Source organism: Lactuca sativa, chromosome 1 (assembly GCF_002870075.4).
Source record: "Lactuca sativa cultivar Salinas chromosome 1, Lsat_Salinas_v11, whole genome shotgun sequence".
In the NCBI taxonomy this organism is placed as follows: Eukaryota; Viridiplantae; Streptophyta; class Magnoliopsida; order Asterales; family Asteraceae; genus Lactuca; species Lactuca sativa.
In genome coordinates, this window is record NC_056623.2 from 77,486,760 (window position 1) to 77,558,848 (window position 72,089).

The 72,089-nt window shown below is 36.3% G+C and overlaps 6 protein-coding genes and 1 long non-coding RNA gene across 7 annotated transcripts; 4 read left to right on the forward strand and 3 right to left on the reverse strand.

Annotated features, from left to right (window-relative positions):
* The first annotated feature begins 9,567 nt into the window (after positions 1 to 9,567).
* Positions 9,568 to 10,536, forward strand: LOC111886103 (cyclin-dependent kinases regulatory subunit 1). The gene is made up of 4 exons (XM_023882338.3): positions 9,568 to 9,688; positions 9,798 to 9,883; positions 10,014 to 10,074; positions 10,177 to 10,536. The coding sequence occupies exons 2-4, from the start codon at positions 9,831 to 9,833 to the stop codon at positions 10,333 to 10,335; spliced, it is 273 nt and encodes a 90-aa protein (XP_023738106.1). The 5' UTR covers positions 9,568 to 9,688; positions 9,798 to 9,830; the 3' UTR covers positions 10,336 to 10,536.
* A 1,122-nt stretch (positions 10,537 to 11,658) lies between these two features.
* On the forward strand, positions 11,659 to 12,383 carry LOC111886013 (4-coumarate--CoA ligase-like 4). The gene is made up of 3 exons (XM_023882253.1): positions 11,659 to 11,944; positions 11,990 to 12,126; positions 12,264 to 12,383. The coding sequence occupies exons 1-3, from the start codon at positions 11,659 to 11,661 to the stop codon at positions 12,381 to 12,383; spliced, it is 543 nt and encodes a 180-aa protein (XP_023738021.1).
* Positions 12,384 to 25,455: 13,072 nt separating this feature from the next.
* Positions 25,456 to 26,627, reverse strand: LOC111886091 (probable carboxylesterase 17). The gene has a single exon (XM_023882327.3). The coding sequence runs from the start codon at positions 26,554 to 26,556 to the stop codon at positions 25,546 to 25,548; it is 1,011 nt and encodes a 336-aa protein (XP_023738095.1). The 5' UTR covers positions 26,557 to 26,627; the 3' UTR covers positions 25,456 to 25,545.
* A 2,778-nt stretch (positions 26,628 to 29,405) lies between these two features.
* Positions 29,406 to 30,555, forward strand: LOC111886122 (uncharacterized). The gene is made up of 3 exons (XR_002848314.2): positions 29,406 to 29,544; positions 30,089 to 30,212; positions 30,305 to 30,555. It is a non-coding gene; the product is annotated as an uncharacterized LOC111886122 (long non-coding RNA).
* Positions 30,556 to 32,118: 1,563 nt separating this feature from the next.
* On the forward strand, positions 32,119 to 34,506 carry LOC111886016 (pheophorbide a oxygenase, chloroplastic). Its single transcript, XM_023882256.3, has 7 exons — positions 32,119 to 32,695; positions 32,766 to 33,001; positions 33,090 to 33,216; positions 33,308 to 33,444; positions 33,527 to 33,686; positions 33,752 to 34,021; positions 34,090 to 34,506. Exons 1-7 carry the CDS (start codon positions 32,285 to 32,287, stop codon positions 34,342 to 34,344), a joined length of 1,596 nt encoding a protein of 531 aa, XP_023738024.1. The 5' UTR covers positions 32,119 to 32,284; the 3' UTR covers positions 34,345 to 34,506.
* Positions 34,507 to 44,822: 10,316 nt separating this feature from the next.
* Positions 44,823 to 45,302, reverse strand: LOC111886012 (uncharacterized). The gene is made up of 2 exons (XM_023882252.1): positions 45,017 to 45,302; positions 44,823 to 44,953 (listed from the first exon to the last, which is right to left on the reverse strand). The coding sequence occupies exons 1-2, from the start codon at positions 45,300 to 45,302 to the stop codon at positions 44,823 to 44,825; spliced, it is 417 nt and encodes a 138-aa protein (XP_023738020.1).
* A 1,260-nt stretch (positions 45,303 to 46,562) lies between these two features.
* Positions 46,563 to 48,707, reverse strand: LOC111886010 (uncharacterized). The gene is made up of 3 exons (XM_023882251.1): positions 48,007 to 48,707; positions 47,423 to 47,898; positions 46,563 to 46,840 (listed from the first exon to the last, which is right to left on the reverse strand). Exons 1-3 carry the CDS (start codon positions 48,705 to 48,707, stop codon positions 46,563 to 46,565), a joined length of 1,455 nt encoding a protein of 484 aa, XP_023738019.1.
* Between the last annotated feature and the right edge of the window lie 23,382 nt (positions 48,708 to 72,089).

The following is a 72,089-nucleotide window of genomic DNA, read 5'->3' on the forward strand; positions in this document are numbered from 1 at the left end:
TGTGGAGTTCTTGGAGATTCCCAACAACCCACCTTTTGTGAAACCGGTCAACTCCCAGATTATTCACATGTTTAACGAGATGGGCCATCAACCGGAGTTGGAGAAGATCAGTGATTTCCGGAAGTCGGGATTGCCCTGTATTTGGAATTTTCTATTTGGAATTTTCCTCAGGTGTCTTACAGGAAGATCTGTTGGTCTAGACAGAGGAAGAGTCGAAGTGTATGCCATGGTAATGGGTATATACTATGACATCAATGTTGACTACGCGACTCAACTGTGGAAGGAATTCGTCAAAAGTCTTGAAAACACGAATTCGGAGAAGGGGATATCCTGTGCTAGGTACTGGAGTCTGATCTTGGAGAAAGTCTACGAAAAAGAAGCAATTCCGGTCGAAGCAGATGTCGAAGTGGCTGAGTTTTCACTTTACCAATTTCCCAAAGTGGTAGAAGATGATGAGGCCATCTTCACCAGGGTAGCTCGCATTCCGGATGCGATGCTTCGCAAAGTGTCTCCTACTCACAAAGTGTTGGTGAGGTATTTGCGAAACATAGACACAGCTGATCAGACGGGTGTCTTACCTGATGTTGCTTCTCCATCAAAGAAGAAGAAGGGGAGCAAGAAACCTGCGAAGGGTTCACCTTCACCAACTGTTCAAAAAGAAGAGGTGAAGAAAAATGTTTTACCCTCCAAATCTGGAGTGTTAAAACAAATTCGCAAGGCGGAGGTGAGTAGTAAGGGAGTTACTATTCGCAACATTCCTGCACCCGTTTCTCCTGGAAAGAAAAGACAAAGGGCGGAAGATGTTGCGAAGAATATGCAACGAACACTGGGAAAGAAGAGGAAAATGGTGATTCGCAATGAATCATCAGAAGACGAAGTTGTCCCTGAAACTCCACCTATTTCTCTACCTATCACAACCATGGTAACTGTTTCTCCACCAATTTCTCAACCTTCGCAAAGTTCACCAATTATTTCTCAAACCCAACTACTCGAAATAGATCTTACCAAATCAATTACTGAGGAGGTACCTATTTCGGATACGGTTGTCAACGTATCTGATACGGGGGCACGTATCTCGAGTGTTGCAACCACTCTACCCATCACCACCACTTCATCCATATTTGACCATGCTCTTTAGAACCCATTCACCACCCTTTTCTCATCCCAATCACCTGAAAATCCTATACCTTCGCAACAAATGTCAGATCCAGAAGTCGAAGGAGGTGCTTTTGGTGGTGTCCTTGATGACATTTCTTTTGATTCTGATGAAGAAGAAATTCCTGATCATATGCTGATGACAGGAAAACAGTTCAAAATTCTTAATCAAAAATTGAAGGCCATTATTCAATCACAAGCCGATTCAGGGAGAATGTCTTCGATTTCAGCAATGGAGGTGGATATAATGATTAAAGGGGCTGAGAAACGCATTTTGGAGAAAGTTGATCAGTCTGACAAAAATAACGAACTCCGAGTGCAAGCTCAAGGGAATAATTTCACGACTACCCTTAAAGATCTTAAAGCTGCAAACAAAGAAAGACATCTTCTCTTTATCCAAGATGTAAAGAAAGTTCGTGAAGACGTCAACTTCAAAATTCAAGAGTTAAAGTCTGATATTGCGAAGGATCTGCAAGCAGTAAACACACGACAGGAAGATCTTCACAAGCAGGTTGTGGAAATTTTGTCTCAACTCCACAAACTCAACAACATTCCTGTTGCTGCTGATCAAAAAGCTGCTACCATGGAGAAGTTTGATATCCTGATCAAATTCGTCACGGAACTCAAGTCCGCAGTTTTGCAGTCTTCAACTTCGCAAATCCTTACTCCAGAATTCTTGTCTCTAAAGATTAACACTTTAGAACAAGCCATTCAGAAGGCTCTAGCTCCAATATCGAACTTTAGTTCTTTACTTCCGAAGGGTGCTCCACCTGTTTTCACAGGGGCGCAAGGGGGAGAGAAGAGTCGAAGTAAAGAAGCTGATGCGAAAACAGTGGGGAAGGTCATTTCGACTCAACTGGTTTCAACTCTTCCAATCCCTACCAAACCGATTTCTTCAACAACAATAACTACAAAAACAATTTCTAAGGGAATTGTTATTGGAGGAAACGAAGGAGGTTCGAGTTCTCAACCTCAGAAGGATGTATCAGGGAAGGGAAAGGGCATCCTTTATGAAAAATCAAAAGAGGAGATAAAAGTTGATGCTGAAGCTGAACTAGAAAGGATGAGACAGGTCCAAAGCATAATGCGACAACGTGCAAGTGATCCTCCCTCAATGAAAAAAGGCGATCCTGCGAAGCTTTACTCTTACGAAACGATAGAGTCTAAAGTAGTAGGAAGGGAGATGTACGAGTTCGAGAAGAAGCCAAAACGAAGTTACGACATTGCGAACTCAGATCACTGTCAGCTGGACTTCCCTATCAACGAAATGTTGTTCATCACAGCACAGTACAAGATCAGTGAGAAATTTGATAATCCGGATGATTACACTCACATGAAAATCAGATTTCATGCTGTTCTTGCGAAGAATCCTGACGAAGTCTGGTCCCTGATGAAGATCAAGAAGGTGCTCACGATAAAGAAAGATGTTCTGTTCGAAGACATGCTTCAGAACTTTCGATATTTTGTCATCAGGGCGGACAACAAACAATATGACTTCACTATTGCTGACTTCCCACTGATGAACTGCAATGATCTTATTCAAGTAGCTTTGATTCTGAAGCACATGGAAGAAAACAAACTTAAAGGCTCAGAGACTGATGTTTTCAAAGTCGGGTTTGCACATGTGAAGACTTACATCGACAACTACTTTGATTGTCTTGCACTGACTGATGAGGAGTTGGCGAATGTGCTTGGAAGAGAAGTGAAGGTTCCATGGGAAGATACTTTGACACAATCAGCATTGTCGAAGTATGTAGTGGGTGAGATTTGCCTTAAACCATTCGGCATGGTGTTTTCGGGAAGAGACACTAAGGGCAAACCGAAGAAGTTCTTGTTCAAAGCTTCAGAGATCGAAAGATACAATTCTTCGCAATATATGCACTTCATTGTACGTATGAATAACTACAAGAAAAACAACGAAGGTGACAAGAAGGACTTGAAGAAGGTGATCTCCTGGTATGGAGAAGTGCGAAGAACAATTCACTCTGCAATTCAAATGCTTTTAAGTTGAATTGTATCGACTGTTTACAAAGGGGGAGAATGTAGGTGTTAAGTTGTAAAAGTCGAATAGTGTCTTGTAATGATTCGCATTTTGTATGTATTTTACTAAGTCAATTTAAAATTTGAAGGGTAGCATGCGAAGTTTCAGTGTATTAGACTTAGTATACTTTTTGTAAGTTCCCAATAAATAGGGACTTAGGCTTGAAGTAGAAAGAGACAGAGATCGAAACACAAAAACTCTCTTCAGCTTATTCTGTAATCAGTCTTAATAAAACGAGATCTGATTAATATTTACTTCGTGTGTTCTTTATCATTCATCATTCAAATCTATTGTTTCACATCTTAATTCTCGATAACAATTCACAACAATGACGTGGTCACTGGGCAAGACGCGTTTGTTTTGTCTTAACGTGCCAACAACATGGCACAATGATAAATACGACGTGGTGAATGGTTTCTCCTCGACTACTTCGTCATTCAGCTGCCATGACATGGTGACCCTTGCAGATGATTTTTTGACATGTTTGATTTTTGCTTAAATTGCTAATTTTAGAAGATAGACTAAGCTTTTACCTTGGGGGTTTCTCTAGGTGGGGCGTAGCACCAGTTTCAAGACTGTGTGAGTTGTGGTATTCGACGTCGAGTGTGAGGTGAGCCTTCTCAGTACACTAAGTATGATTCTAGAATGCTTTGTAACTATTGCATGGAAGACCAATATCTGGCCCTAGCAATTGTATGAAAGACTAGGATTTGGCCCTGATAATTGTATGAAAGACCGGCATCGAGCCCCTGGCACTTGTATGTAAGACCAGGATTTGTCCTTTGGTATTGCAAAAAAAGACCATGATTTGGCCCATGGGAGGAGGTGATTGTAAGACTATGATTTGGCCCATAGCATTCACTTAGGGTTGGAATAGACATGTTATGTTATGTATGGTATATGGTATTTTGGGGAACTCATCAAAATTTATGCTTATGTTTTTATGTTTAAATATTTCAGGTACTTCTGGTTCCAAAGGGAAGGGTCCAGCTTGATTGCACTGTATCCCTGGAGTTTTATTCCTCATTAATGATTTATGATTTTACTCTGATGTTTCAGGATAATTTACACTATGATAGTCTTTTAAGCAAATGATTGTATGTTTTTTGGTGTTTGAAAAATGAAATTTTCACTTGATATTTTGGGACGTTCCAAACACTCTATTGTTGTAAGCTTCAACGTAAAACCTCGTTATTTAGTATAGACAAGTTCGTTCTGATATCTATCAAAGAGCCGATTATCGCAAAGTGAATACTCATACATGTGGAAGACCGGAGAACTCTAGAACTACCTACATGTAGATTCATAAAATGAGGGATCGATACAACTAGAATATAGAAATTGGTTTTCTTTGGAATAAAATGGGACCTAATAGGACCTATTTGTACTAATATGAAACCCTATAATCCCTAGAAAAGATGGAGTGATTTTTTATTGAGCACTAGTGTGTAACGTATAGTCTATTAAAATAAACTTTAAAATTACAAATCTATTTTTACGTTTATAAAACATAATTGATCCAAACTAAGACTGTCTACACCAAGTAGTGTACATGATCATAAATAACATAACTTAGGTAAGTAAGGGTGTCAAATACATAGGAAACGAAGATGTACTACCATCATTAAATGTAATTGTTAATCAACCTCAAAAAGCAAGCATATAAAAGGAAATTTATAATAAGTGTCACTTAAAATAAACATATAAATAATCATATATATATATATATATATATATATATATATATATATATATATATATATATATATATATATATATATATATGATAAGCATAGCTAAATGTATAGATAAATGTATTTGAAGGTAATCATATAGCTAAATGTATAGATAACATATTTGAAGGTAATCATATTTATATTTAATCATTCCTCATTCTATTGATGATATCTTTTAAATGGATGTTGTTATATTATTCAACGATTCCTAAATTGATTAGTACAAACTCAATGACCTTAATCGTATGTTTCTAAGTTATCTACAAGAATATATAGATTTCATGTATCCATTCTATTAATTCACATCATGAAAGACTTAATTGGTGTGATTGGTCCAATGTGAGTGACAACCTCTCAAAATTTCTAAATCAGTACCACAATCACAAACATTAAATCATTATTCATTTGTCTAACCTAGGGACATAGCCTTCCTCTAGTCGTTAATGTCGACGCTATTGACTTAGTTTTCAAGATACATAATTCGAACTCAACCATGAGATTATGTACTCAATTACATAGACAAAACGAGATTGATATTAATACTAATGGGTCTTTAATTAAACAAACATAATAAATTAAAAAATTCTCAATATCCAAATATCAATCAACAATAAAAATAAGGTTTCATAAATATCAAATAATCATAAAGAGGCTGATCCCAATCAAGAGGATAGTTTTTATTGTTTTTTAATATAGGTTGATATAATAGAATAAACTTAGATATATTAGGGTTTATATACACATAGGTTTAATTCGATGTTTCTGATGCCTAACTAGTATGTATAGATTGTTAGCAAACTCATCAACTGTAAATGCTCTAACGAGAACAAAACTTGTTTTACTAACAACATGTTCTCGAGTTTATTTTAGGTAGGTTAGTGAAGGGAAGCTAAGGAATCCTAAACATAAATGTTTTCTTGATTTTTTTAACGAAGGAAAACAAATCGATGAAAAGGGAACATAAGGAAAATATCCTACAAATCATAGGGAGTAGAAGGATAATATGCTACAAACCATCTACCCACTTTTGAGTGGATTAGGAAGGGAATGGAAAGAAATGTGCATAAATTGCCTATTTTTCCATTCAAAAATTCTTGTTTATTTCCAATCAATGGCATAAATAGAATATGTTTATTCCATTATGGTTCTTTTTAACTTGAGAACATTCATATATGTTCATTTCCCTCTAACTTAAGAACACAATTAATTACTTATATTTCTCTTTTATTTCCTTCCTTCCCTTCACTTCCCTCCTCTCCACTCCCACACTAAAAGAAACTAAGAACAAGGTGTAAATAAACAGATGAATCAAAAGAGTTGTTAATGATTAACAAGAAGTGAAATCTTATATATATATATATATATATATATATATATATATATATATATATATATATATATGACTCATGGTTTTAAAAACTGGATTGGATCGACCTGTTCGACTGGAACCTGAAATCAGTTTGGTTACCTGTTTTTATACCGCAAAAATTGTTTGTGACTAAATAAGGATGTCAACGGGTTCAAATGGGTAGGGGTGTTGTAACGACCCAATTTTCATGACCAAAAATTTCGTTTTAAAAACATTGCTTTAGAAAATATTAAAAACTAAAAACATTGTCTGATCAAATCATAACACAAGTGAACCATGTCTAAAAGCCAATTCATTCATTCAATCAAAATATCAGAGTACAAATCCCAGTGAAGCTCGTAAATGCGGAAATCGGAGAGTGTGTGTGTGACATGCTGCTACCGCGCCGGCTCCTTTTCCTTAGCTGAGGAGGTACCTGAAACCAAAACTGAAAACTGTAAGCACAAAGCTTAGTGAGTTCCCCCGTCGTACCTCATACCATACAAACATGTAACATATATACTGCCAGGCTATTATGGGGTGCCTGACTACCCGGTACGGCCGTTCTGGGGTGCCGTCCTACCCGTGTCAAGCCATTCTGGGGTGCTGACTACCCATGTCAAGCCATTCTGGGGTGCTGACTACCCGTCGGTCCTAACAACCGACCACAGGGACTGGTCCCCTCATACTACCTCTATCGCATATAACATAACAAGCCAGCATGCAAACATATCATCATATACTGTCAGACGTATTTGGGGTGTCTGACTACCCTTCAGTCCTAACAACCGAACTCGACTACTATCACATACAACGTATCATGCTAGCATATAACATATCAGGTAGTAGTAAACCTAGATGATATCACAAAGACAATCATCTACCATACGTCTCCTACTGGTGGGTCGACGTTGTGGCCTTAGACCCACCGCTACTGGAAGGTAACTCACCTCGAAGTAGCTGCTGATCTGATCGGAAACTGACTGCCTACTGCTGCTGCTGCTCCGGAAATCCTCCGGCTGCAATTCCCACAATATACCCAATCAAACACTGCTCACTGACCTTTGGGTAAAATGACCATTTTACCCCTGACCATGCCCTAAGTCAAAGTCAGAGTCAACTTTCAGTTGACCCGACTCGCCGAGTTGGCTTTCCAACTCGCCGAGTCCCTATCCAAACGACTGCCCTGAATCCCGATCCTACCCGTCGAGTTAGGCGACGACTCGACGGGTTCACCTTCTTAACCAATATTCAAGTCCTTCATCCTACTCGCCGAGTTGTATGAACAACTTGTCGAGTTCATCTTCATCCGATGAACACTGATGCTAAGACTCGCCAAGTTGTATGAACAACTCGCCGAGTCCATCTTCATCCGAAGAACACTTATGCTGAGACTCGTCGAGTTGTATAAATAACTCGCCGAGTCTGTTCTTGATCTAAGGAGATTGCCTTGAACTCGCCGAGTCAGGGAATTGACTCGCCGAGTACCTCCATAGATGAGTTAAGCTTCCGACCCACTGAGTCATACCCCGTGACTCACTGCTCACTCGACACTACGAAAAGGGGACAAACTCGGAGACTCGCGAACAGACTCGCCGAGTCATATGAACGACTCGCCGAGTCGTTGCCATGCATCCACTAAATACACAGATTTGCTCGACTCCAGTCCATGCCATTCACAGATCTGGACTTCTAGGACACGAATCACACGTAAAGTTTCCAACTTTACGTGTGGATATTCACCAATATGGATTTTAGGGCTCAAAATGTCTCAAAAGGGTAGATCTAGGGTGAACAAGCAACATGGGGCCATAAAGCTAACAGATCTGAGCTCCTGGAGCTCAATCTTGCCTAGATCTAAGGGCCAATCAGCCTATTACGAAGTAATTTGCACATACAAACTTGGGGTTTGGCTCAAGAATGACTTACATGAAGTAATAAGCATAGAAACAGGGGAAAAACAGGTTATACCTCAAAGGAACTGCTGAAAGAGTGCAAAGATGCCTGGATTCCTTTCCTTCCTCTTGATCTACTTCCCCTTCTTCCTCAAAACCTTCAAGAACACACACAATAGCCTCAAACTCTCAAGGAACAAGCTTAGAACGAGGGTTTGGAGCTTCTGGGGAGAGAATGGGGGCTGGCCTGGGCGGATAAGTCCTTTAAATAGGGTGCAAACCCCTGAAACTTAGGGTTTCATCCAACAGCTGTGACTCGCCGAGTCCAGGATATGGACTCGCCGAGTCGCCAACTTAAACGTGTCCCGGGTTCCGCATCCACTCGGCGAGTCGGACCTATGACTCGCCGAGTCCAAGGCTAAAAGAAAGGAAATACTCAAATAACATTTACGTACCAGGAACCGGGTGCTACAAGTGTATTCACCATCCCAACGCTCAAAATTCCCTTGTCCTGACCCTTGCCCTAAAATTTACAGCCTCCCCATCCCCACCCTGCCCCCAAATTCTTTAATTACCGCCTCCCCTTATTGATTTTGGGCTATCTTTTTTTTTGGTCAAAAAAAATTGTTTTGGGGGCTAAAAGAAACATTTTTTTTAGTAAAAATAGTTTTTCATATCATAATTTTATATGTTAAATGTTATGATATCTCAAAAACATTATACTAACAACTTAAAGACATGATTCTTTTGTTGAATTTTGGCAGCTCAATATTATGTTATTATTTATTATATTTATTATTTTTGAACTTGCCCCTTCCATCACCCCGATTATTTTAAGCAAATACCCATACGAGATTGGAGTCCAATGAAACTTTTTGACATCTCTATAAGTGAACTAAGAACCAACAGGTTCACAAAAAACAAAAAAACTGATTCAAGAGGGTTGATCCGACCTCTTAAAAATCTGATTTTTAAAATATATGTTAAAAAAAATTTACGCAAATATTTCATGGTAATTTGAGGATTCTTTTTAGAACAGCGAAACATATCATCTAGATAGTACTCTTAAAATGTATATTTATCAATAAGAAGACATGAACTCATCCTTTATTTTAAGGTTTTTTGTTTTGTATTTTTTATAATTTTAAAATTAATAATAATATAATAATGACGTCATTTAGTTTTGTTGAACCGAACCAACCAACCATCAAACTATTAAATATAACCTATTCAATAACCGAAATAACCGTCATCAAAACATTGATATGTGTCTAGAAAAAAATGATTTCACATTTTTACTAGATCAATAATGATCAATATTATTATTAAATAAAAATGAATTAGTTTTCTTTTACACTTTCAAATTTTGAAAATTGAAACCAATTTCCTACCGTTGCAAAATAAAGTAATAATTTAAAAAACACTATATGTACATGAAAGTAGTCTGCCTTGGCCCAATTGTCCATTAACATTCTTCCTTTCTACGTCGTCACAACGCTCCCTCACTACACAGGTATCTAGGGTTTTTCATTGATCCTCAAATTTCTTAATTTCAACTAAAATTTCTCCCCATTTGTTTCATTCATCATAATCTACACTTATTCTAATCCCTATTTCATCAGGATTTGGTTAAACTTTGCTCAATTCAATCGATTATGGGTCAGATCCAATACTCCGAGAAGTACTTCGATGATACGTTCGAGTACAGGTAACAATTCTTCTCTCAAACCACTTCGATTTGTTCTCTATTTCTCCTAAATCGTGCTTATCTTGTTCAATCTTTCGTATAACGATCTCTAACAATTAGTTTTACGATGTTCTGAACTTGTTATTGATAGGCACGTAGTTCTTCCTCCAGAAGTCGCGAAGCTTCTTCCGAAGAATCGTCTTCTAGCCGAGGTATGTTGTTGATTCCAACGATAATTAGGGTTTCATATACGTGTAGAGAAACAAAATCGATCATTTCAACTATGAGACTTTTATGATTTTGATTTTGTGTAGACGGAATGGAGAGCAATTGGGGTGCAACAGAGTCGAGGATGGGTGCACTATGCGATCCACAGACCAGAGCCTCACATCATGCTGTTCAGGAGGCCTCTGAACTATCAGCAGAATCAAGAGAATCAGGCTCAAGCTCACCAAGGTCTGCTTGCTAAGTGACCCAACAAGAATTAGTATTTTGTGGTATGAAGTATGAACACACATCTCATTTCCTGTAGAAATGGGTAGATGATAAAGTTTGATAATCTGGTATCTGAATCATATTTCAGAATGTTATGTTACTGTATTTTGGTTTATGATGATGATCATGTTTTCAGAATTTTAATAGTTACTCCTTGCTATGGATCAGTTACTCCTCAATACTTTGTTCGCATAATGGCATTGATTTTCTCTTGATCCTTGAAGCATTTTTAATGATTTTTTTTGCAACTAAATACTCAATGTGTTTATCGAGATAATGCATGACCACATTTTTACACCAATATTGAAAATTTGGATTTTTTTTTCAAACTACATTTTGTAGAAAATGCAAGGTTTGAAAATTGTTATTTCTCAAAAATTTGATCAAAATTTCATAATATATTTTTCTTAAACAAGAAGTAGGTTGGAAAATTGATAAAAACAAGTTTAAAATTCTGAAATTATTCAAGAGTTTTGAACTTGTTCATCGTGTGTTTGAGTTGATTTTTTAATCGTTTTCAAATTTGTATTCCGTGTTAGATATCCTTTGAAAAGAGAACGGGAGAAGAAAAAGCCGGTTACATTAAAAAATGATCATTTTCAAAAAACTTAGGCATATTTTCGAACACACCATTAACCTTTTATATTTTTATTTTAAACTCTAATTAAGTTATTATTTATTTATAATTTATAAATAAAAAATATGAGTGAGAAAGATATATAAAATCAAAAAAGTTAGGCATATTTTTGAACTAGGTACTTATTTGTATTATTTTTTCAAAAACTGATCATTTTCTGAAGGCAAAACTTCAAAAATGGTCCCTGTGGTTTTTGAAAATATCAAGTTTAGTCTCTAAGTTCAAAAAACCTCGCAGATGGTCTCTGTGGTTTCAAAACTTTTAACAAATTGTCCTTTTCGTTAACACCGTTAACATTTAACCGTTAAGTGAAGGGCATTTCAGTCATTTTACCACCACAGTGACCATTTATGAAGTTTTCCTTAATTTTTTTTTAAAAAAAAAAAGAAAAAAAATTATTTAATATTAAAGGGCCCCACCTCTCTCTCTGTCTCTCTCTCTCTCTCTCTCTCTCTCTCTCTCTCTCTCTCTCTCTCTCTCTCTCTCTCTCAAGCGATGCATAAACTACTCTCGACCGGAACTCCTACCATCGTCACTACTCGTGATCCGTTAAAAAGCAATGAAGCCTCTGTCGAAGAATTGATTGATTCCTGTGAATCGATGGAGTGATGCATAAACTACACACTGGAATAACATTCCAGCAGTTCCTCCTGTTATACTCGCAATGGTGAAGTACAATGGAGGTGGATACACCTTGTCGTCTTTGAGATGTGTGGCCTCAGGTGCTGCACCCTTGAGCAAGGACGTGGCTAGTAGGTTCAGGGAAAAGTTCCCATGGGTTGGCCTAAAGCCTGGGTATGGGCTGATTGAGAGTTGTGCGACAGGTGTTGTCATTCTTTCCAATGAAGAAGCCAAAGCTCAGTCAGCAGCTTCAGGAGGTTTGCTTCAAACTTTTTCTGCGAAGGTGGTTGATGTCGAGTCAGGGATTGCTCAGCCTCCTTATAGTAAAGGTGAGATATGGTTGAAGGGGCCGATTGTGATGAAGGGTTATTGAGGAAACGAGGCTGCAACTTCTGCAACCATTGTTTCCGATGGGTGGTTGAGGACCGGTGATCTTGGTTACTTTGATGAAGACGGTTATCTTTTCATTGTTGATAGGATTAAGGAGCTCATAAAACATAATGGGTATCAGGTAGCTCCCGCAGAACTGGAAGCCATACTACTAAATCATCCTCATATACTTGATGCAACAGTTTATGTTTTTTTTCTTGGAATGAATCCAAATTGTAACAAATAAAGATAAAATGATACAACCAAGGTTTAATTCAGAATTGCACTTCTAGTAATACTGGAACAGAGAAAGAACAAAACAGAAACAGTAAACATGGAAGAATGAAACGAGAACAGAGGAAGGAATGGTTTGGGAAAATTGGGGACTCTGAAGCCTGAATCTTCTTCTCTCAAACAAAAGGATTCAAAATTCTAGGAAGTCTAAAGGAGGGTAAATAAGAAAAGCTATTAACAGGTAGACATGAGTCAAGAAAAAATAACCTGTTCACCACTTGAATTGTTGCAGGTGAAGAATGGGAAGAAGATGATAGGGTAGGTGGGTTTTTTGATCTTACGCGCGCGCGCGCGCGCGCGCGCGCGCGCGCGAGAGAGAGAGAGAGAGAGAGAGAGAGAGAGAGAGAGAGAGAGAGAGAGAGAGAGAGAGAGAGAGAGAGAGAGAGAGAGCCCTTTAATAATAAATAATTTTTTTTCTTTTTTTTTTTTTAAAAAAAAAATTAAGGCAAACTTCATAAATGGTCCCTGTGGTGGTAAAATGACTGAAATGTCCTTCACTTAACGGTTAAATGTTAACGGTGTTAGCGAAAAGGACCATTTGTTAAAAGTTTTGAAACCACAGAGACCATCTGTGAGGTTTTTTGAACTTAGGGACAAAACTTGATATTTTCGAAAACCACAGGGACCATTTTTGAAGTTTTGTCTTTTCTGAAATATTTTTGGAAAGTATGGTTATTACGGTGATCTAGGAATGCAAATTTGAACATATATTTGAGTATCATGGATATTATATACTAGGTGTAACACCTGTGTATTCTAGCCCAGCGGTACCCGGTGTTGCCCTCCCTTCTTGAGGTTGAGGGTTCAAGTCCCGTCGTGGATATAAGTGAATTATGGTGTAATTTAGGAGTATGTTAGATTTGTCGTTCCAAAAAAAGAAAAAAGAAAAAAAAAACCCTGTGTATTACACACGAGTTTTTTTATTTTTTTTATTATTTTTTATTTTTTTAAATAATATCAAGTTGCAATATTAAGCAATTTTTAATGTAATACTTTGTTGATACTTTTGAATTTTATTATAACACAAGTGACAGTAAAAGATTTTTATTTATTAGGTTAGAAGAAAAAATGAACAGGGCATCATATTTGCATTTTTATCCTTTAATAGCAACATACTTTCATGTGTATCACAACATGGTATAGTGCTTTCATTTTTAAACTTTCATCCATATAAATCTAACAGCATCCACACCAAGGTCTTTCAAGCCTATTTGCAATGCCACATAAAATCTTTGCCACATAGATGAAGCTCTTTTAAGCTTTGAAAGGCTTGCAAATGTCTTGACAATATATTTAGTTAATAGTTTATTACTTATTTTTTAAAGGCTTTCATATATATATATATATATATATATATATATATATATATATATATATATATATATATATATATATATGTGTGTGTGTGTGTAAATTATAAACAATAAGATATTTTTTTAGAAAATATAAAATGGTTGTTGATATGGCTGTGTGACCACTTTTAAAAGACCGTTGGCATAGCACTGGTATGAGGTATAATTGCAAAGCTAATGTGTATTATTTGAAAGATGAGTGATATTGCACTAATGTATATGGTCTAAGTTTACACAACATGTCACACCAATCTGTAAATTAAAAAAAAATGATAAGAAGGATATAACAATAAATTGAATTACTAACATGTTGTGGTACTTGGTATCTTAATGACGATTTTTGAGAGCTTGGTATTAACACCGAATTGAATTACGAATTCATATAATTGAAAGAGATACAAAATTTCATGATTAGAAGAAAAACAAAATTCAAAGTTTGATGGGAAACTAAAATTAAATTGCTATACCAGTCAAACATTCTATATATTATATACCAACATTTTATTCAAATTCAATGAATTAGGTGTCAAATTGAAAGTCATTCAAAAATACGGTAGTTACCTGTCAATATCGACTAAAAGTAAGGAATGTTTAACTGATTATATAAAAGTATTACTTAGGTGACATTTTAAGAACGGGGACACACATACATTCTAATATGCTTCTAAAATTACTCACTAATTCTACATATATCGCATATGAGACTTAAACCTTAAAAAGGAATGACATTTCATCATATCATTAGGCCAAAAGTACATTGGTCAAATTTTCATTTACTTGATAAAAATTCTAATGTTAAATGTTTAAAATAGTTCGAGAACTATCCAAAGAAAAGTTAAGAGTAGCATATACGTAAAATTCTTTCTTAAATAAATTTTTATTTTTAATATTTGACGCCACTTATGAAAAATAAAATGTTGATGCCAATTATAAAAAATAAAATTTAGATTTTATGTAAATATTTATTTTATAATGAATTTGTTATGTTTATAGTAGTCATCTTCGTAATCTTTCAATAAAACATAATATTCTTAAACAAAAATTGAGCATTAAACCATTTGAAACCATAATCCTATAAACATAATTTTTTATTTATAAATTATAAATAAATAATAACTTAATTAGAGTTTAAAATAAAAATATAAAATGTTAATGGTGTGTTTGAAATTGTTTTATTATATAAGGGTGTGTTTTGAAATTGTTTTCTTACATAATAAATCAAGGAAGCATGGGTTGAACTGTTCACAAACTTCACAAAATAAAACTGTTCGTTATATTAAATACATAGGCGATTTACTATCTATATTTTATTTAGAAAAATTGAGCATTAAAGTATTCTTGGTTAAGTGGTTATAGCGATGCAGTATTATGGAGGTGCTGGTTCGATTTCCTTAGTAAGAATTTTCTCTATTGCGTGCCCTCATTTTTAATATCAATATAACAAGGTGACATGACACCCTCAGAAAATTATGTGGTGAACTCAATATGAAAATGACAAGTTGTAAAATGATTAGAGAAGATTTTTCATTTATTAGAGATGATTTTTAGGTTGATTCTCAATATAAATTATACTATATATAAGTATATATTAATATGGTAAATTGCAAGAATCGTCCTTCGTGCAAGTGCCAAAAAACATGTTTGGTCCTTATTTCAAAAAATTAACTTGAATCATCTCTTGTTTGTTTAAAACTTGCACGTTTCATCCTCGAAAGACGAATTTGTTGCAATTTTAGTTCGTTCTAGATTTGAAATGACCATAATGCCCTTATGTATTAATTTTTTAGTTAATCCAATAATAGTTATTCTTATTTATAATTTATAGAGAAAATGGACCCCTCTCTCCTAACACCCCTCACCCCACCCCACCCACCCTCCTGTTATCCTCCTTTCCCGATTTACTATTTTTCGCCTTCCTCTAATCCTATTCCAATCATCATCTTTGACCACCCCAATTTGCACCTTTCTTGAAACCTATACCCATATGGTTTTAGAAATCGGAAATCATTTTAGAAATCAAACTCAAACGAAGAGTCAACCTGAAAAACCAAATAGTTCCAGAAAATCAAAAATGGTGGTGGATCTTTTTGAGAACCTGTAAAATCGGAGCTTTTCGAAAATGGTTCAAAAAAACATGTAAAATTACAAATCACCCATGTGTTCATCTCTTTTAACTTCTCTCTCTCTCTCTCTCTCTCTCTCTCTCTCTCTCTCTCTCTCTCTCTCTCTCTCTGTCTGTCTCTCTCTCGATATTGCACCGCAAAAAGCTTCCATTTCCAAATCCACAATCTAACCCGAAATTAAACCCACGGATCGAACCTTGAAATCAAACCTACCAACGAGGCAGAGAGAGTGAGACGAGAAGAAGATAGGCGGAGAAAGAAGAATGGAAGCAACATAACTATTGATGGTGGTGCGGTGGCGGTTCCTACTTTGATGACGACGAGGGTCGAAGATGATGGTGGTGATGGTTTTATTCACCCAATCTTGGTATTTTTCTCACTTGAAAGCTCCCTTTATCTTTTTGCTTCTTTATCTTTTTGCTTTATGATTTGTTGATCGAGAATAACAAAATATAAACGGTGATGAACATGTGGTTTTGTGGGGTGGGTAATCTGTGGATAATATGGTAGTTATAGTCGAATATTGTTGCAGGTTTGGATAAGATAGTGATGAGGGCAACGTTTGTGGAAGTGAAAGTGGGGTGATGGGGTTTTCATCAGCGTCCGGAGTGGGTGAGAAGAGGGAGATGAAGGTAGAAGACGAAGGTAAAAGGACCTAGGGAAATGGAAGCGGGTAGGGGGATATTTATTATTATTTTTTTTAATTTAAAACTGGTAAACAAATAAAAAGAAAATGAAAAAAAGAAATTATTAAGGGCAAAATATTCATTTAATGTTAATAGGAGGAAGCGTGCAAGTTTAAAACAAATGAGGGACGGTCCGTGTTAATTTTTTAAAATAAGAACTAAATGTGTCTTTTGACACTTGCACGATGGGTGATTTGTGTAATTATAGATGTCAAAAAGTTTCGTAGGACCCGTTCCCGTGGGGGCCACGTCCCGTTAGGGGGTATTTATTAAAAATAAATCATGGGCGGGGACGGGGGCGGGGCCAAGATTAACCCCCATTTTAAATTTGGAGCGGGTGCAAGAGTGGGCAGTCCTGTCCTAAAACCCATGGGCCCCCATTAATAAATTATACATTTATTAATTATATAAATATAATAAAGAATAACATGATTTTGAGCTTCTAAAATTCAACAAAAAACATATTTTTAAGTTGTTAGTATAATATTCTTAAGACGCTATAACTTTTTTTAACTTGTAAAATTTTTGCTATAAATAAATATTTGTTACCTAAAAAATAGCTTATTTTAGCACAAACAACTTCTTTTAGCCCAAAAAAATGCAGCTCAAAATAAATCGTGGGCGGGGGCGAGGGTAGGAAAGTTGGATATTCGGGGATGAGGGTGGGGGAACAGGGAAACTTCGTGGGTGGGACGGGGATGCACTCTCTGTCCCGTTTTGGCCTCTTGACATCTTATTTACCTATATTAATGTTAATTAGAAATGTACCAACAATAGACTTTAGGATTTTAAATTTTTGTCAAAAATATTTTGGATACTGTCACATTTGGTCTATAATTTTGTAGTTCATAGAAAAGGTCCCATATGTTGGTAGGTTTGGTCAACGTATATAAAATAAAGAGTAAATTACTGAAATCGTTCTTATGGTTTGGTCAAAATTTCACGTTTGGTCCCTAACTTTTCTTTTGTACTCGGATCATCCCTGTTGTTTTATTTTGTTGCATTTTTCGTCCTTTACATACATAAAATTAGGGACCAAACGTGCTATTTTGACCAAACCATAGGGACGAAAATTGCAACGAAATCAAATCATAGGGATGATCCGAGTGCAAAATAAAGTTAGGGACCAAACGTGTAATTTTGATCAAACTGTGGGGATGATTTTAGTAATTTACTCGAAAATAAGTTACAAAAATTATTCTCATAATTTAAAGAAAAATGTCTTTGTGCATTTTTTTTTACTAAAACGGCTCATATGTTAAAAAAATATACAAGAAGAGTTCCTACATCTACCTCCCCCCCCCCCCCCCCCCCCCCCCGGCGACAATATACTGTTATATTTCGTCACCATATTTTTTGTTCTCGCACTTTGACTGCCATTTGTTCTTCCCTTGACGTCGACCACCTCACACCCACCCGATATTGTCATACTGTTATACTTCCGCTGTCGTACACCTTTCACCCACAACCATAAGAAAGTTCTGCCCACCCTTCCTATTCTTGTTTTTCCTCCCCTGCAACCAACCCCATTCCGTTCTTCCTTCGAATATGAAAACTTGACGTCGAATCCGAGACAACGCCGAATCAGAGACCAGAAACGAGGAAGATGATTAGCTTTTTGTAATCAATTTCAGATTTCTTCATCCATCGTCATCACCATATAGGTTTCATCTATAAGTTATGATTTTAAGGAAATCGAGAGGAAGACAATTTTTTTTTTTTGTGAATTTCTTGAATAAAATTCATCTTAAGGTTTCTCTTTTGTAAATTTCAGATTTCAGATTTTTGATTTTTGTACAATAAGATTTCTTGGTTTTTGGTTTTTGATCTTTTTCTTTTTGAAGTCCGAATTCAAAATGACGGGACCATGGTAGGGTCAAAAATGAGATGGAAGGACATGCAGACTCAAAACGAACCATGTTCATCTAACCATTGGATGCAAGGCCTTGGCCATGGTATCAACATAAGAAGTTTATCTATTTGATTTTGCAGAAGAATTCCCTTTCATTGTGGGGTGTGTGTGTGTGTGTGTGTGTGTGTGTATATATATATATATATATATATATATATATATATATAATATTAATATGTTTAACGAGATAATAACACAAGTTGTACTTGGTTTAGATGGTTAAGGCATTAGGGGTGTTTCTGGAAGTTGCAAGTTTAAATCTTCTTTCAAACATTTATTTTATTTTATTTTCACAGCTCTTTTTATATAACTTCATATGAATTATACCTATTATATTATAATTTTATGAAAATTAAACATAAATATTGAGTTGTCCAAATGTTAAAGCCATGAACTTTTAACTTTGAGATCCTTATTTCGAATCTGGGCCCTTACACGGATGGACTTTATTTTGTTTATAAGTTTTTCAACTTGTTTTTTAAAATTCTAAACCTGTCTCTCATCGGCCACAACTTGAAACATAGCTCATATATATCTATTGTATAAGCAAAACAAGCTTCTCAATTCTTAATAAGTTAAACTTTTGAATGGGTTTATGTTAACCGAGTTTGGAAAACCAAAAAACCGAACCCATCGGTTTGGGTCCCTTTACTTTGACCCCGCCTCTGCCACTGGTGGACTGGTGAAGGCTGGTGGATCTAGATGTTTCCTGTTGCCGGCTAAGAATCCGTGTTCTATTCTACATGTTTTTTTTTCCATCTAAAATTTCTATGTGTATGTTGATTGGTGTTGTGAGGACATAGAGAAGTGAAGTAAGTGGTGGAGAATAGAGAAGGTGGAAGGTAAGGGTGGTCAATACCAACTCTTCAAGGAGGAAGACGTAGGAATGAAAGCGAAAATAGTATTAAGTGGTTGGTTTAATCTAATTTTGGTTTGAATTTCAGGTACGAATTTCTTGTTGGATTTCTTGATTGCATTTTTACTTTGAGTGGCCTAGATTTATGTGTTTGATTTTTGGGTGTGAATGGGTTAGAACTAGATGGACTGTTTTTTTCAGTAGCAGAGGTGGTGGTAATTTCGTCCGATGGAAAAGACAGTGGTAACTGAGAGGAACTCTGACAAAAACGATGAGATGTTGCATGTGATGAAAGAATAACCGGTGGTGTGTTTGTAGTGGTGGTGAGACCAATATTTTATATTAAATAATGCTTTTAATAATATTGATAATGAAAAACAAATAATTATAAACGAATTATTAAGGTCAAAATAGTCTTTTTAAGGGTGACAGTGAGTCAGTGACCAAACGTGTAACAAAAGTAAACAGTGGGGATGGTTCGAACAAAAAAAAAGTTAGAGATTACGACAAACCACATGGACCATTCATGTAATTTATTCCATTTAAAATCATAAATAAAAATAGAAAATTATTAATAAAACCAACCTAATCGCAAATTTAAAAAAATAAAATTGAAATAAATATGTTTAGGTTGATTATCTAATCGCAAATTTAAAAAAATGAAATTGAAATAAATATGTTTAGGTTGATTATGGGATAGTCTTTTTGAAAAATTACATATTTTTAACATAATATGTTTAGAAAAGCAAAGAATCTACTAAATTCAAACCGTTTTATTAAAAGAACTAGTTTATAACCTGTGAGAACCACAGTTATAAAATTAAAGAACTAGTTTATAACCTGTGAGAACCACAGTTATAAAATTAATTAAATTTTCATATCAAAAAATCAAAATTATTAATTAATTATTTTAAATAAATTATTACTTAATAGATATTTCTTAGTTATATAAAATTATAAACGTTGATTTAAATAAATACTTGAAGTTATATCATCTTATAATATGTATTGATTTTATTTTATTTTTCAACCTAATGTTATTAATTTAATATAATTAAAGTGAGAAAATTCAAATTTTGAAATTTAAAATAAATAATCAATTATTAATTTAACGTAATTCGAGTGAGAAAAATTAAAATTTGAAATTTGAAATGGATAATCAATTATTAATTTAATGTAATTAGTGTGGAAATTTAAAATTTGAAATTTGAAATTTATAATTAATAGGTTGACAAGTGGAATGATAAGTGATGCATAACATTAATGAGGATATCTAATTGTATGACACTTGTCAATAAAATATTAAACATATCCTACCTAATAAATAAAAATCATTTTGCCACATGTCACTCCCTCATTAACTTGGACACATGTCATTTTTTGGTATTTTTGATTAAATATTTTTTCCATTTGTCATTTTCTTATTTTTTATATTTTCTTAATTAACACATCATATTTACACCTCAATTAATTATTACCTTAATTGAAAATAACAAATAAATTACAATATTACTACTCATATAATATTTAATATGTTCCCTTTTAAATTCAAATTTTAAATTTTAAATTTCAAATCTAAAACTTTAAATTTAAATAATTTTTTGTTTAAACTTTCATATTTAATTTTTTGTTTTATCAAACCCGTATAACATACGGGTCTCACACCTAGTTCTTTTATTAAAATAGGGAGATAGGGAAATATGTTTCATTGTTGAAAGATTACAATCATCCTTTTTTTAAATATGAAAGAACTAGAGCACAAACAATAATGAATATAATTAATTCTAATCATCCTTAAAAAGACTACCGCTGTAGCACCTGGTTCCTGGTACGTAAAATCTATCTAAGTATTTTCATTTTTAGCCTTGGACTCGGCGAGTTGTAGGCCCGACTCGCCAAGTAGAGACGGGTTTGGGAGCACGTTTAAGTTGGCGACTCGACGAGTCCACATTCTGGACTCAGCGAGTCCCAGCTGTCTGATGAAACCCTAAATTTCAAGGGTTTGCACCCTATTTAAACCCTCTTATCCGCCCCCAAGCTCGCCCCCTTCACCCTCAGAGCTCTATACTTCGTTCAAGCCTTGTTCCTTGTGAGTTTGAAGCATTTTGGTGTGTTTTCTTGAAGATTTGGAGAGGGAAGGAGAATAGATCAAGAAGAGAAGAAGGAGGTCGGGCATATTTGGGTTATCTCAGTGATTTCCTTGAGGTATAACTCAGTTTCCCTCTATTTTCATGCTTATTTTCCCTTGTAGCTCCATGAAAGTCCTTCTTGAGCCTTTCCCAAGCTTGTTTGTGTATTAGGGTTGGTAATAAGTTGTTTAGCCTCTAGATCTAGGCATGATTGAGCTCCAGGAGCTTGGATCTACTGCCTTTATGGATCCATATTGCATGAAAGCCCTAGATCTACTCCTTTGGTGCATTTTGAGCCCTAAAACCCTCATGGGTGTGTATTTACACGTAAAGTTGGAAACTTTACGTGTTAATCAGGCCCTGGAAACCCAGATCTATGAATGGCATGAGCTGGATTCAAGCAGAATCACGTGTATAGTATTTGCATGTGGCCGACTCGGCGAGTCGTTCATCTGACTCGGCGAGTTGAGTCGCCAGTCCCCGAGTTTTCCCCCTTTTTCGTGTTGCGGGTTGGAGTAGTGAGTCATGGGGTGTGACTCAGTGGGTCAGAAGCCAGACTCACTCATGATATAACTCGGCGAGTTCAAGGCAATCTTCTTGCCTCAAGAACAGACTCGGCGAGTTGTTCATATAGCTCGGCGAGTCTCAGCATAGAATGTTCTTCGGATGAAGATGAACTCGGCGAGTTGTTCATACAACTCGGCGAGTAGGATGAAGGACTTTTGGCCTTTAGTTTAGAAGGAGAAATCGTCGAGTCAATGCTTAACTCGACGAGTAGAGACGGGTTTATGGTCGGACAAAGGGATAGGGACTCGTCGAGTTGCAAGTCGACTCGGCGAGTTGGGCCAACTGGCAGTTGACTTTGACTTTGACTCGTGGTTGGTTAGGGGTAAATGGTCATTTTACCCTGAGGTCAGTTAGCAGTATTTGACTAAGGGTTTTGTGGGAATTATAGCCGGAGGATTTCCGGAGCGGCAGCAGCAGAAGACAGTCAGTTCCCACGCAGATCAGCAACTACTTTGAGGTGAGTTACCTTCCAGTAGCGGTGGGTCTACGGCCACAATGTCGGCCCACCAGTAGGATTGTATGATGGATTTTTGTCTCTGTGATAATCATCTAGGATTGGTACTACCTGTGATATGTTATTATGCTAGTATGATATGATGCTATGTGCTAGTGACAGGAGGGGGAGATAGTCCCCAGTATACCGGTCGATAGGGCCGAAGGGGCGGTCATGCCCAGCCATGCTAGATAGATTATGAGATATATGTGTTATGTGGTAGTAGTAGGGGGTGAAATAGCCCCTAGTATCCGGTCGAGAGGACCGAAGGGGAGACCAACACCCATATATGCTAGTCAGTATCCGGTCGAGAGGACCGAAGGGGAGGCAAGCTCCCAGATATGTTAATCAGTATCCGGTCGAGAGGACCAAAGGGGAGGTCAGCTCCCAGATATACTAGACAGTATTCGGTCGAGAGGACCGAAGGGGTAGGTCGGGCACCCAGATATGCCTGACAATATATGTATGTTATGTGATTGTATGGTATGTGGTATGTTGGGGGAACTCACTAAGCTTCGTGCTTACAGTTTTCAGTTTTGGTTTCAGGTACCTCTTCATCGAAGGGGAAAGAGTTGGCGCGGTAGTGGCCCATCACACACATGCCCTGTATTCCGCACTATGAGATCTTCGTGGGGATTTGTACTCTGACATTATTATGTTTTATGAAATGTTTTTCCAAACATGCGATATCTTTATAGAATGTTATGATCGGTGAACGTTTTATTTCATATGTTTTGCTAAGTATATGTTTTAAAAACGAAATTTTTGGCTCGTATTTTTTGGATGTTACAACCGCTTCATTTTTTAAAGATTGTATCATTTTTTATTTCTTTTGAAATAAAATGTTGTCATCTCGAAAGAATCCACATTTTAATCTAATTGTGCATGTATACATGATTTCTGAAAACAATACCCATATAAGCAAACCCCTTCTTATTATTTTCTTCTTAATCGAAACACCCCTTCCTCCTTTCTCTTGTAATCGATCAAACAAAGGTTGTATAAAAACAAAGAATCGAGGTCGTTTTTTGTTGTATGTTTGCATGTATTTTGTGTGGTTTGTAGCACTCAAAATTATAGGTGGTGTATGTTAAAAAAAAGGACAAACATGAACGTCTCCTTCCTTCCTTCCCTCGCTCTATACTTTCTCTTAAATCTGGATTGTAAGTGTGGTCACAATAAAATCAAAAAATATGGGCCTTTTGTGCGAGATGACGATGGTGTAGGTGGTTGATGGTGTGGGACGAGATTGAGATGATGATGGTGGTGTACTGGTGTGTCATGACTAAATCTAGGGTAAATGTTAATTAGTTGTCTAGCACTTAACAAGTTGTTTGTTAATGTAGTACGACACATCATACACGTCCCTTACAATTTGTGCTCTTCCTTTCACTTCTAGTGTCACACTTCCTTGACCCATGACTTTTATCCGGATACTATTTCCTAATTTGTGTTCTTCCTTTCGAGCCTAGTTCTAATACCACTGTTCGCAAATCACTTATATATAAGAAAACTCAGAAGATGTATCAAGTGTTTGAAATTGTGTGAGGAATCAATGACTGATTAAATACAACAAAAAAACATAATAGAAAGGCAAAAATATAGGAACCGGTTTCGGTTCGATTCCGGGTACGGTTCCGAGTAAAGTGGTTCTAGAACCGAAAAACTCGAAAACATCAAAGTGGGTAGGTTGAAACCGGATAAAGTGGGTTTAGAATCGGAAAACCCGGAAAAACCGGAATTTTTTGGTAATTACTTACTACTTAGTAGGTTGAACTTTAAAAATTTTCATATTTATATCCCGACTTTGGGTGACTGTAACTCATTGAATATAAAACCAAAATTAACAAAATTATAGTCTAAAATCATGTACAAACTCTAAAATACACTCTGGAAATAACCGCATGTCAATCCGACTTTAAACGAATGAGATTTTCATGTGTTAACATTTTCACATAATAAAAAGTACAAAAAAAATAGCTGAAAAGTTGAAAATTTTCATTTTTGATATTCCGACTTCGGAGGGCTGTAAATCATTGAATGTTAAACCAAAAATGACAAAATTATAGTCTAAACTCATGTACAAACTGTAAACTACAAGTTGGAAAAAACCACATGTCAATCCGACTTCAAACGAATTAGATATGCATGTTTTAAAACTTTCACCGAATACAAAAAAACTAGAAAACTAAAAACTTCCAGCTTTGATATCTCGACTTTGGAGGACTTTAAGTCAATGAATATAATACTAAAAATGGTAAATTTATAGTCTAAAATCATGTACAAACTCTAAAATACATGTTGGAAAAAACTGCATGTCAATCGGAGTTGAAACGGATGAGATATGCATCTTTTAAACGTTTCACAAAAACCGGTTCCGGCCCTAAAAGTGGTTCCGGTTCCAAACATCGGTTCCGGCTTTTAGACCCGGTTTACCCGGACCCGATGGACTCAAACCCGGATTACCCGAAACCCGGATAAAGCCAATTTTTAAACCCGGAAACGGTTCTATATATTTCAGTTCTAACGGTTCCGGTTCCGGTTGCGGTCCGATTCCAGTTCCGGTCCGGTTTTTCAGTTCTAAATCTCATCCCTAATTTCTACTGTATCGAAATGGAAATTCAAAAACACAAATAAAGGCGTGAGAATAGATCCACCATTTGACTACCATTAGCCCTTAAACAGAAAGAAACGTGAATTTATTAATAAACCTAATTGATTTTCCTTACAAAATAGCTTTTACATAAATAACTTGTACATAATTAAGCTTTGTAATTTTTAAAAACCGAACAAAATGAAAATGCTGGTAAATGTAGATCTAGATATATTATTATTTTGCATGAATAAAATATTATATAAATAGTAATTGTTTGGACGAGGAGATCGAATATTATTAATGAACTAACCACATGTTAGAAAGAAACAAAACATAAAATAATAATTGACCTAAAATTTATGAATGTAACCCTTCTAAGTTCTAAGTACTCACTACGGAGATATGAAGTTAATTTGTTTTCGGGTATTTCAAGTTATTTTCATTATAAAGATTAACTTCAACATATTGATTGAAACTATCAGAATAATTATTAAAAAAAACAACATGACATAATTGAAAGATATGTTGGAATTACACTCATAGCAAGATTTACTTAGTTGTTTCGCATGAAATGGGAGATTCCTTCGATCAATTTATGAGTCTCTTGAGAGGTTTTTGGGTCCACGTCAATGGCGATCTTATTGAGATAAAAACTGTGTCCAACTCCATTACTCATCAACAACTCAACCTTCTTCCCAGCTTCTTTCATCTCTTGATAAAACTCCATCTCCGTTTCTATCATCAAGTCATCCTCCGCCAAACACATCAAATACGGCGGCAAATCCAACCCACGCAGCGCCTCTCCCTCTCCCATCGGACATGTTATCGGGTGGTCTCTGGTGGTGCCCTCCGGCAACCCCAGCTGCAGAAACTTATACAACATGTCCCGAGTAAAAAACAGAGACTCTTGTTTTTCCAACTCCGACTTGCTTTTCACCGATCTGAGAAACCCTGGATGGATGAGAATCGCTCCGGCCAGTCTCAGTGGATGGAGGTTTTCTCCGGCTACCCTTTTAGCCAACTGATGGACTATGTTCCCACCTGTGCTGTCTCCGATGAGGAAAACACGGTTGAAGTCTCCCTTACAAGACAGCCATGGTTGGTGTGCTTTTTTATTGGCCAAATCTTGGAGCCAGAGAAGGGTGGAGTAAGCTTCATCAATGGCGGAAGGGAGGCGATGCTCAGGGGCAAGATGGAGGTAGGTACTAACAACGATGGCTCCAGTTTCACGTGTGAGTCGAGTGTAGGTATTATAATACATGAACCAGTCAGCTTGGCTGATGCAAAACCCTCCACCATGCAAGTGGAGGATTATGGACAGCTTTCTGGAGTCGTCGGGAACCTCAGGGAGATAAACTCTGACGCGAAGATCATCGGAATCTGGATGGATGAAAAGGTCATGGGTTGCTACGCCGTGGATGAAGTTGTTGTGTGGCGGGACTGGATCAGACATGAACTTGAATTCCGGTGGTCCTGTCCATGTCCGATCAACAAAACCGTCGTCATAGACTGTGAACCAGCCGGAAACTTGGTCGACGATTGTTCTTTGGGGAGCCATATTCATATTCTATTGCATTGTGAGTACAAGTTAGGTGGAATGGTGGATGAATTCAATTGTATCTATTTACAGTTTCGAGTGGTGTTGTGGTTTTTTTATAGAAGTGTTGGATGAAATTGTTTACGGATTCAATGGTAAGAAAAGGTGATTAAAAAATATAAAGAAATTAGAAAAATGAGGGGTAAGGACAAAAATGTCCATTCCATGCATTTAACAATTGTTAAATTTTGTCTAAACTTATTTTTGGGTAATACAAATATAAAATTTAACATTAATAAAATAAAATGTTACTAAAAATATAGGATGAAAGAAGTAAACAATATGTTTAATGGAGTTGGAAATCTATATTAAAATTTTTAAGCGAAAAAAACATTTTTAAAATCTTTTTTTTTTTAATTTATGGTTTATTTACCTCGATAATCTCCTAAAAATTTTTATTACAGATGTTCTAAACACAAAAAGAAAAAAAGAAAAAAAAAACGTGTTTTTTTTTTTTAAATATCTAATTTTTTAAATCTCTCGGATAACATAATGTTTTCAATCAATTTTTTATAACAGTAATAAAAAAATTTGTTTGCATATAAGTTTTTTATATATAATATAAGTTTTTTTACATACATAATATTGTAACACGGGGAAAAATGTTATTAAATAATAATAAAGGACAAATTGCATACTATGTTTTAGTCATTTTTAATATTAAACATTATTAATCAATTTATTCCAACCTACCACCCAACTTTCATATTTTACTAAATCAACCATTACGACTTCTATAAGGTATTTTCAAGTTTAACATGTTGACTTGGAACGACTTCTATAATCCATTTAATCCAACAAACCACCCAACTTTCATATTTATATTTTCATCATGTAAAATTTCCAAAAAAAAATTAATATTTTGAATAAATCTACAAAATAGTTCCAAATTAATTATTTTTATAAAAACATCCTTAAAAACCGATAAAATATTGCATTTTGACCATCTTTCCAATTCAGTCGGTAACAAATTAATTTGTGACCATTTTGTAAATTGTCCCAAACTATTGGGACTATTTCTGCAACTGACCTACAATATTGATACTTTTCTGCAAAAACATGTATTTTTATTTTTATTAATTTAATGAAAACTCATATATATATATATATATATATATATATATATATATATATATATATATATATATATATATATATATATATATATATATATGTCAAAAACGAACAGAACAGTTCATGTTTAAGTATGGTGGACCATGTCATGCTTAAGTATGGTGGACTAGAAGTGCATGGTAGACAGACAGCCATACTCAAATTAGGTCACACTTAAGTATGATGGGCAGACGTTGATACTTAGCATGCCTAACTAACACATTGTATTCGAAAGATTTGATCAGATAAAGTAACCAAAAGTACGTCTCTCCTGCAAAGAGAATATCGAAGATTAATCTTCAAAACACTTAAGGCCAGAAGTGTCTTCACATCAATCTTCATTGCCATTTTCAAAAACATTTTTAAATCTTTAAACGTTTTTTAATCTTCACATCAATATTCATCACCGCCTTCAAAATGTTTTTAAAGATGGTGATGAAAATTGATGTGAAGACACTCCTGACTTTAAGTGTTTTAAAGATTGATCTTTGATATTCTCTTTACTAGAGAGACATACTTTTGGTAAGATAAAATTTCTACCCATAACAATTGTGTTGTCGAACCCTTATTTTCTTGAAGTATTGTAACTTTTTTTCAATTTTTTTTATAATAGATAAAGTTGGAATAAATATAGGGAAAATGATTTTGGATGATAGCTAACCGTTGAGTTTATTATCATTTGGTCTTTTTTTATACACAATATACCATCAAACTTGTTGTTTGTGTTCACCATAACCATTTTGACCGGCTATAACAGGTAATAGCCAGTCAAAAGGGTTATAGTGAAGATAAACAATAAGTTCGATGGTATATTGAGTACAAAAAAAGAGACCAAATGAGAATAAACTCAATAGTTAGTTACCCTCCAGAATCATTTTCCCATAAATCTAAGTTTTAATTTTAAATTAACAAAGATATATCTATTTTTTTAAGCTAGAAGATGTCTAAAAATGTTAGAAGACTATAGTTTACATCTAAGTCAAGAAGATAACGGTCACAACTTTTTAGGTCTACGGTTTTCTAAAAAACAAACAATCTACAAAAATTAATGTGTGTGTGTGTGGTATGTGCGGTGCAAACAAAATAGACAAGAAGATTTGTTGATAAAAAAAACAAACACAACCTAAAAATAGATGTTTAAAAAAAATGAGATAGTAACGTAAAATCTACTCTACTAAATGAAAATTCATTTTATCACATGTCAATCTCTTATCAGTTTTGACACTTGTCATTTTGTTGTATTATTAAAGTAAATAATATTTATATGTTAATTTATGGGTTTTTTCAAATTTTAAAATTAATATATATATATATATATATATATATATATATATATATATATATATATATATATATATATATATATATGTATAAAGTATTAAATATAATAAATATAATAGTAATTGTAATGAATACGTTTCTTCCTTTTTTATTTCAAAATTTTATTTTAAAAAATACTTAACTTTTATATTTTGATGTTTAGTTTTTTTAGTTAATTCATGTAATACATTGGTCTCACGTCTAATAAAGAAAAAATTAGAAAGAAAAAATATTTACCTAAACAAAATCTTTACAAAAATAATGACCAAAATTTGTAATTTAGTAACATAAATAAAGGCAAAGAAAAAGCGAACAAATCTGCTAATCTAAAAATTAAACGGGAACCATTTCGGGTCAACTGGTACACGAACTTCACCCGAGCTGTTCGACCCATTTGGGTTAGATGAACTCATTTGATAGCTCGATGCAACTTCAATCCTATAATTGAGGTCACCCACAGTTCTGTAGTTGGTGATTCATAGCTTTCTAAGCAACTTTGGCTTCGCATTTTCTCACCTACAGGTAACATGAATCTGATTATCCTTTTATTTCGCTTTGATTCTATGATATCTATATACGTATAAGCATGATCGAGAGTTAAATTAGGGTTTTGGTGGCTTCATTTCATGAATAGGTAACAGAGTATTTCAGGGAATTAAGAATTATGGTTTTCCATAACAATGATTTATTCTAGGGTTTGATTCCATGGTGGTGGTATAGATTATAGAACAACCTCATCTACGGTATTTCTTTTGTTGTTTGCCTTTTGAATTCTTCACAATCATCCAATCTAAGGCAATAATTTATGCTATTAGTCCAAATTTTGGATTAATTCGAATGATTGATTCCCTTTTTGAGAACTGGATACCATAAATCTTAGGTCATAAGTTGAATTATGCCCACCTAAACTTTTTGTATCTCCTACTTTGGTTCCATGTTACAGAATTTTATGTACTACGCATTCATATCATAGAATCAGCCTTGATGAATCTATCAAGATCATCCATTTGTTTATGATTTATGATACCTAACTGTATATAACAAATTTCCTTTTGTTGATTTACAGATACTTTTGAATTAGTCTGCATTAAAAGATCTTGATGTCAAGAACACGTAACATAATGGTTGCAATAGGCTTGGTAGCTTTTGCAAGTGCATGTTTAGCTTTTCCCTTTTATATGGCGTAAGCCGTAAGTACATTGCTTTTTGTTTCATTTATTTATTTTATTTAGTCTTTCTTGAAACATTAAACATTAAATTGTATGTTAATTGCTGAATACAGGACTAGGTCATCATCAAAGGCCCAGGTTATTGATTCATCAAAACCATTGCCACCTCAAGCAACTTTTAGAGGACCTTATATCAATATTGGATCACGTGATGTTGGACCTGATTATCAGACTTATTCCAAGAAATAATCTTTTTTAGCTACTTTATTTTTATTTGTGTCATGTATTGTAGTAACTAAAGTATTTATAAAACAATGTACTTTGTTAAAATGATTAAATTAATAATATCAATCCGTTTGGTTTCTATTATTGTTATTCTTGTTCTTTCCGGCCACCATAGAGTGAATGAATATCACATGTATGAGTGACAAATGGTGTACCAAATTTATGTTAATTTGTTAATATACTTTCTATGAGAACAATTATAGATAAATATTTACCTTTTTTTGTTGATTTGTATATGGTTAGATTTGGTTTTGTTTTCCATGTATCATGGTTTAGAAATAACAGCATGCCGTTTACCAAAAAAATTAAAAGAAAAAATTGAAATAAGACTCGTTATCCTAAAACTATCAAGTATAATGGGTATTTGGATTAAAAGTACACCAAAATGAGCTAGCAAAATGATGGTTTGATTCATTCCGAGCTATTTACTAAAATGACTACAAAAAATGGTTGTCCACTTCGTGAAAATGGACAACAAATTTGCAATAGTACAATTTTCTTACACGAAAATGAATTTTCTAACAAAGAGCTAATCACGTTGCACATATTATATAAATGCAAACATGTAGCAATTTAAAATCGACTTTAACATACAACAAAATCAACTCAAACTCACATTGAAACCTAAAAAACCAATTCAAACTTAAATTTCAACAATAAAACTGCATCTTTGTCGCACGTGGTTACTAGTGGCTTACGATTCAAAAGGAAAGGGGCAGGGGATTGTTGTAGGGGTAAAGGTGGTTTTTTGCGAAGTAGCAGAAAATGAGAGAGGCAGGGAAAGATGTGAATGTCAACCGTAGTAAAGGGTGTGTGAGTGTTTTAATTTGAGAGAATAAGACCATCTCCAACTCATCTTCATTTTTTTTCCCATAAATGGAGTAAAAAATGAAGTAAATAGTGTTTCATCTCCAACCTTATTCTATTTTATACTCTATTTTTTACTCCAAAAAAATATATTCCTAGAATATTCTATTTTTATAACTTATATATATTATCAAATACACCCCTCTACAAATTAAACTCTATATTTATGATTAATTAATATAAATTAGTATATAACATGATATTATAAATATTAAATATTGCATTTAAATTATAATTAGTATATAAAATAAACTAAAAATGTATAAAATAAAAATGAGAGAGACTAAAATTGTCAACCAAACTTCACCTCCATTTTTGGAGATACTATTCATATCTCCAAAAATAGAGGTGAAAATAAGATAGGGTTGGAGAAAAATAGAGGAAGAAATGAAGTTTGAGGATGAGTTGGAGATACCTAAGGAGGAAGATATAGTTTTGTAATGTTTTTTAAAACTTAACTATGTAAAATGATTTTTTTTTTTTTTTTTTGAATTATGTTGGCCGAAGAAAATGATCAGAAAATTGAGATTGTTTGAGAAGCTAAAAGGGACAAAATTTGTACATAACATAGTTTAAGTAAGTAAATTATATCTGAAAATGTAAATGTAATAATGTTTTTTGAACAAGGAAATATACAAAAATGATAAAAATAGGTATAAAAGTAATAATTGATTACGGTAAAGATTTTCCCCTTTTATATTGCACTGAATTTATTTAATCTAATAATTTGTAGTTTAACGGTTTTTGGAGGGGAAAAACCTTATGGGATCCTTGATACATCGGTGTTAGTTGAAATTTTTGCTTTGTTGTTCAATTTGTCTCTTTGCCATGATCGACATTTCAAACCTACACGTAAAGTCTTCCTTGTTAACCTACAAAACACACACTCTGCACCACTAGAATCAAGAAACCACAATAATTTTCTTTCAAAATCGATAAAAATGGCTTCTTTACTATTCCCAACGCCACCAACAACCACCACCAACACTTGCTTATTTCCTTCACTTCCTCTTCACCACACAAAAACCATAATTCTCCGTTCCCACTCATCATCACCACCCTCATCTCGCCGGAAAAATCTCCTCCCTCCACTCCGAGTAGCTGCCCCACCTTCCCCCTCCACCACCGACACTTCCATTGATCCAGAATTCGAAGAATCGGAAACCAGTTCTTCGTCGAAATTCTCATGGAGAGATCACTGGTACCCAATATCCCTAATCGAAGACCTCGATCCAAACCTCGCAACCCCTTTCACTCTCCTCAACCGCGACCTCGTTATCTGGTTCGACAAAACTAACAACCAATGGGTTGCTTTTGACGACAAATGCCCTCATCGCCTTGCTCCTTTATCGGTATGTTAACCCTCCAATTTTACCCTTTTCATTAGGGTTTTATCGATCTTACAAAATTCGATTCTTTCAGGAAGGAAGGATCGATGAAAACGGACATCTACAGTGTTCTTACCACGGATGGTCCTTCGAAGGATCCGGATCCTGTTCTCGGATCCCTCAAGCATCATCAGAAGGACCCGAAGCTCGAGCTGTTCAATCACCAAGAGCATGTGCTACCAGGTTTCCAACAATGGTGTCTCAAGGTTTGCTCTTTGTATGGCCTGATGAAAATGGTTTAGAACGAGCTCGTGCCACTCAGCCTCCAATGTAATCACCAAATTCTTTTCACTATTATAATATTCATCACCTATATTTAATTGATCAATCATTATCCCCAATTTTTAATGTCGATTAGGTTGCCTGATGACTTCGAAAACCCTGAATTTTCAACAGTCACGATTCAACGTGATCTGTTCTATGGATACGATACTCTCATGGAGAATGTTTCTGATCCCTCACACATTGATTTTGCTCATCATAAGGTGAGAACACAGTTGCCCTCTTCCCACTGCCCGCTGCCCGGATTCTTCATATCTGCTGCCCGAATTCTTAATTTCTTGAATGATTCTACAGGTTACAGGGAGGAGGGATAGAGCTAAACCACTACCATTTAAAATGGATTCCACTGGTCATTGGGGGTTTTCTGGAGAAAACGAAGGGAACCCAAAAATCAGTGCTAAGTTTATCGCGCCTTGCTATTACATAAACAAGTAAGTTTACACAACTAAAGGGTAATATAGGCATTTCACAACTAGAAAGAGATTAATTAAAGAAATTTATTATTGTTTTCAGGATAGAAATTGACACAAAACTCCCTATTGTGGGTGACCAAAAGTGGGTAATTTGGATTTGTTCCTTCAATGTACCAATGTCACCTGGAAAGACTCGTTCCATTGTTTGCAGTGCTAGAAATTTCTTTCAGTTTACAATGCCCGGGCCCGCATGGTGGCAGGTAAAGTGTGTGAATTAAACTAAATGACTATTTTACCCTTTTATATAAAATGGTGAAAATTGTAGGTTGTTCCAAGATGGCATGAACATTGGACATCAAACAAAGTATATGATGGTGATATGATTGTTCTCCAAGGTCAAGAAAAAGTCTTCTTATCACAATCAATGGAAGATGTCAACAAAAACTACACAAAACTCACATTTACCCCAACACAAGCCGATCGATTTGTATTAGCATTCAGAAACTGGCTCAGAAGACATGGAAAAAGTCAACCCGAATGGTTTGGTCAACCCAACATCCAATCACTACCCTCCACATACCTATCCAAACGCCAGGTATATGCTTTTCGTATTTCTTGAAATCTTTTTGTATGTTTTTGTGATGTTTATGTTGTTTGTGGCAGATGTTGGATAGATTTGAGCAACATACATTGAAATGTTCTTCATGTAAGAAAGCTCATGAAAGATTTGAGACATTGAAGAAGGTTTTAATTGGAGGGTGTGTTGTACTTTGTGCTGCTGCTGGTGTACCTTCTGAGATACAAATACGTGTTGTTTTTGCGGGATTTGCGGTTTTGAGTGCGGGATTGGCTTATTATTGTCATGAACTACAGAAGAATTTTGTTTTTGTGGATTATGTGCATGCTGATATTGATTGATTAAACTTTGGTGTAATATGTATTTTTTTGGAATTATTAGTGAAGTGTATCATGTATTTTATACTTTGGATATAGAAATTAGATGGTGGTGTTATACAGTACTACAGTAGGATCAGAAACATGAGATTTGTATGCATATAAAATGATGGGGTTGTTTTAGCATATGCATGTTTGTTCTTTTCCTACATTTATATCATAATTTTGTACTTATGGCTAAAAATCACCTAATCTTACAATGTTACAAACGTGTACAATGATATTAAAGTAACCTACACAAGGAAATACATGATATTTTTTATGTCAAAATCATAGTCTCCTTTGAAATACTTCATGTTAATTTGTAGTCCTTTTCTAAGAGATTTTTGTTATGGTTTGACTCATGAAACCCAAAATAGGATATCAAATTGAAGCCATAAAAAATCGAGTTAGAAACCCTTAAAGTCAAGAAATTCTAAGCTCTAGATGTAAAACCATAATCTACAACTCGATGTTGTTCTTTGTCTTACATCAAAAAAGGTGTACATGGATGAAAACACCTCTCCAAAGAAAGAGCATGTTGGATTGTTGGGTTCATCTTTTGGGTTTCATGATGGTGAACAGTGACGCGTCATGTTTGAGTATGCACGTCACATCAATAAGAACATCTACAAATTTAAGTTTTCGTAATGAAATTGTTGTGACTTAAACGACAGATAATTAAAACCAACCATCTCAACCGGATTTAAATGTTTAATAACACAATATAACCAAGTTTAGTTCATTGATACCGACATAATTCATCGAGAAAGATGAAATTTTCACAATAAGCACTCGTGGAGTGTCCGAGCTGAGACACGTTGCGCCTGCGAGCCTCCAACGCGTGTCCCTTCCATTCGCATGCGAGCCGACGCGTGCCTCCCTTCCCCTCTTCGGCCGAGACCTCGCACCCTATATAAGGGGTTCGAACCCTCCAGGTTCCTTTGCAATTTTCACACCATTTTCACCATTTTTCACATATTTCACCTCCTTAAACCTCCTTAAAAACCCCCCGAAGTCCCGATAACATATCTAACACCCAAAGAACATCCCGAAGCACCAGAAGTCCATAAGAAAAGAGTCTATCGGTTTCTAACTCAACCCTCGCAAAGCCCGGTTTTTCAGCAATAAAGTCTTTTCTAGCAACAAAGTGTTATCCAAATCACCATTACTATCATATGAGTTTATACCCCTATATTTTCATTATCTTTTTAATATTGTAAGGGGAAATACAAGTAAAATACAAGGAAATCTTGTATAAATAACAAAATTATTTAAATAGTTTACGATTGTTATTTTTACTAAAATAAATATACTACTTTACTAGTTCGAGATTTTATACAAAAACAAGCATATAAACTTTAATAGGTATAGTTTATGAGTCATGTACACTTATCAATACAGTTTATGGAACTTACATATTTATTTACATATTCAGAATAACTTACGAAAATAACCATATAAATTATATTAAATATAATTTATGAGATATTTACAGTTTATCTATTACAAATATATTTTTCATTATTCTACACATAACAATCGATATAGCTTTGTGAGACATACTTCAAATACTTATTTAAGTATAAAACAAATCCTGAAATTATAACAAGAGTCTCCTGTTAGGGGTGTCAAACCCAACAAATAATAGGGGTACAAAATACTCCAAATACACTGCTTTAATTCACTAAAGAGTAGTACAAGGTAAGCAGGGTCGAACCACAGAGACACAGGATAAAAGTCTATACCTCTTTGCCCAAGGTACTTTGGTCACAAAAGGGGGGTTTTGTTTGCAAAAGTCAAATAATGAAAATAACAATCAACTTTGAAACATGCAGAAAATTAAATAGACTTGTAAACAAGTTGTAAAAGTGTTTCCAGTTCTAGTTCTCAATGTTGTTGTTCAACTTGATTATGACTTGATGTAATTCGAGATTGCTATTCTAAGTTGGTACTGAAAGATATTAACACGCTCTAATAGCTCTCGCTTGCCAAATTATCTAACCAAAACACGCTATTTGACTAGACCTAGCTTTACTAATTCAACCTAAACACTCTTAGATTGTATTGAAAAACTGCATTAAGTTTTGTACAAGCTTCCCAACAATGTTCATTTCTTCTCATACGCTCGGAAGTGTGAAAACATGTGATATATGTTTTACAATAAGAAAACTTATTGTTTGTTACCAATTATTAACTTAATAGAACGATTAGGTGCCCTAAAAGTTAATTAACCGCACAAAAATTCAATTCATTAAAGTGGCCAATCAAACATAAATCAAATTTAAGGGTTCTAGTTTAAACAAAAACATAATCACTAGAATAGACTCACAAGTCAAACATCAAATAATATGCTTCAAGTCAAGCAATCAACATGTTTTGAACAAGAACTCAACTAGGGTTTCTTAGCCACACATGGCTAAGAACAAATCAAACAAGAATAAAGATGATATTGAAATGTTTAATCCTTACAAAAATGAAATCCAAAGTGTTTGCAATGATTAGGTCTTCTCTAAAACTGCAAAAAGTCTACTAGAAATCCCCAAATTGCTCCCAAAAATCGTTCTCCTCTTCAAATGACGTCTTCTCCTATTTTAATTAAAGTTCATGTAACTTGCCATAAGGCCATGCGATTTTAGCATGGCCATGCCTTTTGCCCATGCGTTTTTAGCATGGCCATTTGTCTTAACCATGTGTTTTTGGCATGACCCATGCTTTTTGCTAAAACTCAAACTAGTCTTCACTGTTGGCTCCATCTTCAGTCTAGCTTCACCACGAGTCAAATTGCTCAAATATAAGATGATAAAGGAAAAACACGACTCGTGTCGGTGTGACATGAGCCGTGCTTCAAACGTAGTCCTTTGCTATGATGATAATGCACAATAACTCGGGTTCCGTCTTCTTGTTCTCTTCATTGCATGACTGGTTCATCTTCTCTTCATGATCCAAGTTTCATGCTCCATGCATCCAAGCTCCATGCTCCATAATGTTTGCGAAATAAATAAAAAATAGTGAAGTACCAGACATTCTTGATAAAGTATGCAATTTCCCTAATAATCAACTAAATGCAAGAATTATGAAGTAGAATGCTATGAAAGGACGAAAATAAACATGCAAAATAGGTGCATAAAATGCACCTATCAAAGCTCCCTAAGCTTAGACCTTTCTTGTCCTCAAGAAAGAACAAAATTAAGAATCACCTTAGAGAAGACGATAGGAGACTAAAAAGAAACTAGATGAAAAGAACGGAAGGAACGAAAAGGACTTAAAGAGAATTAAGAGTGGATGCATGCAATAAAAGAAAAACTAATGAAAATGATATATGTACAAAAAGATGCTTAAGAAAAGTGAACCGAAGATAAATCCAAAAACACAAATAATTTTTTTTATACGATCAGACTTTACATCAATGAGGCTCCAGTCACTAATATCTAGGCGACCATCCTGCTACCTTTCACATATCACAGACTCCCAAAGTGAGGAAGACCTGAAACCATGTAACCCAATAATCCAACCCTAGTTTTATTGAAACTTCATACCTTAGTTAGCCTTATGAGCGAAAATGACATAGTCCGGATCTCATGTCTAAAGACTAGATAAGTAAGAACCATGATCGACGCATCCTTAAGAACCCGCACGACCAAATCAACTTTCGCCAAAGCAGCAAGGGCCAACCCCCGTAGGAGCCCGAGCTCTATGCTTTCACTTTTTCGAGAGCCACAAGTATCATATCACACAGTTCTTCTTTCGCCAAATATAACTTTGAAGTGGCTTCTAATTTGATTGAACTTTGATTTGTACTTCGTTTTGAACTTGGATTCTTCAATCTTCATTTTTGGAATTTCTTGAGATTTTTTCATTTGAGCGTTTGAAATTCTTGATTTGGGTACTAGATATGGCATTGTACCTTTTTTTACTGTGTGAGTTTGATACTTAAGCTCTCTGTTACCGCAAAGGTAACGCGTGTCAACAAATAGGGTCATGTTATGTGGGTCCAAATTTGTCAATCAAGTTTCTTTTTAAACATTCAGAAGCAAATCATACTAAAGTTGTTATTACCGCCCACAAAAAAGTTTCGGTACTTTATTTTTTTTATTATCTAAAGTTGGGGTCTCGAGTCACGATGTTTGGGTCCCTGGTTATGGCAGCTGATTCTACACTTCCAATAACAATCTGGTTGCCTTAGTATTTTTTTTCATTTGAGTTCTCGATTTCCCACTTCACGGAGCTATTGTATGTAAAGAGTATCATCATCTCATACACTTTTTTTTAACAATGCAAAAATGCAAAGAAACTGAGAAAAAAAATGAAAATAACCTTTTTTTAATGCTTTGAAATGAATGCATGGAAAGAAAAAATATATATATATAAAAATAAGAAAAGTAAAAATCTTTTTGGATTTTTTTTTTGATGAAATGCATGTGGAAACTAGAACCTCATGTACAAGGACCTCTCCCTAAGCTTAAGATTAAGCATCGTCCTCGATGCTCGGAGAGGGTAAGGCAATCTACTAGCTGCGAGGGGCCCAACGTTGCATGAATTGCATAGCTTGTTGTACCGTTTGTGTCAATTGCTGAACAGAGGCATTGGTTACAAACAAATCAACGCGAATGTTGGCAACAACTTGATTAAGGTGATCAAAACGCCTCATGTATGTGTCATGGTACTGAGTCGCCTGCCGGGTGTAGAAATAACGTGCAGTCTCTACTGGGGCGACAGAAATGGATCCCCCTACAGTGGTAGCAGTGGAGTGAGCGGGAGGAATAGGGATGTCGTCTTCGTAGTCGACGACTGGCCGCTCAGGAGCTCTCAGAATGGGAACAGGAGCTCGTGGAATGGAATATGCAGAAATATTCTTTGGTAGACACCACCTAGTCTGAGTGATGTCCTGCTGGAGCTGGAGGGAACTGAAATCCCCATGAGGAACTCGAAAATGTGTTCACCCTGTACCAAGCATGTGATACTACCATCACCTTCTCTACGGAAGAAAGATGAGGCCACAAGGACATTGGATGTGATGGTATTAGAGCCTTGTGTGATTCTCTCGAGATCCGGGCGCTTGCTCTCAAAAAGCTCGGCACAAGCAAGGCGGGTGGCAAGATAGGAGATAATCCCGCCACAAAGGTGTTGGGGTTGCAAAGTTATTCATTCATGACTTTGTAAATGTTTGACTTTTGTAAAACCCACTTGCATGTGGTGCTTTAGCCTTTAGACCCATTTACATGTTAGAGTGAGAGAGAGACATGTAAACACCTCTATAAATAGTGGGTTCATACCACTTGTAGAGGTGTGCTTGATAGATGTAAAAGTGAGTGTGTAAGTGTGTGTTAATTATGTAGTCTAGATCTAGATCCTTTTTGTAAACACCATATACATTCAATATATCTCTTAAACACCCAAATCACCATGTTCAATTGTGCAAGCTTTAATTCCGCATGTCAAACCATGTTCTTTGTCACTACAATTGGTGTCAGAGCTTGGTTTTCACGATCAACGTGACTTTTGAAGAACGATTCTCGGTTTGGCAATTTTTGTGACAATTTGGAGCAATTTTCGGTGAGTCTCTCTCTATGATCTCTCTTAATTTCGTTGAAATCGTGCTTAACGTTTTTGATTTTTGATCGTTTTGATTCATTGGATCTAATTCGTTTCAAACCTCATTGTTGATCCAATCAATTTTTGTTTAGATCAAGTCCAAACCAAAAATAAATCTTGTTACTATTCATATTATTCGATTTCTAAGCCCAAACGTCAAAAATGTTTTGATTAATTCTTTGAGCCCAAAACAAATTTGATGTTACTGTTCATCGATGGTGTCTAAAATGCTATTGGACTTTATTTGAATATTTTAGCCCAAGTCACAAATCTGTAACTGTTCATGAAGATCTTTTGAGTCCAAATTATGATAGTATTATTCACGGTTGATTTGTAAGCCCAATATTTGAGATATTACTGTTCATGATCAATTTGTAAGCCCAGATTCATTTACAACATATGATTTATTCAACTCATTCCTGATATAGTAGACGCTTCAGATGGTTGTACGATCGTATGATCGTAACTCGTATTTTGTTTTCAAAGTTCTTGAGTCTCGTTTTCTTCTCATCATTCTTAACAATCGACGAGTTTTGATTGTTGAAATAATACTTGTGAATCGATTTTGTTCTCCCCATCTTCAATCACTAAATCGATAAGGATCAAGTTATTGTCTAAGAAATTCAACTGTGAATCTTTAATTTTGGTGAAATTGGTGATCAAGAACAATTGAAGATGGTGAAGAACAATTGAAAAACATCTTTTGATCTGAAATCGGAACTCAAAATCATCTATTTTGTGTTTTAGATCGTTGACTCTAAAAGTCAAACATGACTACTATGGGTTAATTCGATGAAATTGTGGCTGAAATGTGATAATACAAGTTGTATTTGGGATGAAAATGTCGAAATCAAGTTCAATTTAGAGATTGATTTCGCATTTGAATAAGTTGTATTTGTGATGAATGAATACTGTGACGAACGAATGAAACGAGAAAGAACAGACGAGAACGAACAGATGATTGTTTCTGAGAAGTCGATCAATGTTTGGAATTTTGATTTTGAATGGATTCGCATTTGGTGAAACTTGCGAATTTGAGGATCGATTGATTGGTTGTTTGAGCGGATGAAGACGAATAGGAGCGAACTAGAAAGGATTGATTTTGGGAGTCGGATTTTGGAATTGACTATGGTTCGCATATTACTGAGTTGGTATTTGAAGATTTTAGATTCGACAATCTGTTGGTCGATGTGCGAACTATTGGTTGTTTGCCAAAGAATTTTGGAGTCGATCGATTGTTCTTCATAAAGGAAGCTATGGATGACGATTGATTTTTGAGGTTGATTGTTGAAAGCGAGAATTGATTGAAGTAAAAAGTGAGTTCGCAAGTTTGGAATTGAAAAACAATGTTGATTTTGGGGTTCCTGTAATGAAAAGAATGAAGAATGATTGCTGCGATTGAAGTCGATTTTGATTGAGTAATGTTTGCAGATTTTGTGCGTGTTTATGTTCGCAAGGAGTAAGGAAGCTTGATTTTGGGTTGCTGCTTGTAACAATTTTGGATTCGCATACAAAATTTTGGTTCGCATTTTGGAATCAAATTTGCATTTGTGTTACTGCAGTGTGCAAGGATGGTTCGCATTTGGAGCAGATTACATATAAAAGAAAAATTGTTCGCATTTGGTGTTTTGTTTTGGAATCAAAATGCGAATTTATCTCATTGTGATTCGCATTTTGGTGATTGAAACATGCGAAGGGATGCAAAGTGTATAAGAATGAAAATGCGAAAGTAAAGAATGCAAAGTCGGGTTTGAAAAAAAAAAGCTCTTACAGTAAAATGCGAATTGGGGAAGAAAGCCAAGAGTTTCGCATTTGGTCCCTGCTCTTTTCAAGAAATAACAAAAGCTAACCAACTTCGCAAATTTGAAGCACATGCAGAAATTGTCAAAACGAGTGCCTGTAGTTTCGCATTTTTGACAGTTTGTACCCAACTTCGCAAATGGGGTCATAAAATGCTGAAATTGCAGAATTTTCAAATCTGGTCCCTGCAGTTTGTGCAAATTGACGCTTTCTACCCAGCTTTGGAAAAGGGGGAGAGTTTTGCATATTTTGCTGTTTTGGGCGCAACGGGTCACTGCAGAATTTTGAAATTGACGAATTCTACCCATTTTTGAGAAGTTTTGTCAAAGGTGATCCGTGAACGAAGCTAAAAATTCATTATTTTTTGGATTTTTCGGATTGAAGCACAATGTTTATGCCACATGTTAAGGGGGAGTTTTGGCATGAAAAATTCCGAATAGAGCACGTTCTTTTTCCATGGAGTTTTATAATCAAATTTCGATTATAAAAAGGGGGAGAAGTTTTATATGGAAATTCGAACTTGAATTTTTCATATTACGCGGATTTGAAGACCGAAGTGATCTTGGAGTTTTGAAGCTACGAGATGATGCAATTGGAAGTTCGGAAGTGATATATTCGAAATGGGTTTGGAATTATTGAAGATTTTTGGGGTGTGTTTTTATGCGCAACTTTGGGGTGATTATTTGGAATTAATCATTCGTTGCTGCTTGGTTTGTATGGTCTCACATCCTAGAGCCCAAATTGAAGAGTCATGAAAGAATTGAAGATTGAAGTTCGTTTCGACATGTGTCACCTTTGAGGCTCGAACCGCGTAGTGCTTGATTTTGGAAGATTTGAAGTGGGTCATTTATTCCTAACTTTGAGGGGGAGAATGTTGGGGTTGCAAAGTTATTCATTCATGACTTTGTAAATGTTTGACTTTTGTAAAACCCACTTGCATGTGGTGCTTTAGCCTTTAGACCCATTTACATGTTAGAGTGAGAGAGAGACATGTAAACACCTCTATAAAAAGTGGGTTCATACCACTTGTAGAGGTGTGCTTGAGAGATGTAAAAGTGAGTGTGTAAGTGTGTGTTAATTATGTAGTCTAGATCTAGATCCTTTTTGTAAACACCATATACATTCAATATATCTCTTAAACACCCAAATCACCATGTTCAATTGTGCAAGCTTTAATTCCGCATGTCAAACCATGTTCTTTGTCACTACAAAAGGATAGGGTTGGAATCACTGGTAGAGACCTTGAGAAGATTGGAAGCAAGGAAGGCGCCAAAATGTGGTCTCTTCAAGCTAGTGACCATGCACCAAAGAATTTCTAACTCCATCTTACCGGCTCTGCTAACGTTTTCTTGGGGGAAGACGATGTTAGCAATAATTCGGAGAGCCACCTTTAAGACCGCATGGATGATATGAGATGCTTTGGCAGATCGAGCCTCATACACATCAAGTCCCGTGATTTCCTTCCAAAAGGCTTTGGCCTGGGCTTTAAAGGGATTATTTTTCTCTCGCATGTGTCCTAATTTGGGACCATAAGTATTGAATTTAGAAATCCCAATAAGATCATCTAGACTCGGTTTAAATTGCAAACGCATGAGATGGAATGAGAGAAATTTGGCATTGTCATTGAATTCCAAAGATTGTAAGAATTCAATGGTTGTGTTTTTATATGATTCCATTGGTTCCAAAGTGAGAAGTTTCTCCCAACCGATGTTGTTAAACAATCTATGGACGCCATCATAAACTCCTAGTTCTTGGAGAGTCGGAATATCTACAAACTGTTGTTGAGAGTATTTGCGGTCCTTGAGGTGGAGTAATCGCTCACGATGATCAAGAGAGTTGTGAATAATGGTGGTGACACCATATTTGGATTCCAATTGTTCCTTTGGTTGTGGGTTTTTACGTTTTGGCATGATGACAAATCGGATTTATGACAAACAGGTGGTGCCCAAAGATGATAACACAACTAGACAAGCACGAATGAACAATTATATGAAACACAAGAACGGATTCACAACTATTCTAACCAAACAAACTTAAATTCAATGCGTAAAACTCGAGATATGGAATGAATGTACCATTCAAACGCTTGAATTTGTGGTGTTGGTTTGTATTGTTCACTTCATCTTCAACCTCAAGAAAGCTTGAACTCTTCAATGGTGGAATGCCCAATTAGAGATGAAAGCTTCCAATTTACTTCCTAGAGCACCTCCCCAAGCTTGTTCTTCAAACCCTTTGTGCCTCAATCTTCGATTAATTGGAGAAAAATTTGAACCCTAGACTAGGGTTTGTGGTATCGGCGACTAAGGGTAGAGAAGGGAAAAGAAAACAAAAAAGTGCACGATCGTGAGGGATGAGGAATGAGATAAATCAAAAACGCATGGTCCTTGACTTTTGCGAGTTGCAACAAGCTGCGTTAGGTCTGATAGGTGTTGTGAGCTTGTGTTTCGATCGCGACCCCATGAGAAAGAGAAGAGGAGGGCGTGCGATTAGGGTTGTGCGTTTTTTTTTATTAATGGGACTAGGGACCAATATGCACGGACCATGCGTTTTTGAACCATGGCCGTGAGTTTTTCTAAGTTGTGCCACAAAACGCACGGTCCAACTAAGGTCGTGGGTTTAGCCCGTGCGATTTCGATTAGGTCGTGCGCTTTTGCCTGCTTCATTGTGATCCTCAATGACACGCACGGTCTAAGGCTTAGGCCGTGTGTTTTGGACATTACCCATGCTTTTTCAAGTTTTGCCCGTGCCAAAAAAAAAATCTTAAAAACCCCGAAGTGGTTGCACGGACAAAAAAAATATGACCATGCATTTTAGCATGAGCCCGTGTGTTTTTTGGCCTATCCCGTGCGTTTTCTTTCTGTTAACATCAAATGCACGATTTTTTTAACCAAATTTTCTTTGACCATTAGATAGGAAAGTTATTTGTGCAGAATCCTCGAAAAGAAACAAAAACATCGCAACACGGATGAAATAAATCAAAATAAAGAAAGTATAAAGAAATACTCTCGAGTTGCCTCTCGGTTAGCCGCCCTTGTTTCAAGTATATGGCTCGACTTTTCCCTTTAGATTCACTCAATGTAGTTCGGGCGTTCCAAGCTATCAACCTCCATGTCTTTCTCTTGGAAACCTTCATAGAAGACCTTTAACCTGTGACTATTAACTTTGAATACTTTTCCAGTTTTGTTACTCTTAATTTCAACTGCACCATGATAAAATATATTAGTAACAATGAACGGTCCCACCCACCAGGACCGTAACTTACCGGAAAACCATTTAAGTCGAGAGTCATAGAGTAATACCTTTTGACCAATCTCAAAGGTCTTACGGGTGAGGTACTTATCATGGAATGCTTTGGTCTTGTTTTTGTAGATGCGTGAACTCTCGAATGCTTCATTTCTTATCTCCTCCAACTCTTGAATCTCTAACTTTCGGTGAACACCCGCATCATAAATCTTCAAGTTTAGCTTTTTGACAGCCCAGAAAGCTTTGAGTTCCAGTTCAACAGGGAGGTGACAAGCTTTTCCAAACACAAGTCTATAAGGTGACATACCAATTGGAGGTTTATATGCAGTTCGGTATGCCCAAAGAGCATCTTCTAATCTCAAACTCCAATCTTTGCGGTTTGTGTTCACTGTTTTCTCAAGTATGGACTTGATTTCTCTGTTTGACACTTCAACTTGTCCATTTGCTTACGGGTGATAAGATGTGGACACCAGATGTTGGACTCCATACTTCTTGAGAACTGATCCAAGAGTTTTGTTGCAGAAGTGTGTGCCTCTATCACTGATCAAGGATTTTGGAGTTCCAAACCTACATAAAATGTTAGCCTTGACAAAATCTACAACAACTTTAGCATCATCAATTCTTGTTGCCTTTGCCTCTACCCATTTGGAAACATAGTCAACAGCCAAAAGGATGTATAAATTCCCAAATGATGAAGGAAAAGGACCCATAAAATCAATACCCCATATATCAAATATTTCACAAACCAAGATGGGGGTCAAAGGCATTTGGTTTCGAGAACTCAAAGAACCAGTCATTTGACATCTCTCACAACTTTTACAAAAAGTGTAAGAGTCATGAAAGAGTCGGGGCCAATAAAATCCACAGTCTAATATTTTCCTAGCAGTTCTTTGAGGACCAAAATGCCCTCCACAAGCATAACTATGACAAAAGTTGAGGATAGATTGTACCTCATGGTCTTCAACACATCTTCTTATTACCTGATCTGCACAATGTTTCCAAAGGTACGGTTCATCCCAAATGTACCTTCTCGCATCTTTCTTGATCTTATCTCTCTGTGACCTCATGAGATCGGGTGGGAACTTTCCCTTGACCATGAAGTTGCATATATTCGCATACCAAGGTGGTGTTTGGATAGCAAACAAGTGCTTATCTGGGAATGTGTCATGGATGGGAGTCACATCTTTGGTTTGGACTATTCGGCTCAAATGATCGGCAACTAGGTTCTCTTTCTTGTTTTTATCTTTGATCTCAATATCGAACTCTTGCAAAAGCATCATCCACCGTATTAACCTCGGCTTTGAATCTTTCTTTGTAAGTAAGTGCTTTATGGTTGCATGGTCCGAATATATGATCACTTTAGTTCCAAGGAGGTATTGCCGGAACTTCTCTAGTACAAACACAATAGCAAGCAACTCTTTTTCTGTTGTGGTGTAGTTGCTTTGTGCACTATCAAGGGTCTTTGATGCATAGTATATGACATGATGTGCTCGATCCACCTTTTGACCCAATACCGCCCCAACAGCCGTGTTGCTCGCATCACACATAATCTCAAACGGGAGCTCCTAATTAGGTGGTTGGATGATTGGAGCGGAGGTGAGTAAATCCTTTAAATGATTAAAGCTATCCTTACATGGCTGAGTAAACACAAATTCAGCATATTTTTGGAGTAGTTGACACATCGGCACTGTAATCTTTGAAAAATCTTTGATGAATCGTTGATAGAAACCTGCATGGCCAAGAAACGAACAAACTTCCCAAACATTTTTCAGGTAAGGAAGACTCTTGATAACATCTATCTTGGCCTTTTTAACTTCCAAGCCTTTTTGGGACACAATATGACCTAAAATCAATCATTTGTCCACCATGAAATGACATTTTTCATAGTTAAGCACAAGGTCTGTGTCAATGCACCTTTGCAAAAATTTTGTTAGATTGCTTAAACATTCATCAAAGGAGTTTCCATAGACTGTGAAATCATCCATGATAAACTCAATGATGTTTTCAAGAAATTCAGAAAAAAAATGCTCACCATGGATCTCTGAAATGTTGTGGGTGCATTGCATAGACCAAAAGTCATACGCCTATAAGCAAATGTGCCAAAGGGACAAGTGAAGGTGTTTTTCTCTTGGTCTTTCGGGGCTACCGAAATTTGATGAAAACCCGAGAAACCATCCAAGAAACAGTAATGAGATTTACCCGCCAATCTCTCTAACATTTGATCAATAAATGGCAAGGGAAAATGGTTTTTTCTCGTTGAGGCATTCAACTTTCTATAATCAATACAAACCCTCCACCCGTTTTGCACACGATTTGGCACCAAATCTCCCTCAGAATTTTTGACAACTGTGACCCCGACTTTTTTCGGGACTACCTGAACAGGGCTCACCCATTTACTGTCTGAGATAGGATAGATCATACCTACATCCAAAAGCTTCATGATTTCTTTTCTTTACCACCTTCATCATAGGTGGATTCAATCTTCTTTGTGCCTCTCGAGTTGGTTTGAAGTCTCCCTCCATGAGAATCTTATGCATGCACAAGGAAGGGCTCAACCCTTTTATATCAGCAATTGTCCACCCAATAGCTTTCTTATACTTTTTCAACAAGGTCACCAAGTCATCTTCTTCTGTAATAGACAACTTGTTGGAGATAATGACAGACAAGGTCTTCTCTTCTCCAAGGTATGCATACTTCAAATGATCTGGTAGATTCTTCAATTCTAGCTTAGGTGCCTGTACAACGGAAAGAAGAAGTTTTGTGTTAGAAATGGGCAATTTCACATTGCTATTATCATGCCTCATTTTCTTCTTTTCTTCCATGATCTCTACAATTTCCAGCAACTCTTCATCTAACTTGAAATTTTCTGCAATCTCTTTGACTGAGTTGTTATCAAAATTCCTGCTCAAAACTAACTCCAACAAATCATGGTTAGTCAACTCAAAACACTTTTCAGTCAAAGGTCGGATCATATCAACAAAATTTATACAATGAACATCACTTGGTTACCTCATTTCTTCATAGATATTGAAGTTGATGACCTCCCCATCGAATTCCATGGACAATGTACAATTGTAGACATCAATTTTTGTTCTTGCTGTTTTCAACAATGGTCTACCTAAAAGTATGGAACTCGAGGATGGATGGTCATCATCTCCTATATCAAGCACATAAAAATCTGCAGGAAAGACAAGCTCATTAACTTGCACTAAAACATCCTCTAATACACCTTTTGGGTGTACTATAGAACGATTTGCAAGTTGGACGATCATCCCGGTTTTTGTTAAAGTGCCTATGCCAATAGATTTATAAACAGAATATGGTAAAACATTAACTGAAGCTCCTAAATCTAGCATAGCACGGGGGACATAAAGGCTTCCCAATTTGCAAGGAACGGTGAAAACACTCAGATCCATACACTTTGGGGGCATCCTTTTCTGCAAAACTGCAGAAACATTTTCACTTACTTTTATTGTCTCATTACCTCGCAACTTCTTTTTAGATGTGCAAAGTTCCTTAAGGAACTTAGCATATCTAGGTACATGTTTGATCGCATCTAAAAGGGGAATGTCGACTTCAACTTTTCGGAACATTGCCATGATCTCCCTATCTCCTCTCTCTTTTTTGTTGCTGCTACTGCTCAATCTTGATGGAAAAGGTGGTGGTGTGATATTTGCTTCTTTCTCTTCGGGCTTCTTTTTATCCATCATTTTTTCTTTCTTTTCATCCTTCTCTGGTGGTTCTTCTATCACCAACTCCTCTTCTTCTTCTTAGGGCATCTTCGGGCCATCATATTTCATTCCACTCCTCAAGCTAATTGCACAAGCATTGTGATTTGGGTTCTTTTCAGTTTGAGGAGACAGCTTTCCTTGATTCTCCATTTTGCTCACCGATTGAGCAAGTTGTGCCATTTGTTGCTCAAGATTCTTGATGCTTGCCTTGGTCTCTTACTGAAAACTTTGAGTGCTAGTGGCAAGGCTTTTGACTATGTCTTCTAAGGACATACTTGAGGACCCGACTTGTTGAGGAGGAGGTTGTGGTTGCCTCGGTTGGTAATTTTGTTGTGGGAATGGAGGCCTTTCTTGGTAATGGGGTGGTGATCTTTGTTGATAGCCCATGTTTTGTTGTTCCACCCTTTATTTCCTCGAGGTTGATCATAAGTCCTTTGATTGTGCCCGGAATAGCCTCCCATAGCATTTGCTTCTTCATATTCTTCTTCTTGCAATTGAGGACACATATCAGTAGGGTGTCCCACTTGAGTGCAAATGCCACAAGTACGGGGTGTGGATTGCACCCATTTGTCCTTAGCAAGCATCATTACCACCTTAGTCAACTCAGATGGTTGATCTTCAATTTGAGGAGTGTGCACCTCTTTTACACCTCGAGGTGCATCCGTATACCAATCTTCATCTTGACTAGTATGCTTTGAATCCTCCGCCATGTTTTTTATGAGATCCCGAATCTCAGTTGGGGTCTTATCGGTAAAAGATCCTCCACTTGAAGCATTAAGAAGTCTCCTTTCCCAAGGAGTCATGTCTTCAATAAAGTAGTGAAGGATTTGGTACTCACTAATACCATGCTTTGGGCAACGGGCACAAAACTTTTTGAACCTCTCCCAATATGTATGAAAGGCTTCTCGCTTGTGTTGTTTGATCCCAATTATCTCTTTTCATAAGGCCTAGGCTTTCATTTCTGGGAAGTATTTGTCTAAAAAGAGGTGTGCAAGATATTCCCATGTGCTGACCGTCCCCAGTGGGAGGTCATAAAGCCAATCTTTAGCCGAGTCTTGCACTGCAAAGTGGAATACTCTAAGCTTAATTTGGTCCTCCATGACATTGTGTGGTTTCATGCCAACACATACAACATGGAACTCTATAAGGAACTGTAGTGACAAAGAACATGGTTTGGCATGCGGAATTAAAGCTTGCACAATTGAACATGGTGATTTGGGTGTTTAAGAGATATATTGAATGTATATGGTGTTACAAAAAAGGACTAGATCTAGACTACATAATTAACACTCACTTCTACATCTCTCAAGCACACCTCTACAAGTGGTATGAACCCACTATTTATAGAGGTGTTTACATGTCTCTCTCTCACTCTCTAACAAATGGGTCTAAAGGCTAAAGCACCACATGCAAGTGGGTTTTACAAAATTCAAACATTTACAAAGTCATGAATGAATAACTTTGCACCCCAACATTCTCCCCCTCAAAGTTAGGAATGAATGACCCACTTCAAATCTTCCAAAATCAAGCACTACGCGGTTCGAGCCTCAAAGGTGACACATGTCGAAACGAACTTCAATCTTCAAATCTTCCATGACTCTTCAATTTGGGCTCTAGGATGTGAGACCATACAAACCGAGCAACAACGAATGATCAAGAGTATTCCAAACTCCAAATAATCACCCAATGTTGCGCATAAAAACACACCCCAAAAATCTTCAATAAGCCAAACCCATTTCGAATACATCACTTCCGAACTTCCAATTGCATCATCTCGTGAGCTTTAAAACTTCAAGATCACTTCGGTCTACAAATCCGCGTAATATGAAAAATTCAAGTTCGAATTTCCATATAAAACTTCTCCCCCTTTTTATAATCGAAATTTGATTATAAAACTCCAAAGGAAAAAGAACGTGCTCTATTCGGAATTTTTCATGTTAAAACTCCCCCTTAACATGTGGCATAAACTTTGTGCTTCAATCCGGAAAACCCAAAAAATAATGAATTTTTATCGTCGTTCACGGATTGCCTTTGACAAAATTTCTCAAAAATGGGTAGAAATTGTGAATTTCAAAATTCTGTAGTGACCCGGTGTGCCAAAAATAGCCAAATATGTGAAACACACTCCCATTTGCGAAACTGGGTAAAATGTGTAAATTCGCAAAAACTGCATGGACCAGATTTGAAAATTCTGCAATTTCATCATTTTATGACCCCATTTGCGAAGTTGGACCAATTGTGTCATTTCGTGAAAAGATCAGGGACCAAATGCGAAACTATTAGCTTTCTTCCCCAATTCTCATTTATACAGTAAAAACTTCGCATTTTCATTCTACCTCTTCCTTCGCATGTTCCAGTCATTTTCTTCGCATCTTTCTCCCACTATAACAAAATATGCGAACACAACAAAATGATCTTTTTCAACCATTCGCATTTTAATCCAATTAATCAAATGCGAATTTAACTGAGAAACCCAAATGCGAACCCTTCTTTGAATTACTCATATGCAGAATTGTTCTTGATCTCAAATGCGAATATCACCATTACATAACAAAATGCGAGTTAACATCTTGTCTGACTTCCAAATTGCAAACCAAAATCAATATTATGTGCGAACCCAATGTTTATCTTTAAACTGATTCACCAAATGCGAATCTTGACCATCAACAATCGAAATCATCGAACAATCAGATCCTGATTTCAAACAAACCAAATGCGAATCCAAAATCAAAACCAAATCGTCTTATCAACTCCATAATCCAGATTCAAGCTTTCGCAATCGATTTCATCATCTTTCCCAAGTTTGTTCCTGTTCAACTTCCAAAATCATCAGTTTTTGCTTTAACGATTCATTGACACCGATCATGCGAACATTATTCTTGAGACCCAATCCTTCAAACATTCAAACATTTGTCCCAAATTCAAAATCAAATTCATTCGCAACGATCATCTGTCCAATATCTTCAATCGTTCTTAATCCTTTGAGCATTGAAATCAAATCCCAGCATATCTCGTTCAATTATGAACGAACACAGTGTTCAACATCATGTTCATGAACCCAACCAATTGCGAAATTAAATTCCAAATCGAGTAAGATTTCAACATTCATAGCCTCTGTTTAACTTGTATCAACTGATTTCAGCATACAAGTCACCGATTCATCGCTTGAATCACGACTTTGACTTTTGTGCTGGATTTGACTTTTCGAAATTATCAGTCAACAAACATGAAATTGATGATTCTCACATACAATTTCAGATCTAAACAAGATTATCCAATTGTTCTAAGAATGTTCTTCACAAAAATTTGGAAGATCTTGATCAGTTTCATCAAACTCAAAAACTCATTTTCGACTTCTTGACTCAGATTTGAACAAACTCATTTTTAAGAAAGAACACATAATACAAAATCGATTCAAAATGCTATTTTAACAATCAAAACAAGCATCAATCGATTTTTCAGAATGATCAATGAAATTGGAGCACGGAACAATAACCACGATGAAAGTCAAGAACGTACAACTTCTTTATGCGTAGGATAAAAATCGACTCAATCAGTGAATATTATAAATTGATGGAATTAAATCCTGGGCTAAATCACGAAATCAGATCACAAAAACAAATATGGACTCAAATCTCGGACATGAACACCAATTCGCATGAACAGTAACACGAATTTTAATTGGGCTCAAAACTCGGACATGAACAGTAACACTCAAATGTTGGGCTCAATTTAAACGAATCATGAACAATAAGTTTTATTTTTGTTTTTGATTTGAATTTGATCTAAACAAAAATTGATTGGATCAACAATGATGTTTGAAACGAATTAGATCCAATGAATGAAAACGATCAAAAAACAAGAACACAAAGCACGAATCCAAATATTATGAGAGATCATAGAGAGAGACTCACCAAAATTGATCAAATTGCGACAAAAATTGCCAAACCGAGAATCGTTCTTCAAAAGTCACGTTGATCGTGAAAACCAAGCTCTGATACCAATTGTAGTGACAAAGAACATGGTTTGGCATGCGGAATTAAAGCTTGCACAATTGAACATGGTGATTTGGGTGTTTAAGAGATATATTGAATGTATATGGTGTTACAAAAAAGGACTAGATCTAGACTACATAATTAACACACACTTACACACTCACTTCTATATCTCTCAAGCACACATCTACAAGTGGTATGAACCCACTATTTATAGAGGTGTTTACATGTCTCTCTCTCACTCTCAAACAAATGGGTCTAAAGGCTAAAGCACCACATGCAAGTGGGTTTTACAAAAGTCAAACATTTACAAAGTCATGAATGAATAACTTTGCACCCTAACAGGAACTTGTGGGGATCTTCGTTTTCTAAGCCTCTAAAGGTTGGGAGTAAGTGGATGAGACCGGGTTTCGGTTCAAGGTTTGTGGTTGTTGGATAGGTGATGCAAAGAGGTTGTTGAGTAACCTCTTGCCTCGCCCATTGGCGAAGGGTTTTTTCAGTTAGTGGGTTTGGGGGTGGATTCCCTCCATGGTTATCTCCCATGGTATGAGTAGGAATTGTGGTTTCTGTGGGTGTAGTGTTTGGGATAGTGTGAGTAGGCGAAGAGAGCGGGATGGTATTTATGGGCGAGGATGGTTGAGATGATGATGAGGGGTTTTTTATTTCAGTTTCTGACACACTTGAGAGGGGTATATCCTCCCAAATGTTGATGACCGGAGGGGTAGATGATGAACAAGTTCCAGAAACCGGTTGCCTCTTACAACGCTTTGCTTGCTTCCGTAGCTTCTTTGCAGTCTTCTCTATCTCCGAGTCAATTGGAAGTGGTGTACCTGTACGAAAAGATCTAGGCATAAATAATTAGTAACACCGTGTCCCCGGCAACGGCGCCAATCTGTTAGTGGTGTCAAACCCAACAAATAATAGGGGTACAACAAACTCCAAATACACTCCTTTAATGCACTAAAGAGTAGTACAAGGTAAGCAGGGTCGAACCACAGAGACACGGGATAAAAGTCTATACCTCTTTGCCCAAGGTACTTTGGTCACAAAAAGGGGGTTTTGTTTGCAAAATTCAAATAATGAAAATAACAATCAACTTTGAAACATGCAGAAAATGAAATAGACTTGTAAACACGTTGTAAAAGTGTTTCCAGTTCTAGTTCTCAATGTTGTTGTTCAAGTTGATTATGACTTGATGCAATTCAAGATTGCTATTCTAGGTTGCTACTAAAAGATATATAACACGCTCTAATACCTCTCTCTTGCCAAATTATCTAACCAAAACACGCTCTTTGACTAGACCTAGCTTTACTAATTCAACCTAAACACACTCTTAGATTGTATTGAAAAACTGCATTAAGTTTTCTACAAGCTTCCCAACAATGTTCATTTCTTCTCATACGCTCGGAAGTGTGAAAACATGTGATATATGCTTTACAATAAGAAAACTTATTGCTTATTACCAATTATCAACTTAATAGAACGATTAGGTGCCCTAAAAGTTAATTAATTGCACAAAAATTCAATTCATTAAAGTGGCCAATCAAACATAAATCAAATTTAAGGGTTCTAGTTTAAACAAAAACATAATCACTAGAATAGACTCACAAGTCAAACATCAAATAATATGCTTCAAGTCAAGCAATCAACATGTTTTGAACAAGAACTCAACTAGGGTTTCTTAGCCACACATGGCTAAGAACAAATCAAACAAGAATAAAGATGATATTGAAATGTTTAATCCTTACAAAAATGAAATCCAAAGTGTTTGCAATGATTAGGTCTTCTCTAAAACTGCAAAAAGTCTCCTAGAATCGCCCAAACTGCTCCCAAAAAACCATTCTCCTCTTCAAATGACGTCTTCTCCTGTTTTAATTAAAGTTCACGTGACTTGCCATAAGGCCATGCGATTTTAGCATGGCCATGCCTTTTACCCATGCGTTTTTGGCATGGCCATTTGTCTTGACCATGTGTTTTTGGCATGACCCATGCTTTTTGCTAAAAATCAAACAAGTCTTCACTGTTGGCTCCATCTTCAGTCTAGCTTCACCACAAGTCAGGTTGCTCAAATATAAGATGATAAAGGACAAACACGACCCGTGTCAGTGTGACATGAGCCGTTCTTCAAACGTGGTCCTTTGCTATGATGATAATGCACAATGACTCGGGTTCCGTCTTCTTGTTCTCTTCATTGCATGACCGGTTCATCTTCTCTTCATGCTCCAAGTTTCATGCTCCATGCATCCAAGCTCCATGCTCCATAATGCCTGTGAAATAAATCAAAAATAGTGAAGTACCAGACATTCTTGATCAAGTATACAATTGCCCTAATAATCAACTAAATGCAAGAATTATGAAGTAGAATGCTATGAAAGGACGAAAATAAACATGCAAAATAGGTGCATAAAGTGCACCTATCATGAACATACTTACATTTTCAGGGAACAAATGACAGATTTATTTCCAAAAATACTTATGAGCTAACCAACTTAATTGTTGACACTCTTTTCAAAACTACTTGTATTTTCAGGAAATCGATAAACTGGTACCCACAAGTTTTGAGGAAGACAGAGTTTCATACAATCATGTCTTTTAATTATACTTTTTGGTGTCATGTATACAATTATTTGAACACGAATGTAAAGTTATATTTTATTAATGTAATGGATGTTGTATTTTGATTACTATTATGCATTGTTGTGATATTGTACATGAAGTCATCCACCCCCGATTGTTTCCGCCGTTCTGGTTTGGGGGTGTGACAGATTAGTATCAGAGCATTGTTTATAGTGAACTAAGTATATCAAACCATAAAAGATATACAACTATAAATACAATGGGTTTGAAACGCTCTGACTAAAAATATACTTTTTTAAAATCTAAGTATTTTATTAAAAGTATATGAACATGCATACATACTAGTAACAGTATCACAGTAAAGAATTACATAAATTATTATGATTGTTGAATAGCACAAGTTGACCTTGGGATATATAATCAGTTCTGGGATAAATATAGCTTGATCAACTATATGTATCCGAGAAGTGATTAGCATATGCCTAGGAATAGTTGTGGTGTTGCAATAAGTCTAAAAACTTACCAAAAACTTATAAACTTATAAACAAACATAAAATACTATAATAGTATTTTACGATACTATAAAACCACGCGTTTAAATTCTTTCTATGCTTCTTATCCCAATTTCTCGTACAGAAAACATGGCTGGATTTCACTTACCCGGAGACCCCTATTACCCCAATCAAGGAAATGGAGGTTAGGTCGAGGAAGATTCAGATGAAGAACCAATGGAGGATAGTGAAGAAGAAGATTCAAGTGGCACAGACTCGGAACCATAGGTATATAATCCACCGCAAGGAGTACAACACCCAGCAGTCAGACAACATTTTCAAGGTCTGACACCAGTATGGGGTGAGGAACTACAAAGGTGGAGTCACCAACAAGTACAACGCCCTCTATTTGGTATGAATAGATTTTTATAACATCAATAATAGAGGATCAGCTGACAGGCCCCCCTGTTATAATAAGTTGTATCTCTCTCCAAACTGATCAGACAAGAATATCGATCAATCGGATACTGGAAGCTAATGCTTCCACACAAGTCAACACTGCTAACCTTCGTAGTCCGGACGAAGATCATGGTCAAACTAGGAACCACGCAGTATCACTTCAAAGAGAGATGATGGTTACCCAAGATAAGATAAGAGCACTTAAAGGGAATCAGACTACACTAGAAGAGCATTTGAAAGGAAAAGAATACCATGAAGCAGAATCCAGTACTCGGTGTAGTACCCGCCGCAAGTAGTGTTTACACTACTCCTAAGTTTTAATATATACTACTTTTTATCTATGTATGTAAAGCTTCACCTCTACGATTAAGTGAACACACTACTCGTAGATTGTAATGTTGTCAAATTTTATTTATGTAATATAATATGTAGACCTATAACAAGGTCAAAGTTTCTGAACTATATGTACAAAATATATATCAATAAAAGTGACAAGCATTATTTTTCAATGGAAATTACTACAACTTCGTTATCACGAACTATTTACAAATGGTTATTTATGATTATTTAGTGTATATGTTATAAATTTATGCAATTAAAATTTTATCGATTTAGAAATGGTGGGTCTGCATTATATTATGTTCCTTGTTTGGTTTTGAACTTAAGATAGACCCATTAGGTTCAACAATCTATCAAATTCTAATTACATACAATTTGTATACACCAAGTGATTATAGAAAGGCATGGTATGGAACAGATTACAAAACTTCATTGAGAATACTACTATCAGTAATTCATAAGTTTATTTTTGCATAAATCTCCATTATGAATTGAATTCAAAATACTTGTCAAGTCGAAACATGATACATATAAAAACTAATGTGATTAGTTATTTGATTTTCGATTTGTAACAAGTATTGAAAACTTATCATCTTTTCGCTTTTAATTATATAGCTAAAAGATGACACCACGAAAATCAAACAGACATCCACCAACTCCACCTCCGCCACCACTTCCACAGTTTGACGCTGTCATGTTTCAAGCAGTGGTCACTACAGCTGTGGCAGTCGCATTGTCACAAATAAATACAACCGGTGCTAGTGGATAAGGAGCTGGTGCTCATCCCTCTAATCATGGTGAAAGTCATGGACACCAACGAGAGTGTTCTTATAAAGACTTCACAAATGGCAAACCTAGAACCTTTAATAGGACTGGGGGAATCATGGCTCTGACTCAATGGATTGAGAAAATCGAAGCAGACTTTAAGATCTGCTCGTGCCCTAAAGGGAGCAAGGTGAAATTTGCCGCCTGTACCTTTTGTGATCGAGCTCTAACATGGTGGAACGGCCATGTAAAGGCACTAACTCTTATAGTGGCTAACTCAATGATCTGGGAGAATCTGAAATCGATATTGATGCAAGAGTACCGCCCAAGGGGTGAAGTACAAAAGCTCGAGCAAGAACTTTGGGGCCTTACCATGACATGTTCAGACATAGAAACTTACACCAATAGATTCAGCGATCTAGCGATCTTATGTCCTGGAATGGTTTCTCTTGAGAGCAACAAAAATCGAAAGTTATATCTAGGGACTATCACCTCAGATTCAAGGAAGTGTTTTAGCTTCCAAACATGTTACATTCAATAATGCCAAAGAACTGGCACAGTGACTAGTAGATCATGGAGTCCGTTAAGGCTTCATGACTGTCGTCCCAGAATAGCCCAAAGCAAATAACAACAACAACAAGAAAAAAAAATCTGGAACAAAAGGAAGGGCCAATCTTCTCAAGATCCCTCAAAGAAACAACAGATAGTGGTAGTTCATGCTGCTACTATTCCTGCTGCTATCCCTGTTACCCTTACTCCAGCAAAACAATATGCTGGAACTTTACCGAAGTGTAATAAATGTAATTTCCATCACAATGGAAGTAGCTGTGAGATGTAATGTAGGAACTGCAACAGAAAAGGGAACAATGCCCGATTTTGTAAGTCATCGGCGCAACCAATCACCCAAGTTCCTAACGTGGGAATAGGTCAGGCATGTTATGGATGCGGTGAAACTGGACATTACAAGAGGGATTGTCCAAAGACGAGGAATATCGGCGGTGTGGGAAGAATACTGGCTATTGGTCATGAAGAAGCCGTGGCAGATCCTATAGTAGTCATGGGTACGTTTCTTATCAACAATTCTTATGCTTGCATTCTATTTGATAGTGGTGCTGAGAAAAGTTTCATGAGCCATAAATTCGAACACTTACTTAAAAAAATCCCAACCACTAAAAGATACCTTCACTATAGAAATGGCCAACGGGAAAACCGAGTGCACTAACGATATATACATAGGATGCACCCTTACTCTAAATAACTGTTCCTTCACAATCGACCTGATGTCGGTTTCCATAAAACGCTTTGACGTCATTTTTGGTATGGATTGGTTAAGTCCTAATCATGCCGACATACTATGTTACGATAAACCCATTCGCCTTAACATTCCAAGTAATGAAATTCTTATCATTTATGGAGATAAACTCAATACGAACCTACAAATCATTTCCTATATCAAGGCGCAAAAGTATCTTCGCAAGGAGTATTGTGCTTTTCTACAAATCATTTCTTGTGTTTCACTTTGCATGCTTTGACTTCCCGAATAATAAGATTATTTAAACATCCACAGTCAATCATACTTTGGAAGTAGGTAATGAGGTAAGACTGTCATGAATCCAACTGTAGATTGTCTGAAGCGTTTATACATAACAAAAGTTTGGTGCAATGTTCATGAGTAATCTTGTAATAAGATTTGAGTATTGGATTAAACCCACACTCACGTGAATCACATCATGGATTTATCACGAGTGATTGTGAGACGATAATATCTTATATTCTTGAAACGGAGAGATATGAGTTGTTGTTTGCGATTCGGCTGCACATTGACAATACGTAAACGCATCGGTAACTTGATGTTATAAAACGTATTGTTGTGTATGATTTGATGAGTAAATAGTACAAGCATATAATTCGAATTTTATATGTTCCTTTTACCCTAAGGGGACAAATGCGATATCCGTGGGCCCCTCTATGATTTAGTGATGACACACTAAGCGCTTGGCCAAGCCTGGACTAAGTTAATGTGTTTAGTTGTAGTCTGTTGTCAGTCGTCATAAATCGGAAATCGAGAAACAACACATAGACAGAAAGAATGAATATAATCCATGTCTCATGTCTATACGATATCTTGTAGAATGGAGGAATATATTATCCCTTATATAAAGGGCGTGTTACTGATAAGATCAGAGTTCGACAGCGGCTTTTGAATGCTACGATTGCTAATCAGATTCTAATGCCGTATCTACAATAATAGTTATTAGACTTATCCAAGTAGGAGACTATTGGATTAGGTGTCTAAGCCCATAAATTTTTTTGGTATGTACTTGATTTGATTATGAGCATGGTCCTTTTGGATTGCCTTCACTCATGCAACTTGATAGGATGACAAGTAGAGAGAGAGAGAGAGAGAGAGAGAGAGAGTAGGATTTATTATGAGAATAATAACTTGGTATTCAAAATGAATTTATTAATATATTATATGATTAATATATTATTTGTAAATTATATTATTAATTAGTAATTAATCAGAAATTAATCTAGTATTAGTTTTAGGATTAAAGGAACTGACTAATAATGGAGGGACTGATTATGTAAATCAGTAATAATTATAGTTTAGGTTAATGGACGTTATTGATATGGGATGGACGGAAATCTATGGAAATCCCATAGAGTTTTCATCCAAGGCCCTGCCATATCGGGGTTCATGGACTGCTTAAGGCCTAAGTAAGGAAATTAGGGTTTCCACCTTAAAACTCTAATATCCTTAACTATATAAACCCACATGCATTAGAGATTTCGGCCCTATGACTTTTAGAAGGAACCCTGGCCGATTTCACCTCTCTCTTAAGTTGTCCTTTGCATTGAGTGTGTGTAACTCCATTAAAGGTGCAACACTTGGGGCACCAGGCTTTCAGAAGTCAAGATCAAGAAGGATTATTCTTGTTATTGCTACATAACAAGAAAGGTAAGCTTCTAACCCTAGTTAATATGTCAGTTTCGAATTGTGTATGCTAGTACATAGGGTTATTGCTTTGGTGTTCATAGTTGTATGTTCAATAGACAAAAACCTAGTTCCAAAGCAATTAGGGTTGCATGTACACCATAGGAATGTTGTTATGCTCAAAACCCATCAAAAATGTGGATTCAAAACTAAACGAAAGTGTTTTATGGGTCGTTTGATTTTGCTACTAACTGGGTCCAAAGGGGGACCGGGTCCAAAAAATTCAATTTAGCATGTTTGATATTATGTTTAAACTCTTGGACTCGGTCCATCAAAAGTGAAGGATTCAGCCCCCTCTTCCATAAAGCAAGATTCAATCCAAGGTATGAACAAAACCCCATTTTCCCGTTTTGCCCACACACGCCCCCATAAAAACGATCGAAGCTGCTCCCCTCCCCTGCGAGTAGGTGCGTCTATGATTTTTTTTCTCAAAAATTTTTGTGTAAATGGGATCAAGAAAATGACGTTTATGTTCTACAATTGCGTCATTGAATCAATTTCGAATTTCATTGATTTGTCTGGTTTAATTTTTGGTGTTGATATTTAGATCATCAATTTCTTCCTTAAGATGTGACTACGCTAATGATTCGATTATCAAATAATCGTGTAAATTGTTGTTATAAATGATTACAAATGAACAAAAATATCGGAATTTGAATTGGGTTTGAATTTTTTTTACAGTATTTGTGTTGTTTCAGTTGTGTACATGGTTCTTCTCTTCAACACAAAGAAGACTATTTGGTTGCTTGGTTGTTATTTGATTTGATGTTAACCATTTTTTCAATCGTTTTTTCTTTCTGTTCTACATATCGTGTGTATAGTGTGTATCTGTGTAACTTGATGACAACTAAAGAATGTACATAGCTTTTAGTTGTGTTAAAATCTTGTCAAGTCTTGAAACATTAAAGGAAAATGTCATTACTTAGTAACCAATTTTTATAATTTTGTTGTTGTGGAATCTTGTTAGAGTGATACTAATGTTAATATTCATGTTTATTGTAAAGATTATAGTATTCATCGGTGATGACTCGACCTGTAATGATGTTGTCAACATTTTGGATGATAAAGGAATTATTAGATGTAAATGTCATAAATTAAATTGCAAATTTTAACAATTCAATATTTCAAATCAATGTAATAGTCTAAGTCAAGCATTTTAACTTTTTTTTAATGAAAATAGCATCAAAAATACATTGTTCAAATTAACTTTCTTGGGATGAATAATGTTGTAGATATTGCAACGAGGTGTTAGAAAATATAAAGAATACTAAAATCCGAGTTATAACGAAGAAGTTATGACCAATCAAAAATCTGCGTTAAAAACCGATAAAACACTATTAAGTGTGAAAAGTGAAATTTCAATAGAGTACTTTTTAACCTTAACGATCTAAATGAAAGTCGTAGAATACATTAAACCGTGAATTTCCATAAAAAGAACATTCAAATCTGATTTCGTATGAGGAAGTTAGGATTTTTCTAAGATTCGACATAGCAGTATACAGCCCAAAAATCTGTTTGAAGATTGGGCGATTTTTAGACAACACAACCTAAAGGAGAATCGAAGATCTCGTTAATAGTAACACAATGATAGAAAGACGGACGAAAACGGACATCGGATGAACAAGTTATGAATTTTTTACTGACTTTTCTTGTCCCGACTTATTAAAAATATAACATTAAATATAAAGTCAAAGTTAGCCGACGGAGTCTAAACGAAAGTTGTAGAGCACAGTCTCACCTACGTGTGCATATAAAGAACGTCAAAAACGGAGCTCGTATGCGAAAGATACGAATTTTTGAAGTTTGAATATTCATTTTCAAAGGAGTACGCCCCGCATACTTGAGGTACACCCAGCGTACTTGGAAGAAGGGTCAAGGACCGGCCACGTCGACGCTCCGTCACCCTCTCGCTGCATGCGAGCCATGCATGCATACTAGATCTGATGCTTAATGACTAGGATGGACGCGTATGCTACTCCCCGCGTATGAGGAGGCCTCAGCCTCCTATAAATAGGAACCGATGGAAGACGAAGATTGGTATCAGAGCATTGTTTATAGTGAACTCATTATATCAATCCATAAAAAGATATACAAACTTTAAATACATTGGGGCTAAGAGCTCAAACTACAAGTATACTTTTAAAATTGAAGTATTTTTACAAGAAGTATACTAACACTTACACATACAAGAACAGTATCATAGTTGTAACAACATAAAAGTATTTGGATGTTGGACAGCGTAGTCAAACTTGGACAGTTATGTAATCATATCTGGGATCAATATAGTCTGATCAACTATATTGGTTTGAGATATGACCAACATGTGTTTGGGAGTGATGGTAGTGTTGCGACATGTCTAAAACTTACCAACTATACATATGCAGAAGAACTTTAGAACATAACATAAAGTTAAAATACTATAGGAGTATTTTAGGTACTATATACTAATAACAATCATGTGAAAACAAAAGAACCATTGTTGTTAAAGCTATAAATATTTAGTGTATATTACAGTTATATATAATTAGAGTTATATAGACTTAGAATATGTGATCTAGCTTCATTTCCTGCTCCTTGTTTGGTTGTGGATTTAGAGCAGGATCATTTAATCAAAGGTCGATTTTACCCTAGTTATATATAATTAGTATACAATTTGTAGTTATAGTAGTACCTAAAACAGGTCATACAGAATTCATTATTTGTTAACGGTAAGATTCCCTCGTAGAAACTTTTATTTGCTTATTACCTTTACTAATTATATTAGATATTTCTTATTCTCGCTTAGGTAACAATGGTTGGATTCCATATCCCTGGAGACCCGTACTTTCTGAACCAAGGTAACGGAGGATGGATAGAAGAGGATCTAGAAGAAATTATGGAACAGGAAGAAGAAGAGGAACCGATGGAAGATGAAGATTCAGAGGGTACCGACACAGAACCTACGGTGTACAATCCCCCACCAGCCATCCCACCTTTCGCAATCAGGCAAGGATTTCAAGGACCGACGCCAGTTTGGGGAGATCACATATACCATTGGAGTCGACAGCAGGGCCAACGCCCACCCTATGGAATGTGTCGAGACTTCTACAACCTCAGTTACGGAGGTTCAGCCCACAGGGCTCTCCCTGTCATTGTACATCGTATAGCTTGCCAAACCGATCAGGTGAGAGTTTTAATAAACCGGATCCTGGAAGTCAATGCGACGGCACAAATCAACGTTGCAGATATTCGTCGTTTAGACGAAGTTCATGATGACACCCGAACCCACACTGAAGCACTGCAAATCCAATTAAATACAACCCTAACTGAAATAAGAGAGTTACAGGAGCATCAATCTACCCTAGAAAGACGAAAAATGGGAACCGAACACCAGGGAGCAGAGTCTAGTACTCGGCGCAGTGCACATCGCAAGTAGTGTTTGCACTACTTCCAATTTTGTTATAAAATTAGGAATTCGGCTAAATGTATTACTTTTAGTAATTTTGTGTACATTAGACCTTTAGGAAGGTCCAATTTTCCAAACAATACCATGTATCCTATATATATATATATATATATATATATATATATATATATCAAAGTATTTAAGTTACGTTTTACTTCATTATGTATCAACTGAAATCATAAGTGTATCTTATGATAACTTGAATACAATATCCATATCGAACTAAGTGTTTTAGTTCTGAGATATCAAATTCATTCTTGATATCTTACAATCGTTTCATCTTTTAATTCTTATAGTAAAAGATGCCTCCTCGGAGAAACCCACGGCAGAATCCTGTTAATGAAGCGCCAATACCACCTCCCCCATCACCACCTCAATTTGACACTACCATGTTTCAGGCGGCGGTCACCGCAGCTATCACAGCTGCTATGTCTCACATAAACACCACCATTGCAAGTGGGTCAAGGAGTGGAGCACACCCCTCTAATCAAGGTGAAAATCACGGGCAATATCGGGAGTGTACCTACAAGGAGTTTTCTAACGTAGAAGTATTGTTTTGATATCATTACCGGTATGGTTTGGTTGTGTCCTAACCATGCTGACATCCTATGTTACGAACAAGCCATTCATCTCAACTTTCCAAACAACGAAACTCTTATCATTTATGGCGACAAACTCGGAACAAACCTTCAGATCATTTCTTGTATCAAGGCACAGAAGTATCTCCGCAAGGAGTACTTTGTTTTCTTAGCTCACGTGGTAGACAAAAAGCAAGAGGTGAAAGACATCGTGATCATTCCTAAGGTCTGCAACTTTCCCGATATATTCCCTGATGACCTATCAGGAGTGCCACCTAAGCGACAAGTCGAATTCTGAATCGACTTAATCCCTGGAGCTACCCCTGTAGCCAAATCCCCATATCGTCTTGCACCTTCAGAGATGCAGGAATTATCCAATCAACTAAACGAACTCCTTAGCAAAGGCTTCATAACACCAAGCTTTTCACCTTGGGGAGCACCGGTCTTGTTCGTGAAGAAGAAGGATGGATCTTTCCGTATGTGCATAGACTATCGCGAGTTGAACAAGCTTACCGTTAAGAACAGATATCCTCTACTTCGCATTAACGATCTATTCGACCAACTTCATGGTGCGAGTTACTTCTCAAAGATAGACTTAAGATCTGTGTATCACCAATTACGAATTCTGGAAGATGATGTTCCCAAAACAACTTTCAGAACTCGTTATGGTCATTACGAAATTGTAGTGATGCCTTTTGGATTGACGAATGCACCTGTTGTGTTCATGGACTTGATGAACAGAGTGTGTCGTCCCTTCCTGGATAAATTTGTCATAGTCTTCATTGATGACATCCCTATCTACTCAAGAAGCAAAGAGGAGCATGGTCAAAATCTCCGCCAAGACTTGCAGACACTAAGAACGGAGAAACTATATGCAAAGTTCTCAAAATGCGATTTTTGATTAGGAAAGTTGATTTCTTGGGTCACGTGGTCAGTTCGGAAGGAATACACGTGGACCCTTCCAAAATAAAGGCAACTGAGAACAGGTCAACACCCAAAACACCTACAGAAATCCGACAATTCTTAGGTCTTGCTGGCTACTATCGCAGACTTATCCAAAATTTCTCCCGTGTTGCTAAGCCACTTACTACCCTGACACCAAAGGGTGTAACATTTAGCTGGGGAGGAAAACAGGAAACAATATTCCAAACGCTGAAGTGAGCTCTATGCAGTGCACCGATACTATCTCTTCCTGAAGGGACATACTGTGATGCTTCTAATCAAGGGCTTGGATGTGTTCTCATGCAAAGAGGAAAGGTTATACCCTACGCCTCAAGACAGATAAAGACGCATGAGGTCAACTATACAACACATGACCTTGAACTATGAGCAATACTATTTGCTCTGAAGATCTGGATACATTATTTATATGGAACGAAATGCACAATATTCATGGACCATAAAAGTCTTCAGCATATCTTCGACCAGAAAGAGCCGAACATGAGGAAACGGCGGTGGGTGGAGCTACTGAACAATTACGAATGTGAGATTCGTTATCACCCTGGTAAAGCTAATGTAGTAGTTGATGCCCTTATCAGAAAAGAATACCCAGGACTCCGAGTAAAGTCGTTGACCATGAAAATCCATTCACATCTGTCCACACAGACCAAAGAGACTCAACTCGAGGCCTTGAAACCCGAAAATTTGGCAGATGAAACCCTAAGAGGAATGGATAAAAACTTTGAAGTCCGGGATGATGGAGTCTATTGTTTCATGAACCGGATCTGGACACCAAAACTCAGTGGTTTTTAGAGACGTGGTTATGAATGAGGCACACTAAACCCGATACTCCAATCATCCAGGTTCAAACAAGATGTACCTGGACCTCAAGAAACTATACCGGTGGCCTAACATGAAGGCCAAAATCGCTACCTTTGTGGGCAAGTGCCTTACTTGTGCCAAAGTCAAGGTAGAGTACCAGAAACCTTCAGGTTTATTGCAACAACCTGAAATCCCTGAATGGAAGTGGGAGCAGATTACGATGGATTGCATAACTAAGTTACCCAAGACATCGGGTGGTTATGATATTATTTGGGTAATCGTCGATAAATTGACCAAATCCGCCCACTTCTTGCCAATAAAAGAAACAAACAAGATGGAGAAGCTAACAAGAACATACCTCAAAGAGATAGTTAGGCTGCACAGTGTGCCAATATCTATTATCTCAGACCGAGATAGCAGATTTACCTCTCGTTTCTGGCAGTCTTTACAAAAATCTTTGGGAACTAGGTTGGACATGAGTACAGCCTACCATCCGCAAACTGATGGACAAAGTGAGAGGACGATTTAAACTCTAGAAGACATGTTACGAGCTTGCGTGATAGACTTTGGAAAGGCATGGGATACTCATTTAGCCCTTGTCGAATTTTCTTACAACAAAATTTATCACACTAGCATAAAGGTTGCTCCATCTGAAGCCCTCTATGGCCGCAAGTGTAGATCACCATTGTGTTGGGCTGAAGTGGGTGATACACAACTCGCTAGAGGTCAAGTTCCAAACAGTACTCTCATTGGTCTGGAAATCATTCATGAAACTACGGAGAAGATCATACAAATCTGGGAGCGACTTAAAGCTTCCAGAGATAGACAGAAAAGCTACGCCGACAAAAGGAGAAAATCCTTGGAATTCCATGTTGGTGACCGCGTCTTACTGAAGGTCTCACCCTGGAAGGGCATGATACGCTTTGGAAAGCGTGATAAACTGAATCCAAGGTACATAGGACCATTCGAGATTCTTTCCAGAATTGGTCCTATAGCTTACAAACTCCGACTACCTCAAGAACTAAGTAACATACATCCTACCTTCCACATTTCTAACTTGAAAAAGTGTCTGTCCGATGAGACTCTTGTGATTCCACTTGACGAAATCAAGATTAACGAGAGCCGAAAGTTTGTGGAAGAATCCATAAAAATTCTAGACAAGGAAGTTAAGAGAACCAAACAAAGTCGTATCCCAATAGTGAAGGTTCTCTGGAATGCTAAACAGGGACCTGAATTCACTTGGGTGCGGGAGGATCAAATGCAACATAAATATTCACATCTTTTTCCCTAGTCTTTCTGTAACGTTTTAAATCTAATTTCGGGAAGAAATTCTATTTACCAGGGAGATAATGTAACAATTCTAAATATTTCAAATCAATGTAATAGTCTAAGTCAATCTTTTTAACTTATTTTAATGAAAACAGCGTCAAAAATACATTGTTCAAATTAACTTTCTTGGGATGAATAATGTAGTAGATATTGCACCGAGGTTTTCAAAAATATAAAGAACACTAAAATCTGAGTTATAACGAATAAGTTATGACCAATCAAAAATCCGCGTTAAAAACGGGTAAAACACTATTAAGTGTGAAAAGTGAAATTTCAGTAAAGTACTTTTTAACCTTAACGATCTAAATGAAAGTCGTAGAATACGTTAAACCGTGAATTTCCATAAAAAGAACATTCAAATCTGACTTCGTATGAGGAAGTTAGGATTTTTCTAAGATTCGACATACCAGTATACAGCCCAAAAATCTGTTTGAGGATCGGGCGATTTTTAGACCACACAACCTAAACGAAAATCGAAGGTCTCGTTAATAGTAACACAACGATAAAAAGACTGACAAAACGGACGTCAAATGAAGAAGTTATGAATTTTTAACGGACTTTTCCAGTCCCGGACTATTAAAAATATAACATTAAAAATAAAGTCAAATTTAGCCGACGGAGTCTAAACAAAAGTTGTAGAGCACAGTCTCATTTACACGTGGATATAAAGAACGTAAAAAACGGAGCTCGTATGCGAAAGATACGAATTTTTGAAGTTTGAATATTCATTTTCAGAGGAGTACCCCCCCCCCCCCCCCCCCGCATACTTGAGGTACGCCCAGCGTACTCGGAAGAAGGGTCAGGGACCGGCCACATCGACGCTTTGTCACCCTCTCGATGCATGCGATCCATGCATGAATACTAGCTTCGACGTGTAACGACTAGGTTGGACACGTACGTTACGCCCAGCGTACGCCCTGCGTATGAGGAGGCCTCAGCATCCTATAAATAGGAACCGAGACCTCCGGTTTTAAGTGCCAATTTCCAACCTCTCTCCTATATTCACTCACTTTTAAGCCTCTCAAGACTACCCCGATACCACGGTGACATATCCAAGCTCAGACGAAAGCCCGAAGCCTGAAATTCTCGAGAAACTAACCTCTTTCCAGTCGAAGCGCTGCCCACGTGAAGTCTAACTTTTCATCACTCTTACCAAGTGAGTTCATACCCCCGTATTTTCATAGTTTTTACTGTTTTAAGAGGTGGGGAGGAGGAATACAAGTCTAATACAAGGATTTTGTGTTACAAACAAATGGTTTCAAAATGGTTTACAAAATGGATTTCAGTTATCTTAAAAACAAATAAATTTCGAATTGTGTTAAAATGACATCAAGTCATCAAAAGTATCTCAAAATGATTAAACTCTTTAAAGATGTTTTATAAACTTATATTTTCCCCAAAAATCATATATATATATATATATATATATATATATATATATATATATATATATATATATATATATATATATATATATTCATATAAATAAAATTTAAAAATCGTAGGACTAATAACTCACCTTGGTTCCTTTTCCTTGTTTGGATGTGGGATTATAGTATCAATTATTTGTCCGAATGTCGTTTAAATTTTAGTTATATATAACTGTATATGTATATAAATATAAAGACAATTTTATTCAGTTTCAATACCCTTTGTAACTTGCTGAGCAAGGGGTTGCATTCATGAATAGTTAGTATCAATACAAAACGTACATATAAATTATAATATCTAAAATTTATGATTCAAGAAGACTAACTCACGAGTCAAGTATACAATACATTAACACACTATTTTACATAGAACAAAGATTTGATTAAAAACTAAACATGTGTGAACAGTTTACAATGTATCTCAAGTATACTAAACAAAGAACTTACTATCAATCATATATTTCAGAATGATTGGGTCTTCATTACTATTATACAGGTAACGTCTATATGCTTTTTATGAGTCAATAGATTCAGGTTGTTTATTCATTTAAAACAACACAGTTAAAGTCCTAATATTATAACTAGAATCTCCAGTCAGGGGATTGAAACAAGTTGTGTATAGATCTATTTTGGGATTGACAACCTCGCACTCAGACTGCTAGCTGCAACCGGGCATACACGCCTATGAGTGACAGTTGTTATCAACAGTTTTTTAACGCCTTCAAAGCGTAGTTTCATGCCATCTAGGGATGAGGAATTTGTCCCAAATCCTGATCTCGTACTGGTACCGTACCGGAACCAGTACCGGCGGTACCGATTCCCGAATTTCATGTATTTGGTAAATACATGAAATTCGGGAATCGATACCACCGGTACCGGTACTAGTACCGAAAACCGATACCATTCTCGGTACCGGTACCCGTGATGTTAATTCGGTTTGGTACTCAGGATTGACTTTCGATCAAATTCGGTATTCGGTTGTAACGCCCGCAGATTCGGGCTAGTCAATTTAGAGACAATAAGCATCAATCATGACTTTTTAATAGAATATTATTTATAATAAATAATCTTAACCAAGTTATAGTATATGTCACAAGGGTTCCGTACATATAAAGAACACCGAAATCCGACTTATAATGAAGAAGTTATGACCCGTCGAAGTTTTATGGCAAAACCAGCACGACACCGGCAATCGTAAAATGTGAATTTACGATAAAAAGAACGTCTAAATCTAATTCGTATGAGGAAGTTATGATTTTTCTAAGATTTAGCATAACAGTGAACAGCCTGGAAATTCAAATTTTAGATCAGTCGATTTTTAGCCAAAATAATCTAAACAATAAATGAAGATATTGTTAGTAGGAGTTAAACGATAAAAAGACAGTCGAAAACGGAGCTCGTATGAGAAATATGTGGACGAAACTTAGTCTATACTCTTCAAGCGCAACGAATTCGATACAATTTTGTAAATCTGAGCTACAATGAGAATTAGCCGACGGGGCCTAAATGAAATTTGTAGTACTTGTAAATACCAACGCGTTGATATAAATAACGTCAAGAATAGAACTCGTATGTTAAAGATATGGACGAAACTTAGTCTCTACTCTTCAAGCGCGGCGAATTCGATACAGTTTTGTAAATCTGAGATAGAATGAGAATTAGCCGACGGGGTCTAAATGAAAGTTGTAGTACTCGTAAATACCAACGCATGGATATAAAGAATGTAGAAACGGAGCTCGTACGCGGAAGATACGGACGAAACTTTGGGGCTACTCTACGATAAAATCCCTATAAATAAAGGATGAATCATTCATATTTTCTTCACACCATAATCCTTTCTTTCTCTCTCTAACTCCCCCAAACCCCCAAAGCCTAGGGTACCTCCCTAGCACAAGAAGGAAGCCCCGGAGCTCCCGACGGCTTCGAGATAAAGAGATTTTCGGCTCGGAAACGCTGCTCCAGCGAAGCCTGGTTTTTAATAAAACCTGTTGTTTCGTCAAAGGAAAAAATAGAATCGTTAACAGTGAAGCACTGCCCGAGTTTGGAATCATCACTTTAACAAGTGAGTGCATAGTTACTTTCATCTTACACATAGATACGAAGTATTTTATATAAATTATGTGCTATGTATGCATATTATTTGAATACTTGTTGTTTATTATGAATGAACGATTTTATACATGCTTCAAATGAATTAAATTGTATATGTATTTTATATCTACAAAATATGTTGGGTAAAACATGGGTAGATGAAATATGAGTCGGATGATGAGATGAGAGGTGATATAGACCATGAGATAAGGGTGAGAGGTGAACAATGAGAGAAGCCTTTTACCCAAATGATGGACCTGTCATCTAGCAGAGTATGGATGACAAGCACGGACTATTCTAGACAGTCCAGTGAAACACTAGCAGGCTCACAACCTGTAGGTGTTGTGAACGATATGTTCACCCGGTATACTCTAAACTTTGGCGAATATGCAGACTTAGTGCCTAAACCTTTGTGATCATGCAGACTTGATGCCTAAACATGGTGACTATGCAGACTTAGTACTTAAACCCTGGCGACTATGCGGACTTAGTGCATGTTGTATAAATCCTGGCGACTATGCAGACTTAGTGCCTAAACCCAGTGACGATGGACTTCGTGCCAATTCCTTAGGATAATCCTTAGGAATAAATGAACGAGGAATAGCTTATTTTTATGGTAGATCCTTAAGAGTAAAGAAGATAATGAGGATGGGTAATTGGGTTGATTAATTGTTTGCAGATTAAACATAATAATTATATTATTATGGGTTGAAAACCCTATGTACTCACCAGGTTTCCCAACCTGACCCACTCGGTTTATTTATATTACAGGTGCTGATATGAAGTCACATTACACTAAGAGATTAAGGAGATATAAATCACTAGTGATAATGAATGTAGGTTCTATTTATGCTTATGTTTCTGTATTAACGATGACATCTCAAATGTTTTAAAATGAATAAAAATATTTTTCTTCGGAAATGCTTTGATAACGTATTTATCATGTTTTACTGGGAACAAATTATGCAACATTTTTATTAAAATAGGTACTCTGATGTTTTATAAAGCATAAACAAAATCGGTCTTTTCTGGCCGTGAAAATGGGGATGTCACATCGGGAAATCGGGAACGAGACGGGTCGGTACCGGTTCCGTCCCACGCTC

Excerpts from the sequence above, each read along its gene's own strand:
- LOC111886103 (XM_023882338.3), top strand. The coding sequence starts at position 9,831 with ATGGGTCAGATCCAATACTCCGAGAAGTACTTCGATGATACGTTCGAG. Across the intron at positions 9,884-10,013 it reads GATGATACGTTCGAGTACAG|GCACGTAGTTCTTCCTCCAG; the intron begins GTAACAATTCTT and ends TGTTATTGATAG. Across the intron at positions 10,075-10,176 it reads AGAATCGTCTTCTAGCCGAG|ACGGAATGGAGAGCAATTGG; the intron begins GTATGTTGTTGA and ends GATTTTGTGTAG.
- LOC111886013 (XM_023882253.1), top strand. The coding sequence starts at position 11,659 with ATGGTGAAGTACAATGGAGGTGGATACACCTTGTCGTCTTTGAGATGT. Across the intron at positions 11,945-11,989 it reads TCAGCCTCCTTATAGTAAAG|GAAACGAGGCTGCAACTTCT; the intron begins GTGAGATATGGT and ends AGGGTTATTGAG. Across the intron at positions 12,127-12,263 it reads TAAAACATAATGGGTATCAG|AATTGCACTTCTAGTAATAC; the intron begins GTAGCTCCCGCA and ends GGTTTAATTCAG.
- LOC111886091 (XM_023882327.3), bottom strand. The coding sequence starts at position 26,556 with ATGAATATGGCTCCCCAAAGAACAATCGTCGACCAAGTTTCCGGCTGG.
- LOC111886016 (XM_023882256.3), top strand. The coding sequence starts at position 32,285 with ATGGCTTCTTTACTATTCCCAACGCCACCAACAACCACCACCAACACT. Across the intron at positions 33,002-33,089 it reads CGTGCCACTCAGCCTCCAAT|GTTGCCTGATGACTTCGAAA; the intron begins GTAATCACCAAA and ends AATGTCGATTAG. Across the intron at positions 34,022-34,089 it reads CATACCTATCCAAACGCCAG|ATGTTGGATAGATTTGAGCA; the intron begins GTATATGCTTTT and ends TGTTTGTGGCAG.
- LOC111886012 (XM_023882252.1), bottom strand. The coding sequence starts at position 45,302 with ATGTCACCTTATAGACTTGTGTTTGGAAAAGCTTGTCACCTCCCTGTT. Across the intron at positions 44,954-45,016 it reads TCGACTTAAATGGTTTTCCG|TTGAAATTAAGAGTAACAAA; the intron begins GTAAGTTACGGT and ends ATCATGGTGCAG.
- LOC111886010 (XM_023882251.1), bottom strand. The coding sequence starts at position 48,707 with ATGATGGATAAAAAGAAGCCCGAAGAGAAAGAAGCAAATATCACACCA. Across the intron at positions 47,899-48,006 it reads AATATCTATGAAGAAATGAG|GAATTTTGATAACAACTCAG; the intron begins GTAACCAAGTGA and ends AGTTTTGAGCAG. Across the intron at positions 46,841-47,422 it reads AAATCATGAAGCTTTTGGAT|GTCATATTGTGTCCCAAAAA; the intron begins GTAGGTATGATC and ends GATTGATTTTAG.